The sequence below is a fragment of the Saccopteryx bilineata genome, chromosome 3, assembly GCF_036850765.1.
Source record: "Saccopteryx bilineata isolate mSacBil1 chromosome 3, mSacBil1_pri_phased_curated, whole genome shotgun sequence".
In the NCBI taxonomy this organism is placed as follows: domain Eukaryota; kingdom Metazoa; phylum Chordata; class Mammalia; order Chiroptera; family Emballonuridae; genus Saccopteryx; species Saccopteryx bilineata.
In genome coordinates this window covers 1,528,287-1,594,212 of record NC_089492.1, presented here as the reverse complement: position 1 = coordinate 1,594,212, position 65,926 = coordinate 1,528,287, and the positions used below count along the sequence as shown (strand labels likewise).

The window sequence follows — 65,926 nt, the reverse complement described above, 5'->3', positions numbered from 1 at the left end:
CCGAGAGGAAGCTCGTTTTTAGGGTGTTGTCCTGTCCATGCATAAACGGGCCCGGGTCGGGAGGAGCCGGCTGGTCGTCCATGTTCCCCCACCCCGCGGCCTGGGCCCCTCCCTCGGGTGCAGGCAGCGCGCCCCAGGGCTCACGTAGTTGCTGCACGAGTAGTAATACACCATCCTGGAGATGATGTTGTCCACCCAGGGCAGGATCCGCTCCCGGGCGTGCATGGCCATCTGCCCGTAGCACAGCAGGGAGGTGCTGCTCAGCCACTTCCAGTGGAGGTTGGGGCCCAGCTGCTGCAGACGGGCGGTGGGGGCGGGGCCTGTGGGGACTGCCGGACTCTGGGAAAGTGCGGCCCTGTTCGCCAGCCCGGGACTGTGGTCCACGGCCCAGTGCCAGCCTGCTAGCTGGACACTGCTTTTCCAGGCCGGGCCCCCCTCTGAGTGTCTCTGTAGTTCACCTGCTCTGCCCAGCGTGGTGCTTGGGACGGGGGCCGGCTAGCAAAACGGAGCCACTCAACACATCCCCCGGGGTGGGTGCACAGGTAGGCAAACGGGACCCAGGCCACCCGCACAGCTCAAGGTGAGGGCAAGCCCCCTGCCCGGTCATCAGCCCCACAGGAGGTGCTGGCCCCCACATGTGTGGCCCTGGGGACGAGGCTCCGGTCTGCACGGCCACGGCAGGAACAGAAGGTGTAAACCCCATCGTCCAGCCCCTCGGGGAGGTGGGCCAGCAAGGGTTAGCCCCTTGTTTCCAGTGAGCCCACAGCCTCGGAGCAGGCAGGTGACATTCTGCAGGCTACTGGCCCCTCCTGTCCCCACTCACCTCTTCTTCCTGGCTGGCTGGGGGCACGTAGGAGGACCTCAGGAACCTGGTGCGGCCCAGGTGCTCCAGCGTGGCCCACACCACCTCCATGTGCGAGGAGGCCGTGATGCCAGTGGCCAGTGCAATGCCCTGCGGGCCAGAGGACCCCGTGAGCCTGTCCGGAACCCCATGTGGCCTGCTCTCTCCTGCCCACCCCTCCTGAGGGCCCTGCAAAGACAGGCAGGACCCTTCCCCTGTCCTGAAGAGAATGCGCCCCCCCGGGGGGGCTGCCAAGACAGGATGGAGCTGAGACGGCACAGGCAGGTCCCTCGGTCACTGCAGGTCAGCTCCTGCACCTGCGGACCCACGCTGATGGACGAAGTGCGGGGGTGCTCAAGAGACCGCAGAGTCAGGATGGGAGGGGTGGGGGGCCACTGGGGGAGAGGCAGGGGTCCCCTGCTCCCTGAGGGTTGTATGACCACAGGGGCTGGGGGCCCAGGCGGCCAACCCACCGCCCGCTGGCTGGAGGTCCGGTGGGACAGCTCGAGGAGGTCGGCCATGTGCTTCTTCACCAGGTCCTCGCTGGCGGCCTCTCGCAGCATCAGCCCGTAGACGCGGAAGAGGCAGGTCTGGAGGGGGTGGAGCAGCTGTCGGCCGGCAGGGCGCTGGAAGGGGTTAGGGTCACCCCAGGCCCACTGTCTGAGGCTGAGACCTGTGGTGGATGCCGTAGCCCCAACCCACCCTGTGCGACTTCCATGCTGGTCCTGGGGCTCCAAGCTTTGTGGCTCTGGCAAGGTGGTGCCCAGACCTAAAGTCTAGGGCCTCAGTCCTCCCCTGAATTACCAACCCCCAAGGCTGATCCCCACCTTGCTCCTGTGGCCCCTCGGCACACCCCGAATGCTGCCTGCAGCCTGGCCTGCGTGGAGCCCTCTGGCCACAGCAGACATCCCGCCCTCCCCCGGCAGGCCCCCAGAACGGAGCCACACGTCACATGGGTATAGGAGGCCAATTCAGAATCTTCTGGAATTCTCCTTTATTTCCTCTTCATGAAAAATGTGTGGCTTCTAACTGAGCAACACAATAGAGCACATTCCTCGAACTGTGTTGCTGACGTCACCATCTCATGGGTCTCCCGTGCGAGAGGGTGAAGGCCAGGGTCCAGGCATTGCTGTCCTGGCCACTGCTCATTGGCACATCCCTGGGGCCCAGCACAGGGCCTGGCCGGCTGGTGGCCAGTGCACAGGACACCTGTGCTGAGGGAGTGCACAGCGGAACCGGTGCCCCCAAGGCCCCCATTGCCACTGGGCCTGGCCCCCGATGGGCTCTGAGTGTCCTCAGAGGAGGGACAGGGCCTGAGCGGTTACAGCCTCCCCAGACTCTCCAGCCGCACCACCTGGGGCACCCGACAGCCCCGCCCAGTACTGACCTTCTCCAAAGGCTGCTGGAGGTGCAGGTTGAGGGTCCTCAGGAGCTCCTGCATGCTGCCATCCGACGCCTTATCCTTCCTGATGCACTGCGGGCAGACAGAGCACAGTGCGCAAGCCCATGCGCTCCACAAGGCTGGCGGGTCAGCGCCCGAGTCCACAGGACAGACATGGCCCTGCACGGCTCACTCCAGGTGTGATTCTGGCCACACACTCCTCTGCTTGACCCTGGGGCAGCCCCTACCTGTAGGACAGAGGCTGAACCCCTTAACCTAGCTGGTGAACCTGTGACATGTAGCCCCGCTGGAATCTTCTGAGAACATTCCCACCTTTCTGTGCTGCTGTCTCATTGGCCTCAGGGCCTTTGCACAGGCTGTCCCCACCAGCTGGAGAGCTCTCCCTCCTCATGCCGGGGTCAACTGTGGCCCAGTTTCCCAGGCCCCCAAGTTCAACTGTGCATGTGCTTAGAGCCTGTCTTCCTCTGTAAGCACACAGGCTCTGCTGTGATTTCTCCCCCTGGGTCCTGACCCCCAGAGACTCGGAAGCAGGGATGTGGAGTAGAGGCACCAGGAGAGCCTCTGCCTCACCCTTCACACTAGACAGAGGCAGGAACAATATGCAGGGCCTCAGGGAGGAGCTGGGCTGGGTCCCCATGCTGAGCAATCACAAGAAGCCCCTCACACTTGGTGCTTCCCAGGGCACAGCGGTCGGCCAGCACCCCTAGGTCTTCTGGAGCCCCCAAGTCCTCAGGGGTCAGAGCAGGGTGTGTCTGGCTTCATGCGACACCCAGGCCCATGTCTCGTGATGGGCACAGACGGCGGTTTCTTAGCACCAGATGGTGCAGCCACCAGCCCTTCCACATGCCGGAAGACCAGGGTCCTCAGTGACTGCAGAGGCTGCTGGGAGCCCCCGGCGAGCCTGTCCTCATGGGCACGATGTCCCCCAGTGTCCCACCTGGTTCTGCTCCTGGATGCATTGGCGGACAGCCTCCAACAGCACTCTCTTCTCCAGAAGTGGCATGGCCCTGATTCTGGCAACAAGCATTTTCTCCCAGGGTGGGCTGTCACTCAGGGCCTCACCCGTGGCTGCCCTGCTTGGGCTGTCTGCAGGGCAGAGAAGCAGTGAGGCAAAGTGGGCCCCCTGCAGCCTGTGCTGAGTGCACCGAGGAGAAGCCCCAGACCTCCCAGCTCCTGGTCAGGCAGGGCCCCTAATTCACACTGGCCCAAACTGCTTTCTTCACAAAGCACTGACGGGGAAAGTGGAGGGAAACAACCAGGAAATTCTGCAGACGCAAGGGGCAGGTGCCTTGCTGGACGCTGGACACAGTCCAGAGGCGTGGGGACGAGCCAGAGCAGTGTCCCGGGACAGCATTCAGAACCCAGCCAGGGGAAAGCAAGAGCTGCCAAAGGAATTGCTATCAATCGGGACAAGAAAAATCGACCTGGGTCCCTACCCCACTTCTTGCACCAAAATAAATAACAGGTGGTGATGATGTTTGAATTTGCAAAGTACTGTACAACTGTAAGCCCACCTGGCCGACTGTGGGTTTTATACCTGTATACCCGGTAGGGAAGGGCTTTGTGAAGACGGCTCAAAGATTAACACCAAAAGAAGACACTTTGGGGGTTAGCGACATGGACCTGGAGCACAGAACCAAGCCGGGAGCTTTATGATAACGGCGAGTATGGGTTTCCAAACTGTCTAACACTTTTAGGAAAACAGCCAATGCTCCTTTGATGGGGGAAGGGGGAGAGGGAGGGGGGACGATCTGTCTCCAGGGCGGGCCCCACCTCTGCCTTTAAACAGGTTGCCATCCCTCCCTGTCCAGCCCATAGCCTCGGGCAGTGTGTGTCTTAAAGAGGAGCCTGCCCAGCCTGGCCTGTGGTGGCTCAGTGGATGGAAAATAGACCTGGGACGCTGAGGTCGCTGGTTCGAAACCCCGGGCCTGCCCGGTCACAGCACATACGACAAGCAAGCAGTGAACAACTAAAGTGAAACAGCTATGAGGTGATGCTTCTCCTCCCCCAGCCCTCCTGTCTCTGTAAGATCAATGCATAGAATCTTTAAAAACAAATATTTTTTAAAGAGGAGTTTGCCCTTTACGTCCCACTGTGTCCCACACCTGAGCCATGGACCTGTTCGTCCCCAGGTGGGGCCATCCGTCCATCCCTTCACCCGCTCACTCACTGAGAGTCCACAGAGAGCCTGCTGTGTGCCGGGCACTGGAACCACAAAGAACACAATGCCTGTGTGGTTAACACCCTCGAGGGTGATCTGTGCCCCAGAGCGGGATCAGCAATGGGTGATGGAAGTGGTGCACCTGGGCAGTGGGGGACCCCGAGATCATGGGTACAGGGACAGCTGTGACTGCCATCGTGCTGGAAGTGGGGTGTGGAACAGCGAGGCCTCTGCAGCCCACCTCACCTGCCGTGTCGGGGTGTCAGGCTGCAGGGCCTGCGCGCTCTCTCTCTCTCTCTCTCTCACTGAAGCCCCCCCCCAGGAGCTCTGTCTGCCCACTTGCCTGCACAGTGGCAGGGGAGACCCCAGAGGGGAGGGTGTGAACGACAGCCCCAGGGGAGACCCCGGAGGGGAGGGTGTGAACGACAGCCCCAGGGGAGACCCCAGAGGGGAGGCTGTGAATGACAACCCGCTGCCAGGCAGACCTACGGCCTGTCTCCCGAACACCCGCCCACACCACACACGGTAGCAGACACTTGAAACTGTGGGGAAACCAAGGCCCAGAGGAGAGACCTTCTCAGCACCGGGGACCAGGGCCGTGACCAGGACAGCTCAGTGGGCTACGAGGAGGCCCTGCCGGCCCCACTCACCAATGTCCAGCTCCTCCTCCTCCACTTCCTCCACTTCCTCCTCCTCCTCCTCCTCCTCCTTCTCCTCTACCTCCTCCACCTCCTCCTCTCCAGTAGGGATGGTGGAAGCCATCGCTGGCTGCAGCTACCATGGAGGTCAGTACCTCCTGGGAGGGACCCAGGACAGCGTTACTCACATTGCTCAAGCACGGGCCGGACCACACCATGCCCCCTCCTCTGTCTGCTGCCCCAGACCTCACCAGGCCCCACGGTCAGGCACACAGCTCCGAGGGCTTTCGGTGGGACCTAGGGAAGGAGGCAGGAGGGTTGGAGGAGGCTCCTAACTTGAGTTGGCATTCAAGGCCCTCCCAGGTGCTATCCTTCTTCCAAATGCCGTTGTCACCCATTCTAAGTCTGAGGTGGGGCCAGGCTGTTAGCAGTGACAGTGGGAACAAGCCTGAGTGGCTTCCTGGAAGAGGTGAGGCAATAACCCCAGGGAATCGAAAGTCAGAGAAGGGGACAGAGAACCCCAGGAAGTGACATTAGGGTGGCCCAAGGTAACCACACCCCATGGAAGACACTCTGGCCGGAGAAGGCAAAGGTCAGCTAGGGTAGTAGAGACCATGGGCTCCGCTCCCCACCACATGCTGTCCCCAACATGCTCAGTCCCTCCACCTGCTGTGTCCTTCCTCACCTGCCACCTCCACCAAGTGAGTCACCCGCCCCCCGGGCCCAGCTCCAAGGACCCGGCGGCCTCTCCCACGGCTGCCCCCCACCCCCCACGCTTGAGACGCTGCACTGTTGCCTGGGGCATCCCTTCCCCACTGCCCTTCACACCCCTGCACCCTCACCGTCCCTTCCTGGGGCTCCCTTTACAGCCCAGGGTCAGGGGGCATCTGTTCCCTGGGCGGTCAGCTCCAGCAGGGAAGAGGGTCCCCTAAAGATGAGGTTGGGCACCCGGAGAACAACTCAGAGATGCCCTAAGTCAACTCCGAAGGGAGCCCGGGATGCTCAGAGAAGTCCCACACAAAGCGCGTTACTCACGTCAAGGTCATTGAAAAGGTTACAAAGACAACAGTCCCCAAGAGGGGGACACTCGGCTCAGACCCCCAGGAGTGCACACTGGGTGACCAGCAACCCCACTTCCGGAAATTTAATCTACAGGAAAAAAATGAGAAAAGCATAAAAAAAAATTCACAAGGCTTCCTCCTGACTTCAAAATAGCCACATATGTTCAAAATTAGAGGGAGAGTCCGTTTTCTGAAGTCTATTTAATGATGTGGAAATTGCTTGAGATCCTGCTGGGAAGGAAAGTCATGGCGTGATTCTAATTTAAAATTAAGACAGATTTTTTTTTCCCTGTACCCTTTTCAAAAATGTCTAACTTGTCTGCAAGGAGCATGGATTGCCCTTATCAGGGGAAAAAAAGGGTGGAGGGGGAGAGCCCTTATTTTTAAAGCAAAGAGGTAAGGCTTTAATAAGAAAAGGACAAGTAAGTCAGCAAGCTCTACTTTCAGGCCCTGGGCGGGGGGAGCTGGCCTGAGGGGCAGAGGGCCTGGTGGCCTGCGGAGGGGCCCTGAGGAGTGAGGAGGAGGCAGGGGTCAGGCCTCAGGGCCTGGAAAGAGGGGCTCTGGCCAGGTCGGGAGGGGCTCAAGTTGGGGGAGGTTGTGGACGCCAAACCCTCTGGCGTCTGAGGTCATGGAGGGAGTGCTGGCCCCAAGGTCACTCGGAGACTCTGCGGGTGGTTGTGGGGTCTCACTGGACACAGGGCAGCAAAGAGTGGACTGTCTGAGCCCCGCTGACGAGCAGTCACAGACGCAGGGGACTTGGAGGGCGTGGCTGAGTTAGTTCCTCGGGCGGAGGGTCAAGCCAGGCTCAGCTGACCCCGGACAGCCCAGCTCCCCGCCAGCTCCCGGGTGCCGAGTTTTTCAGTGTGGTATGGAGGCCCCGTGGGCTTTAGGCAGACCAGAGAAGGCCACGGTCAAAGTCTCCAGTGCCCGCTGGGAGGGCCCTGGGGGGCGGGGTGGGGGGGTGTTCCTGAGTGCAGCCCTCAGTCCGGGAGGAGCAGCAGGCAGTGTGTGGGAGGTGACCCACAGTGCTGGGAGCCTGGGGCCGGCTCCCCAGGGTTGGGGTGCTCAGCTGCCAGCCGGTGGGGGGGGATACCTCCTGAGAGACTCCTCTTCAAGTGAGTCCTGTTCCCAGCGCTCCCTGGGAACTTGGCTCCTGAGAAAGCGAGTCCAAACCCCTGCTGTTGCCTGGCTGGCCCTGTCCCCAACAGTCACCCGGCCTCAGAGTTCCATGCACCAGCCCACAGCTGGCAGTTGAGGGAACTCCCAGGCGCATGACCATCAGTCTGGTTCTCTGAGGACCAGAAGGATCGTAGCCTGGACGCTGCAGGAAAGCCCAGTGCCGCTTGCCACCTGCTCCCTGACCAGACACGTCCCCAGACAGGGTGCCACCGTGGCTGCCGCAGCGCCCCGAAAGCAGGTCTTGCTGCCCCCCAGAAGGCTCCCAGCCAGGCCTCAGCTTAGGGACTGCTCTCCCAACGCGCTCCTGACCACCACCAGGGAGACCTTCAGGGGCACGTGTCCCCAGCTCCACCACTGGGGTGTGGTTTGCCTGAGTTTATTCTGTGGGTTCGGCCTCTCTGGGACATTCCCGAACCACAGTTCCTCGTGGCCCTGACTCCCAGGTGCCTGGCGCTCAGCTCCCGCTACTGAGGCCGCGCCCCCTAGACCCCGAGAACAGGAAAGGGTGCAGAGGCCAGGGGGCCGCAGCTCCCCTGAGGACAAGGGCATTTTCAGTAGAACTCGACCTTCAAAAGTTACAACTGACCAGAGGGCAGCTGGGGGTGTGGCCAAGACAGCGGCTGCCTTCCCCTCCCCCTGGAGGGACGTCTCTGGTGACGGTGCCCTCCCTGGTGGGCAGGTCTGAAAACTTAGCAGTAAACCCAACACCCAACGGGGAGCTCTGTGCGAGGAAGGTGCTGGACGTGGGACCTTGGATGACCCCTCCGTCGGGTTTATGACCCACCATCTTCCCAGAGCAAGCTGGGAGTTGCTCCCCTCAGGAGTCTGCCCAGCCTTCGTTTTTAAAACATCTTCCCCCTGCCAGCAGCCACCTGGGCAATTGGGAGAGGCCCCCTAAGAGGGTCACGGGCTCCTGTCATCTGGATGAACCCCTGAGGCCCAGTAGGTCTTGAACCTTGAGGCTGAGAAGATCTCAGATTTGCAGAGTGCTTAGATGAGAAGTCCCTTTGCCCTGTGGACACGGGCTGGACTCGGGCGAGGCCCCGGCCCAGTGCTGGGGCTCGGGGTTGAGAGGCGGAGGGCGAGGACAGAATGGAGAAGAATGTGAATGGACCTCAGGGCCACCCCAGACTCAGCAAGGGGACGGGTGAGGGATTTGGTCCCCAAAGAACCTGGGGTGACGCCCACGAAAAGGTCCTTTGCCGGTTTCTCCCACAAGTGGTCCATGCTGAGCCCCGGAGAGGTGTAGCAGGGCTCTGAAGAATGGGGGGCCACAGCCTGAGGCCGTGGTCAGTGGCCAGCGTCCAGGCCACCAGAAACCCGGGGGCAGAAAGCAGCCCCAGGATGAGGGGCTCCCGCTTCGGATCTGTGGGGGCTCTCCATCCTCACCCGGGGGTGTTTGTGGGGGCTCTCCATCCTCACCCGGGGGTGTTTGTGGGGGCTCTCCATCCTCACCCGGGGGTGTTTGTGGGGGCTCTCCATCCTCACCCGGGGGTGTTTGTGGGGGCTCTCCATCCTCACCCGGGGGTGTTTGTGGGGGCTCTCCATCCTCACCCGGGGGTGTTTGTGGGGGCTCTCCATCCTCACCCGGGGGTGTTTGTGGGGGCTCTCCATCCTCACCCGGGGGTGTTTGTGGGGGCTCTCCATCCTCACCCGGGGGTGTTTGTGGGGGCTCTCCATCCTCACCCGGGGGTGTTTGTGGGGGCTCTCCATCCTCACCCGGGGGTGTTTGTGGGGGCTCTCCATCCTCACCCGGGGGTGTTTGTGGGGGCTCTCCATCCTCACCCGGGGGTGTTTGTGGGGGCTCTCCATCCTCACCCGGGGGTATCTGTGGGGACAGTGGGTCACTGCGGGGTTCGTGGGGACAGATGACACTGATGCAGCCTGGCCCAGGCCCTGGGGTGCTGGCGAGGCACAAGGGGCTCTCCCAGTCCCCACAAACCCCTTGGGCTTGACAGCAAGACCTTTGCTACTGAAAGACAGACTTGGGGGACTAGCTGAAGACCCCCAATACCTCCCCGGGGCCTGGCAGACAGCACCCAACAACAGAAATAGAATTAATGTATCTTAAATTTTCTAGTGGCCACAATAAAAAATAGACAGAGATGAAATGAATTTTAATAACCTATTTTATTTTACTGAATATATCCACAGTATTACTCAGGGAAGAGAGTGTCCCAGCCTCCAGGCGGGGGGATCTGCATGGTCCCCGGTCAGGTGTGCCGAGCTGGGGAAGGAAGCGGGTCTCAGGGCGCTGGACGGACGGAGGCGCGGCCCTGCCCTGTCTGGGGGGCCCTGCCCTGTCTGGGGGCCCTGCCCCAGGAGACTGGCCTGGTGGAACCCAAGACTCTGTTGTAGACGAGCCTCTTCTCCTCTTTGGCTCTTGGAGCCCCCAGCCCCGCCGGCCTGCATCCTGGCTGGGCTGGGAGGTGCGGGGAGGCGGGAACAGGAATGTGGCAGCTTCAGCCCGCCCAGCCTTCCCCGGGCTCCCCGCCCACCCACACAGCTCACTGGGGCTCCAGGCACGGAGCTCCCAGGTGGGCAGCAGGCCAGCAGGCAGGCGGGCACAGAGCCCGGGGCTGCCACCACCGCGAGCTACTGTGCCCCCTCCACCACGGGAGCCTCTCACCTGGCCCCCACCCCCTGGTCTGGAGGTGATGTGACAAGGGTCCAGGGGCTGCCTGGACCTCCGCTGCAGAGTCAGGGAGACCAGGGGCACCAGGGGGCCGGCAAGGGCTCACCCCTAGGGGCTGTGCGCAGAGACCGGCCGGGACCCGTGCCCGCTGGGGAGACTGAGGCCCAGCAGGGCGCAGCGAGCTCCTGCAGCTGCCCGAGGGAGAAGAGGTGCCCAGCTGCCCAGAGGTCAACGGGAGGTGAAAGGGGAAGGACAGCGGCCAGGTCAGTGGAGACAGGGCCTTGCTGGACAGCAATGACCAGGCTGATGCCAACGGGGGCCAGGGTGGTGACAGCCCATGAAGAGAGAGGAGAGGAGGTGGCAGTGACTAGGGTCTGCCCCTGGTAGGGATCCTGGAATGTGCTTTCTAAAAAAGCCTCCCTAGCCTGGCCTGTGGTGGCGCAGTGGATAAAAGCGTCGACCTGGAAATGCTGAGGTCGCCGGTTCGAAACCTTGGGCTTGCCTGGTCAAGGCACATATGGGAGTTGATGCTTCCAGCTCCTCCCCCCCTTCTCTCTCTCTGTCTCTCCCTCTCCTCTCTAAAATGAATACATTTTAAAAATAAATAAATAAAATAAAATAAAAAATAAAAATAAAAAAGCCTTCCTCACTGGACCTTTTGGATCCAGTCATGAAACCCCGGGGTTCCCGCCCGCCCTGCCACATACACATACACACACATGCACACACACGCACACACACACACACACACACGCATGTCCCAAAACACAGACTCACAGACATAGATGCCCCTGAAACCTGCCCATCAGGGATGCTGTGGGGACTTCCTGGTTTCCATAGCAACACCCGGATGGGGGGAGTGAAAATACAAGGAGGCACCAGAGAACGACAACCTCAGGAAGCATCGGGCGATCGGAGCAGAGCTGTGACGCGGGCACTGTGTCCAGGCTCACTTATTCGCTAAGTAAGGCTCACCTGGATGAGAGCGACCATCATGGGGGAAGCCGGGGGGGGGGCTTCCTGGAGGAGGCAGCCCATGAACTGCTTGCAGACAATGGGAGAGGTTGGCCAGGGTGAGGTGTGACCAAGCAAAGCCCCTTGCTGGGTAAGTGTCTGGGAGCCCCTTGTGTGGGACCCGGGGGGCGGGGCAGACAGAGGGCGCGGGAGGCGGCTTGGGAGCGGGGGCACCAGACAACCTCACGAGGCGGATCTGAGGAGAGGTCCTGTGGTCTGGGGGCCCGAGAGTAGAGTCCCGGGCAGGTCCTCGCCCCTGATCCTCAGGCACACCGCCCGCCCACTCCTGGCTGGGAAGCCTCGTTCTGTTTCCCTCCTGCAGATGCCTGCTCCGCCCAGCAGAGGACAGGCTGAGAAGCCCAGCCTGCACTGCGGGCACCCACGCCCCATCTGTCCCTGACGGGGAAGCCCGCGTGGCCGTGGGCTCCCTGCACGTGCTGAAGTCAGTCTCCTCACAGTGTCCACAGGGGGCTCCTCCTCCCTCGCCCGGGACAGGGCTCCAGGAGACAGAGGGCCTGAGTGGACCACAGCTCCCGCTTCCTCCAGGGACCAGGGGAAAGCAGAGCTTCTGCTCCCAAGGCCAAGTCTGAGTGCTCCCTGATGAGAGCTCATTGTGCGGCTGGTTCCTGTGCCCCCCCTCCAGCCAGGCTCCGTTTCAGGGGCTGGGAGGGCATTGGGGGGCCCAGCCTGGAGCCCCCAGCCACCCTCCCGTGCCCAGGCCCCTCTGGCTGGGAGGTGTCAGAACTTCCTGGCTTTTATTAAGTGGACAGACAAAGCCCGTCTGGGATGTGAGCAGAGGAGGTTCTGTGGGGTCCCCCTGATCCCTACTTCTCCTGAGTGTAGAGAGACAGACTGACATTTTTTTTTAGCAGAACCAAGCACCAGGACAAAACAGAGACAAGATAATTACGGGGATAACACAGGCTAAAAATAGCCTTCTTCACACTCAGACTCCTGGCACAGAAGACGCCAGACAAGCCAGCGGCAGGAGCAGGGAACCCAGGGCCTCCAGGGACGGGGGCCTCCAGCACCCCGAAGGAATAGGGGCGCGGGGCTGGCAGGGGAGTCTCTGTCCTCAGGGAGCAGGGACGGGGGCCTCCAGCACCCCGAAGGAATAGGGGCGCGGGGCTGGCAGGGGAGTGAGTCTCTGTCCTCAGGGAGCAGGGACGGAGACCTCCAGCACCCCAAAGGAATAGGGGCGCGGGGCTGGCAGGGGAGTCTCTGTTCTCAGGGAGCAGGGACGGGGGCCTCCAGCACCCCGAAGGAATAGGGGCGCGGGGCTGGCAGGAGAGTCTCTGTCCTCAGGGAGCAGGGACGGGGGCCTCCAGCACCCCAAAGGAATAGGGGCGCGGGGCTGGCAGGGGAGTGAGTCTCTGTCCTCAGGGAGCAGGGACGGAGACCTCCAGCACCCCGAAGGAATAGGGGCGCGGGGCTGGCAGGGGAGTCTCTGTCCTCAGGGAGCAGGGACGGGGGCCTCCAGCACCCCGAAGGAATAGGGGTGCGGGGCTGGCAGGGGAGTCTCTGTCCTCAGGGAGCAGGGACGGGGGCCTCCAGCACCCCGAAGGAATAGGGGTGCAGGGCTGGCAGGGGAGTCTCTGTCCTCAGGGAGCAGGGACGGAGGCCTCCAGCACCCCGAAGGAATAGGGGTGCGGGGCTGGCAGGGGAGTCTCTGTCCTCAGGGAGCAGGGACGGGGGCCTCCAGCACCCCGAAGGAATAGGGGCGCGGGGCTGGCAGGGGAGTCTCTGTCCTCAGGGAGTACCAGGCCGGTGCCAGGACGGGGAGGGGCGGCGAGGGTCCCCAGAGGTGACGCTAAGGGTGGTGTGCAGGGAGATGTCCGAGGAGGGGACGACAGGAGCAGGGCTTTGTGGGATGACGAGGAGTTGGGCAGAGAGCAGTGGTTCCCTCTGAGAGAGGTGGCGATGGGAGAAGCACCATGCGCAGCGTCATGACCCCCAGAGGCAGACAAGGGTGACGTCAGAGAGGGCCCCAGAGGCCCCTGCTCGGATCGCTTGCCGGAGCCGATTGGTTACCCTTGGGGTGAGGAGTCCACTCCCTCCCTCTTCAGGTAGCCGCTGTCTTTGGGGGACAGCCTCTAACTCAGCAAGGCTTGCCTCCTGTGGGCGCCCTGATTGTGAGCATAGCGTGCTCTGTATGGGGCTGTGACTCAGGGACAGGACAGTGGCTGGACCTGACCCTGCCCTTTCCAGCTGGGCCCCTCCAAGCCTCTGCATCACCTCCTCTCCCACCCTGTCACAGTCCAGCTTGGGGCCCAGCCATGGACATGGGGTGGGGCTCTGGGAGGGACATGTGACAGGCCCTGGCCCTTTCTGGGGCTGTGCTTAGAGGTCAGGTCTGGGGCTCCAGCAAAGAGGGCAGGTCAGAGGGCGGAGACATTCGGGAGCAGGGCCGGTGGACAGAGGTGGGTGACAGGAAACAGCTGGAGAGAGCCGGGCAGTGGAGAGGGACCCTTGGGACAGAATGGCGGAGGTTTGTTTCTGAGGGATTCCAGGACAGTGCCTGCAGGACGAGGCCGAGAGAGAAAGAGGCAGAGGTGTGGGCAGCACGGGAGGAGGGACCAAGGGGACAGGAGACCGAGGGAGTGGTGTCATCGATCCCTGCGGGGCGGGGGGGCGGCTGGGCAGGGCTCTGGAGGCTGCCTTGGAATCTGGACATCATCCAGAAGCAGGAGACACTTGGAAAGCCAGGCCCAGGAGGCGCCCGGTCAGCAACGCTTTTCTCTAAAGATCTCTTATTCCAGGAAGGGGCTCCACGAAACGAACCAGCACAGACCGAGCAGGAAGCAGCCCCGAGTGGTGGCTGAAAGGAAGGCACCGTGGTGGCTGGGGGGGCCTGGGGGGGACATCCCCTGGACCACAGGAAACAAGGATCTGAAATTCCAGGAAAAACCAAACGTGCAGAAAGGAATCTCGACCGCAGGCCTCTGCCCTGGAGGAGGCCCAGCGTGGTGGTGCCTGGACACTCGGTGTGCTGCGTGAGGCTGGGGAAAGGACACAGGCGGCACTCAGGTGGCTGCTTGTGGCAGTTACAGAAAAACAGGGAGCCCCTAGCTGGCCTGCCCTGAGGCACGGGGCTCCCCTGAGTGGGGAGGGCGGCGGGGTGGGGCGGAGTGGGGTGGGGGCAGGCCTTTCCCAGGCTCCCTCCCAGCCGGGCCGGCGGGCGGGGAAGGCAGCTCCGGGTGGGCACGTGGGCGCACAGAAGAGCAGGACCGCCAGTGGACAGGTCTCCTGAGGTGGCCGGGGCCGGGCGGGTCCCCTGGTTGTCTGGGTAAGGCTCTGTTTGGAGAGGTTAAGGTAGGGGGTGGGGAAGCTGGTTGACCAGGCAGAGCAACACCCATTCAGGGCCACAGAGGACAGGACGGTGTAGAGATGACAAGTGGGACCTGAGGGAGGGGCTGAGGAAGGGACACTTGCTGCCTGACCCCTGCCACAGGCTCAGCCTGAGCCTTCCAGACGTGAAGGAGGCCATTTGGTTCACCTGGTGACTCCCTGCTCCTCTCAGGCCTCAGTTTCCCCATGCTGCTCTGAGCCTTCCTGACAGACAGCAGGAGTGGCCGAGGGCCAGAGGACCCCTGCACCTGCGGCCCCACTTCCGGGTCCCCCAGAACCAAGGGCTGGGCCCGGACTGCCTGGCCCCCTCCTGGAGGAAGCCGGCTAATGTGTGCCACCGGCTGCCAGCAAGTAGGCCGCAAGCTGGGAGCCTGCGCGTGGGAGAGCTTCTGGGTGGTGCTGGGGGGCGGGAAGGGGGAGCCTCCTCATTTAGCCTTGTCTGGAGGCGGGGGGAGGGGGGGTGCTCCGTGGGGAGGGGCTAGGTCGGCTGTCCTGAGCCACCCTTGGACTCCTGCCCAGGGCCAACCCTTTCCCCTTTGTCCTTCGTTGATTTCCACTAAGCGCCCTCGCCGCCCCCCCCACTCCCTTACCCCCAGTGCTCCGCAGAGGGGGGGGGAGGAGGAGAGACAGGCACACAGACACAGAAAGACAGACAGACACACAGACAGGCACAGAGAGAACAGAGACTCTGGGCTCTGCCCTCTGGTCTCCTCCTTGAGACACCAAGACTCAGGGCTCATCTCCGAGACAGCCCCTGATGGTCACAGAGCAGGCTCCCCGTCCTCGCCCTCAGTCACAGGCTGGTAGGAAAGGGCTCCCACCTCCGGCTTTGATGCAGGGGGGCGCTCTTCTCCGAGGACATCCCTGCCCCCCCCCCCGGGGCAGCCCCGTGGGGTGCCAGCCTCCTGTTCCTTCCATTTCCTCTCCCCTTTCCTGTCAGCACTGTCACCACTTAAAGGAGAAGATTAAGGACGAGGTAGTGCTTTCACCACGGACAGAGGGTGACGACACTTCCTGGTGGCAGGTGGTTCTCCAGCTCTGGTTCATTTCCTGCCTCCCAGGTGGCCTGCTCTCTGTGTCCCAGCCGGCCCCTTCCGCCAGCCCTGTGCCAAGGCTCTCCACAGCAGCCCCACCCAAGTTGGGCTGCCCCCCCACAGCCACCCTCACGGTCCTCCCTCCCCACCTGGCCCGGTGCCCCACCAAGCAGAGCAGCAGCACCTTCCCAGGGCCAGTGAAACAGGTAGAGTAAAATGTTTACAAAAACTGCTGCATCCAGTCGGGCCCTGCCGGAACTGTGGCTGTTAGCAGTAGGTAGCTTATAAAACAACAGTCCGGGATCGAAGCAACCTGACTCCTTTTAAGTGTGCCTTTCAAATCTAAAGCTAAACCACACATCACAGAGAAAAACCCAACACCGCCTGACCTGTGGTGGCGCAGTGAATAAAGCGTCAACCTGGAAATGCTGAGGTCGCCGGTTCGAAACCCTGGGCTTGCCTGGTCAAGGCACATATGGGAGTTGATGCTTCCAGTTCCTCCCCCCTTCTCTCTCTCTGTCTCTCCTCTCTCTGTCTCTCTCTCCTCTCTAAAAATGAATAAATAAATAATAATAATAAATTAATAATAATAAATAAATTTTTTAAAAAAGAAAGAAAAACCCAACACCTGGCTGGACAAGTCCCTTCCTGTATCCCATAATAAGTGCCGCACAATCCCAGAGTACTTTGCTTTGCTGATGTACATATACCCAGACATCAGTGTTCGTATACCAGACGAACACTGGTATTCCAAAAAGGAGAAGCTTGTTAACCTACTTCCTGACTGGTTAACCCCAGCAACTTCTATGTTCTCAAGCCACAAAAAAAACCCTAGCCCCACATTTTCAGTGCTCAGAAGCTGGAGCCCTCTCAGCGTTCTTGCCCTCCACTGAGCCTCGATAAATCTGCCTTTGCTTTGTGGCCTGATCTGTGGTGGCGCAGTGGATAAAGCATCGACCTGGAAATGCTGAGGTTGCCGGTTTGAAACCCTGGGCTTGCCTGGTCAAGGCACATATGGGAGTTGATGCTTCCTGCTCCTCCCCCCTTCTCTCTCTCTCTCTCTCTCTTCTTTCTAAAATGAATAAAAAAAAAAAAAAAAAAATCTGCCTTTGCTTTTCTCAGTGTCCCTGCTCTGAATTCTTCCATATCAGGAGCCAAGGACCCAGACTCATCAGTAACAGCAGGACCTGAACTGGGTGGGTGACCGTGACCATGACGGCTGTGACGGTACCCGGCTAGGGTATTACTGTCCCTGGTCATTCTGTCAAACCCTAATCTAGGTGTCACCAAGGTCTTGTGCAGGTGTGATCTGTGCTCATAACCAGTTGACCTGAGTAGGGGCGGTCACTGAGATGGTCTGGGTGGGCCTGGCTCAACCAGTAAGAAGACTTGACGAGCGGAGCTAAGACATCACCTGGAAGAAGAGGGTCCCACCAGCCCTATGGACTTTGGAGTGGACTAATCAGTCCATGATTGAGTGAGTCAACTCCTTGTAACAAACTCTCGCTATCTGTCTCCCACTGGTCCTGCTTCCCATTAACCACTGGCTAGAATGCATTCCCTTCCAGCTAGGCTACCTCTCCCTCCCCCTTGGGGGCCTGGGGTGCCCCTCAGAGACCGGGGGTGGCCAACCACCCACAGGACATCAGATGGCCCTCCTTCGGAGTTTGTGAGTCCATGCATGAACTGTGTTAGTGATGGTTCCCCCATTTTGCAGATGAGTAAACTGAGGCTTAGAGGGACCAAGTTCGTGATCCTGCAGCCAGGACTCACCAGCATCCATTCCCAGGAAGCAACCTGTCTGCCCAGGTCCCCAGGGCCCCAGGGCCCCGAGAAGTCCGCTGGGCCTGCAGGCTTCTGGGTGGACTGGGCCCTGGTCGTGTAAGGATTCCCAGGACACCCCCTGGGAATGTCCTGGGAAGGGGGCAGGCAAGGGGGCGGGTGACAGGCTTAGCCACCTCTCAGCCCCCTCACCAGCTGCCTGCCTCAGGATGCGGCTGCAGGGGGCTAGCTTCCATACGGGGAGCGCCCAAGGACCTTCTAACCTGAGGCTCCACGGCCCTGACCAGCGGCCCTGGAGGGCAGTGGGCTCTGGTCCCCGGAGCTTCCAGAGACCCCTCCACCTGCACTGAGGGCTCGTGGCCCTGAGCTGCCTCCCTCTACAGCCCCATCCCAGCACCCAAGTGAGCAGAGAAACAGCAGCACACGTGCTTCTAAGTTTCAATGTTTTATTAACAAAATCTTATAAAAAAAAAAGTCTGTCTTCAGGGAAGGTGGTGGAAGGGCTGCCCACAGCCTGGCCTGACACTCAAGGCTTGGTCCATGGGGGCAGGAGACCCAGGCCCTCCCACAGCCTGTGAGTATGGGTTATGGCTCATGTGCAAAAATAGAATTGGAGAGGGGGCCGGCCGGGGCACCAGCTGGAGCGGGGCTGGCAGAGTCACCTGGAAACGCTGGTTCCTGAACCCAGGAAACCCCAGTGGATAGGCAGAGAGGGGAGCCCCCAAACAAGACCTGCTCTGCAGACACCAGTGCTGGGCCAGCACCAGAGCGTTGGTGTCGGGGAGGCGGGGGTCCAGGCCTGGACACCAAGAGGGCCTGGCAGAGAGCCAGCTCGAGCCCCAGGAGAAAGGCTTTGGGCTGTCCTGGGGCTGGTCCTGGGGCCCCTGGGCAGGGCCCGGGATTGCAGCCTCAGCCCAGGGCTCGCAGAGAGCTCTGGCAGGAGAGGACGGCCACACAGTGGGCGGGGCTCCTAGGCGGGGGCGGGAGAGGGCCCGGCTCCAGCCACTGCGGGCCAGGGGGCTGGCAGACTGGCGGTCAGCGGGGCGGGCATACTGGCAGTCCCTGGCCTTCACGCTGGCCCGTCTTCAGCACCAGCTCTTCGCTGGGTCTCCTCCCTGCAGCCCCCTCTCTCGCCGGCCTCAGTCTCCCCTGTGCTTGTGGGAGGAGAGGGGAGCAGGCACAGCAGCAAGGGCTTCAGGGGGGGGGGAGCTTGAGACCTGGAAGAAAGGAAGACGACGGTCAGGGGCTGGGCGGGTGGCTGGGGTATCCACCGGAAAGACATCACAGGGCTGCTCTCTGGGGACCAAAACCCCAAGGATCTTGGGGGGCTGCCTCCCTGCTTGCCCAGAGGACTAGGGGAGGGACTCATCCGCCCCCGGGGAGGACAGTGGAGGGTCAGGCGAGAGGGTTGAGTCTCCATTACCTGTCGTCACTCTCCTGGCTCCGTGGATGCTGACTGCTGCCTCAGCCGGTTTGAGGACTCGGGCCCCCTGGGACCCCCCGCCTGCCGGGGGTGAGTCACCTAGCCGGGCAGGAGCGCCCCCAGGCTGCCGTGAATCACGGACGCTGCTGGTGGGGAGAAGTGACGGTCCTCGTGAGAGCTAGCTCAGCATGCGCCCCCAGCCCTGCCTCCCACCCAGCCCCCTCTCCCTGACCCCGGGGCCTCTCCACCACGCCGCCCCCACCCCAGCCCCACAGCTAACTTTCTGGGGTGCCTCTGAGTCTCTCTGCGTGGGCTGGCCTGGAACAGGGACTTGGCCCTGGGCCCTCCCCGCTCTACGGCGACCCCTGGTGGTCGTGTCCTGACGCAAGGGCTCACCTGAGGGGCCAGGAGAGGGAACTCCAGGTCTGCTGCTGCTGCGGAGGCCGCGTCCCAGCTTCAGGGGTCCTCTAGGACCGGGAGCCGCGCTGTCCGGGGCTGGCCGGCTGTCCGAGGCTGGCCGGCTGTCCGGGGCTGGCCGGCTGTCCGAGGCTGGCCGGCTGTCCTGGCTGCCCAGCACAGCCACTGCCAGGAGAGGGCTGTGGCCCGGAAGCTGAGGTCCCCGTGGCCCAGGTTGTGTCTCCAGCTTCTGTTCTGGGGTGTCCCCCTGAGCTTGGTGCCCGCTGGCCTGGGCATCTGGACACTTGGTTTCTGAGTGCCCCGAAGGCCCAGGCATGGAGCAGGATGAGGAAGCTGGGGCTCCTGTCACGGCCTGAGTGAGTGAGTGAGTGTGTGTGGTGGGGGGAGAATTGGTAGCCCAGGCAGCCCAGGGCCCCAGAAGACAGACGGAGGGAGGCTGATAGGGCAGGACCCCGAAGGGAAGAGGGGCCCCTTTGCTGTCTGGGGGACAATGTCCATAACTGGATGGTGTGTGTCTGTGCACATCAGGCTAGGAAGCTACGGGGGTTTCCACCGGGATGAGGACGAGGGCTCTTCCCTGAGAGGGTCAGCCCAGCTCAAAAGTCAGTCCACCTCGAAAGTCCTGGTTGGCAAAGGCCACGTGGGGCCTGGCAGGCAGGCTGGGGCCCGGGATGCCCTCTACTCAGGCTGGGTCCGGTCGCTGGCCACAGACTCGTTGGTGAGGGCCGGCGTGAGGGCCTCCGTCTCGGCCTCGTCCTCGGCCTCGGCCGGGAGGTGGGGGCCGGCCGGCTCGGTGACCTGCTCCAGGCCGTCCTGCACCTGCATGCCCCTCTGGATGAGCTGCTCCAGGGTCTTGGGCAGCGGGTGACGCAGGAAGCGCTTGAACTTGGGCTGCAGGGTGCCCACCACGTACTGGATGATCTCCTCCTCCTCGGCGTCCACGTAGAGCGTCTGGTACAGGTCCCGCTTGCGCCAGAGGAACTGGTCCAGCGGCTCGCCCTGCTTCTGCGGCAGGTCCAGCTCGCGCTGCAGGGCCTCGCGGGACAAGGTGCCCTCGCTGTACTGCAGGAACTCCTTCTTGAACTCCACCCAGTTCTTCACCGAGCCCTGCTTGAACTCCCACCACTTCTTGGCCGGCCCGTTCATGTGGTTCTGGATCTGGGACAGCCAGTACTCCTCGGTGCCGCCCACCTGTCGCAAGTACTCCTCCAGGTGGCTGAGGAACTCATGCGGGTCCTCAAAGATCTGAGTGTCCACACCGGGGTTCGGCTGCCCGTCCTCCCCCGGCCCCCAGGGTGGGTACTCCTGGGCGTCCTCCAGCTCCTGCCCCGGTAGCTCCCCGGCAGCCGGGGGTGGGGGGATGGCGTAGGGGCTGACTGTGTAGTCGTAGCCATCGGCCTCCTGATAGCAGCTCTCGGGACCCCCGACTCCCACGGAGACGGTGTGGCGGGCTGACTCACTGCCCACCGGGTACTTGCCACCCATGGACTCGAGCCGATCCGCCCACCTCTCCAGCCGGTAGAAGACCTCCCGCCACACGTGCATCTCGCGCTTGACCCAGCGCTCCAGGTTGGCGATGGTCTCCTGGCAGCGGCACAAACAGGCCTTGATGGACTTCTTCCAGCGCTGGGAGTCGCTGGTGGGCACATAGCCGTCCAGGTTGCTCTCCAGCTTGCCCACCGACCTGTGCAGCCCCTTCAGCTCGCGCTCCACCTGCTTGGACACCTCGGTCAGCAGGTGCCGGTGGGTCCTCCGCACGTGCTCCAGCATCTCGGCGCGGCACTTACCGATCTGCAGGATCACGTTGGGCTTGGCGACCGGCCCGCCTCGCGGCCCAGGATAGGCGTGGAGGCCGCCGCCGGTTCTCTGGTCCAGCTCCATTTGCGCGCAGGTGGTCGCGGGGCTCGGACTGGAGGGACGAAGAGGGCTGCAAAGTCCTCCTGGTGCCGGCAGGTCTGCGGGGCCCGGCGGTGCGGTGATGCGGGCGCGCCGGTGGCGATGGGTCCGGCGGAGCGGCGGAAACTCGGTCCCACTGGGTCCGGTGCGGCGGCAGCAGCTCAGGGAGGCGGTGCGGGAGCAGCTACGCCAAGCTCTGCAACCAGCCGCCGCGGCGCCGGCTCTTTATGCTGCCAGCGCGCCCGTGGGCGGCCCCCTCGCCAGCCCCCGGCTCTCATTGGCCCGCGCGCCCACTCGCGCTCGGCGCAGAGGGAGGACCCACCCCCTGCACACACGGCTGGCCTCGGGTGACTAATCCGCTGGCTCCACCACCCCCTCCCCGGGCTCATTCAGCCCGCAACACCCGAGGGGATATTCTGAAGACCAACAAGCACCCTCTCCGCCCGTGCTGGGCGGAAGGTGCAGGGGTGTCCCTGGAGAGGCTGGGCTGATTGCGAGGCTGCCCCCACCCGAGGGTAAGGAGGAGGCCCCTCCCCCAGGGTATCTGGGTGGGCTTCCTCTGCCCATCTCTCTCTCCTTACTGGGAGGTGGAAGGCGGGGAGGCGCTGTGCTGGTGCTGGATTCTGCTCTCCTGGGTCCTCATGAGCCCCATCCTGACCCAGACGGGGCCCTTGCCCAGTTCAGCCGCAGATGTTCAGCCACAGATGACCCTGACAAGCACCCGGATGTTCAGACCCTTTCCCCTGAGCTGAAGGTTTCAAGGAGCCTTCAGGTGCACGCAGGTCAGACACACACACACACTCCCAAGTGTCAGGGGTGAGTTCCAGATGTGGCTTGGAGCGTCCGCCCAACCCTGCCCTGGGCTGGTCTTCCTGCGCTGTGTGTGAGGAACATGTACCCAGGCCATGGTTCTGCCTGGCCTCAGGCATTGGTGTGATGTGTGTGACGACCTGTTCAATGGCTGGACAGGACTGCCCAGTGCTCCACTCCCAGGGCTCTGGTGAGGCCCAAGACTTCTCCATTTAGTGCCCCCGGGGAAATCTGGAAGCTTCTTCCTGGGGTGGAGGTAGGGAGGACATGGAGGAGTCCTGCAGCCTACTGTAGCCCTAAGCCGCCTACTGTGTCCCTGAACCCCCCAGGCCACAAGGGGAAGCTGGTCAGAAGCTCCAAGACTTCCACGAGGTTAGTAGAGGGAGAAAGGAGGGGGAGGGAGGAAGGAAGAGGGCGGGAGGAGGGAGGGAGGAGGGTGCAGGCAGCCCTCCACAGGCAGCAGCAGCAGAGAAGAGAAAGCACCATATAAGGAATGGGGCTCCGGAAGCTGAGACTCCCCTCCGCCTCCCAGGCAGTAGTGGCAAGGGGAAGGACGTCCTTTGTCCTTCGGTTATCCCAAGGGATCGGGTCCCAGGCCTGCTGATTACCTGGGCACAGGTAGCACACAGCACAGCCCACAGCCAGAGGCGCATGGGCACAACCACTGCCAGTCAGGAGACCTCAGCCCCCACTGCCCACTCCCCTCTGCCTGTGTCACAAACACGCACACTGCACACTCATCCCCTAGTCATACCTCCCCCTCCCCACAGACATGCACCCCCCACGCATCCCCCCACGTGCACACTCACCCCTGCGTGCACACTCACCCCCTGGTGCACACTCAGCTCACTCGAGGGCACACAGCTCAGATGCCCACACTCTGGAATCCCCACTCCCCCCACCAGGCCCCTTCCCCCCTGGCTCTCCTCCCACCCAGAGCCAATCTGAGCTTCCTCCCCTGCTGTGGACGGGAAAGTCTTTCTGGCAAAAAAAACCTCTCCAAAAATCGCTCTCCTGGCATTTCTAATTAAAGGCGAGTGGGTGGGCAGAGGAGGGAGGGGGGACAGGCAGAGAGGGTTCCAGCACAGGAATATCCCGGTGCTGCCCAGCCCAGGCATTCCCGGAGCTGGAGGCCTGTGTGAGATGTCTGTGGGGACAGAGTGACCAGGGGGCCAGTGCAGCTGGCCTCCCCGGAGTCCGCGTGGGGCGGAGAGCCTGTGTCCACGTCTGAGGTGAGCGCGCCGTCTATGTCTGAGGGCCTTTGTCAGGGAAGGCGCTCCCTGAGCTGGTGGGGCAGGAACCACGCTCACCTGCACGTGTGCACACCCACATGCGTGTGCACACCCACATGCGTGTGCAGTGGAAGGGCCAGAGCCAGCACCTGAGTGACCAGGAGCTGCCCGCCCCTCCATCCACCCAGTTTACTGAGGATGGCACTCAGACCCGGGTCCCCTGACCAGCTGGGTAGCCTGGGCCAGGCATGGCTTCGTGGTCCTTGGGCCCACGGTGGTCTCCACCCTCTCCCCCACCCCACCCGAGGCAGCAGCAGTCTGGCAGGGCTGCCTGGAGTGGCAGGGAGAGCCCAGCCAGGTCCTAGAGGGCCAGGGAGGGATTGACCAGGCCTGGAAAAGCTGGGGGGGGGGGTGGACCAGAGGAGCTGGGGGAGGGGGGAGCAAAGGCAGGAGATTGGAAGGTGGGGATAATGTGACACCTTTGTGGGGGAGCTGGGCCAGAGAGGGGGGATCTCAAGGTTGGGTTGGGTTTGACCCAGACCCTTGGCGACCCCCAGGGCCAGTCCAGCCCGAGTCCAGGGGAGGGAGGCTGCTGGGGCCGAGCCAGACAGGCCTTGCACAGAGGCGGTGCTCACGGAGCCCGCAGTGACAGGTGACCCGCAGTGACAGGCGACAGGCTGCAGCTCTGCCTGCTCTGGGAACACGTAATCGCTGCCCAATTATCTCCCCAGAAGCCCTCAGCAAACCCCCGCACTGGCGCCTGGGGCACCATTCTTCCACCTCTGGGAAAGAGGCCAGCTGCTCCCCTGCCTGGACTGGGGTCTCCTCCGGCTCCGCCCCTCCGTGCCCACTCTCAGCCTCGCCCAGAGCAGGGTGTGGCCGGTGGGGGAGGGGCAGCAGAGGGGCAGCTGGACTGGGCAGGAGGAGGCAGGCCTGGGGACTCCACACCCCCGGGCCCCCCGCTGCAGAGGAGGGAGGCCAGGCCAGGGCGACCACAGGGAGGGGTCGGCCCAACAGACCCAGCCCCTCTTGGGTTCTGACTTTCTGCCCCTGGTGCTAAGATGCTTATCTCAAGATGGCCTCAGGGAGCCCCACTGCTCTCCCGCCTCCCCCTGCTCTGTCCGCTTCCCAAGTTCCGGGGGTTTGCTCGGCTCCCTCCTGGCTGGGTTCAGCGTCAGCAGTTAGTACCTGGGTGTGAGCACCAGCTCTTTCAGGGGCAGGATCGCAGGCCACCTCCCACGCACGTGTGCACACATACATACATGCACACACGTGTGTGCGTGCACTTGAATGTGCACATTCATGCATACACATGCTTCAGCTGAGGGCAGCAGCTGCTCCACGGCCCTGTCCCTGTGGCGGAGAAGCCAGGGCAGTTGGGGTAGGGGAGTCTGCCTCTTACTCTCACCTGCCCCTTCCTGCCCGGCCGTGGCCTGTGGGCTAGGTGCCCACCCTCCACAGGAACACTGCTCAGCTTGCCACCCTGTGGGGCCATTCCAGGTCACATGGCCTCATTCCGTTGCCACCACACCTGAAGTAGCTGGGAGAGGGACCAGGCCAGGTCTGTGACCGCCCACAGGGAGCCCACCGCAGGCCAGCGCCTGGACCAGCACTTCCTGGCGGACAGCCTCCCTCCATCCAGGCCCAGGGGCCCCTGAGCTGCAGGACCTGGGACGTTGGCCTCCTGCTCCCAGAGGGGGGCTCCCTGCACCAGGCTGATCCTCCCCCCCCCGAGGCCACTGCAGGGCAGGTCGACCAGTGGGCTCACCGCTGAGTGGCTGGAGCCAGGAGTAGGCCTGGCACAGAGCTGGTCTTCAGTGGGTCAGGGAACAGATGCAGGACCCGGCCGGCCCTTCTCCATCGTTATTTGTTGGGAGATGTTGGGCTCACCTGAGCCTCAACTCTCCACCTGTGCAATGGGGTAACAGTGCCCGGCTGGTGACCCTGAAGCTGAGGGCCACTCTCTTGCCCCATGCAGTCCTGGCCCCAGCCTCCTGTCACAGAGTCACTTCTGGGAGGACTGGGGAGGGGGGTATGGCAGAGACCCCCAACTATGGCTCTCCTGATGCTCCCTTGCTCTGTCTGCCTCTTCTGCCTCAGGAGGCAGCTCTGGGGCCGGGACATCTGCCCAGGTGGCTGCACAGGCCCCGGGGACGTGGGTGAGCAGCTGGCAGATGGACCTGCAGTCTGAGCCCGGGCAGCTGGGAGGACACCTGGCCCTCCCACTGGCTCTGCCCAGCCACCATCCCTCCCCTGAGAGTACCGCAAAGGGGCGCGGGCAGCTCAGAGCTGAGACTTGGGGGGTGGCGGTGAAGACCAAGGAGGAAGGAAGGATTGAGGTGGAGACAGTGGAGGGTTCAGAGGACAAAGGCCAGGAAAGGGAGAGAGGGTGCACTGCCAGCTGCCCTGTCACCTCTCAAGATGTGCTCACCCCATTTTCACAGAGGTTCTGAGAGGTGAGGGGACCTTCCCCAGGCCACGGAGCGGGCAGCCATCAGGGCCTCTGGGCCACAGCTGACTGGTGTGTGCTCTGCAGCAGAGCAGCCTGGGCAGAGAACCCCCAGGAGCCAGGGCGGGGTGGGGCAGGGTGGGGCGGGGCAGGGGTCCAGGAGCCAGGGTGGGGCGGGGCAGGGCGGGGCAGGGCAGAGAACCCCCAGGAGCCAGGGCAGGGCAGGGCGGGGCAGGGCAGAGAACCCCCAGGAGCCAGGGCAGGGCAGGGCGGGGCAGGGCAGAGAACCCCCAGGAGCCAGGGCAGGACAGGGCAGGGCAGGGCGGGGCAGGGGGTCCAGGAGACCCAATAGTACAGGGCACTCAGAACAGCAGGTGACAAGGACAGGGGGCTGGGCCCTGGCCCGCAGGCCCAGGGGAGGCATCACGGAGCCGGGAACATTGTCTTCCCGAGCCCCCTCCCTGCTTCCTCTTCTCCGGTTGGCAGGGGATGTGTGCCACGTCCTGTCTCCGGAACAGGCAGCCTGTTCGTCTGGGCCCGGCACACCAGAGCCTCCTCCCCCTGCCTCCTTCCTGCCTCGGCGCCTTCCACTCCAGTTCCAAGGACAGTTTTGTATTTTTCCGACAATCCTGGCACGGTGGCGACCGAGCCAGCTGCTCCTCATCCCCTGGTGCAGGCATCCCCCAAGACCAGGCAGCCGAGTCTCGGAGCCGAAGGCCCGAGCCGGAGAGAGCCCGTCCTCAAAGGACCCCTCACCACACCGCCAGGTGTCATGGAAGAGGAAACTGAGGCCTGGACCGGGCCGGGGGCTTGCCCAAGCCCGGCCGCAGGGAAGCCAGAGCCAGGGCAGGAGGGTGAGAGGCCTGCTGGCTCCGGGCGACCTCGCCCCTTCCCAGCCTCAGTTTCCTCACAAGGAAAGTGCGTACAACCATCTCTGCCCTGCTCAACCGTGAGGTGAGTCAGTCATTCGATCAACAAACAGTTCCGGAGCCCGACGTGGCAGGCGCTGAGCAAGGTGGGGCTCAGGGTGATGATCCTGCGTGGGCCCCAGAGGACGCCGGGCTGCTGCAGGTCCAGCCACTGCTCGGGGCCTCAGGCTCTTCCAGGCACTGCCTGCAGCTCCCGGGGTCAGGCCGGTCCCCTCTGACCCAAGTCCAAGCCGGGACATGGGGAGAAGGGAAACTGCAGCATTGTGGTGGGAATGACACTCCGGTGCGGGGGCTGGGGACACGAGACAGGCTGGTGCTGAGGGCAGCTCCACAGAGCGTCTGGGTCTAAATGTGCCCTCAGCTCTGCAGGGGCCTCTGGCCAGGTCTGAGTGTCCACAGAGCACTGGACAGGAGTCAGGCACTTGCCTTCATTTCTACTTCTCGAGGTGCTGTGTTACCTTCTGCAAAGCACATAACTCCTCTGGCCGTCATTGTCCACAAGCAAGGGGCCGACTGACGAAATGGTGGCTGAGGTCCCTCTCTGCTCAGGTGTCTAGGAGCCCAGTGGCAGCAGCGTGTGGTGAAGAGGAGTGGACTGCATCTGTGACCACACCATTGCCTCCACTGGAAATGCCCTGTCCACCCCATCACTCACCACCCCGTGTTCAACAGAAAACGACCTAAGCATGAAACCTGAGCACGGGTTTATGTGTTTTCCAATCTGATGTCATGTCACCACCTCCAGGAAGGCTTCCCAGCCTCCCAATGCAGTGTTAACAGTCTTCTGGGAGCCTTGTCCTCCCTTTTACGTGCCTCCCTCCTGTGTGCACCAGTTTATGAGTGTGTGGGTACATGTGTGCATGTGTGCACATTGTGAGTGTGCAAGGTTCCTTCCTGAACTTCTGTCCAGCCACGGTGTGCGGGCCCTTGCTCTGGGCACGCTAAGTAGATAAGACCTACCTGGGTCCTGCCCCGGGGAGACTCCTTTCGGTCAGAAATGCCACAACACCCTGACCCCCCCCCCAGTGTGCTGGCACCCGCAGCCCGGGGGCCCTGATGGCAGAGACAGCTGGAGGGTGAGCTGGGTGCAGGGGTGCCGGCAGGGGAGGGGGGAGGGGACAGCTGGGTTCTACCTGTCCCTGGGGCAGAGCCTGGAGAGGAGGGTCACTGGGAAGGGGTCCTCAGGCCCTCCTCACAGCGGCCGGGAAGCTGGCCCCTGGAGGGACGACAGCAGGTGCCAGCAGATGGGAGCCCTGCAGGCCAGGGTCCCAGCTGGAGAGTCGGAGGCTGCAGGTGAGAGACAGCCCGTCTGAGCGCTGTTCAGGGTTCAGGGATAAGGAGGAGCCAGGTCTTGGCCGCTCAGAGGCCCTGGCAGTCAGGTGTGGGAGGAAGCAAGGTCTCCCCAGGAGGGCTGGGAGCCCCCCATGGGAGGGTTGGCATCTCTGCTGCCCCTCCTGTCTGCCTCACTGGGCTTCAGCCGGGCGATGTACTCTGCCCCCCCACCTCCCTGGTCTCCCAGGGACCCCAGGCCATGCTGCCAGATCCCCAGGTGTGGCGCCCCCTCGGCCAGGGTGGGGGTTCGCTGCCGGTAGCCCTGGCCAGCCTCCAGGGGAACTGGGGAACTAGGACTCCGCGCCAAGGAGGAGTGAGGGGGTGGCGTCGGCGCTCCCTGCTGTTCCTGCACCTCCGGCGATCTCTCCCAGCTCAGCCCCAGCAGCTTCCGGAGCCATAAATGGAGAGAGACTGAGAATAGCTCGGAGTGACGCGCTGGAGCTCCCCCCACGTAGGCAAGCTCTGCACCCGCCCCGGAGGCCCGCCCAGAGGGGCCCCTGCCCGGCAGCCCAACCACCGGAAACGGCAGGGCTGCGGCCAGCCTGGCCAGAGGCCCAGGACAGCCCACCGCCCCTGCGGCTGGCCTGCTGTGCAACCTTGGCCATCCTCCCTGCCCTCCACACTGGGCCCAGAGGGTCTGCTGTGCTGGCTGGGAACAGTCCCCCGAGAGCTGCGCAGCCCTACCCAGCGGCCCCCTGGCCGCCCCCAAGCCCCCAGGGCTGAGGGCGCCTGGGCACAATGCAGTACCAACAACATAGGGACAGTCATTGCTTACCCAGCGACTGTGGTGCGCCAGGAGCTGGCATAGCCTCTGCCATCGACTGGACCTGTCTGCGAGGGAGCAGAGCCCCGGGGCTGCTGGGGGCACTGTCTGCGAGGGAGCAGAGCCCCGGGGCTGCTGGGGGCACTGTCTGCGAGGGAGCAGAGCCCCGGGGCTGCTGGGGGCACTGTCTGCGAGGGAGCAGAGCCCCGGGGCTGCTGGGGGCACTGTCTGCGAGGGAGCCCCGGGGCTGCTGGGGGCACTGTCTGCGAGGGAGCAGAGCCCCGGGGCTGCTGGGGGCACTGTCTGCGAGGGAGCCCCGGGGCTGCTGGGGGCACTGTCTGCGAGGGAGCCCCGGGGCTGCTGGGGGCACTGTCTGCGAGGGAGCAGAGCCCCGGGGCTGCTGGGGGCACTGTCTGAGAGGGAGCAGAGCCCCGGGGCTGCTGGGGGCACTGTCTGCGAGGGAGCAGAGCCCCGGGGCTGCTGGGGGCACTGTCTGCGAGGGAGCCCCGGGGCTGCTGGGGGCACTGTCTGCGAGGGAGCAGAGCCCCGGGGCTGCTGGGGGCACTGTCTGAGAGGGAGCAGAGCCCCGGGGCTGCTGGGGGCACTGTCTGCGAGGGAGCAGAGCCCCGGGGCTGCTGGGGGCATGCTGAGAGGGGCACGAGGCCGGAGCAGTGATGCCACAGGGCTGCCCGCCCCCCATTTCCCAAACCTCCTGGACAGGAGCCCTGGTGGCCTTCACATCCTGCTTCCTGTGCGTCCTGGAGGGAGGGGGCGGAGGCACTGGGGTCCAGGGAGGCAGGAACCAGACCCCCCCTTCCACTGGGGGGTGCTCCCCACCCTCTGCCCCAAGAGTGTCCCCCTCACCCAGCTCAGAATCCAAAGGCTATACCCAGGGCCTCATGTGTGCCGCACAGTGGGACTTCGGTGTCTTGGCGCCCTCGGACCTGAGATGCCACATGAGAGGGTCTCGGCAGGGCCGGGGGGTCCCGGGAGCCTCAGGGAGGAGGCCAGACTCCCCAAGACACTGATTGTGTAGCCCGGAAGAGTCCCCACGCCTGAGGCAGAGAGACCTGGACCTGCTTTGGTAGCTGGGCAGACAAGGGGACCTCTGTCCCTGGACGCTGTCCTCCTGACGAGGGCATCCCCCTCCCTTCCCAGCCCGCCCAGGCCACCAGTGGGAGCCCACTGAGGCCAGAGACGGATGGCTGAGGTGGTCCCTGGGCCCGGCAGACGCCGTATTATTCTAAATACGACAACAGGATCCTGGTGCCTCCGCTGGCGAGCTGAATATGAGCCAGGGGGTACAGGAGGCAGAGCCTGGACAGGGCTCCATGCAGCTCCCGTCGGGACGAGGAGCGGAGGGTCCCAACCCTTCACATCCCAGCAGGAGGCGCAGAATGAGAGCTGCTGCCCACGGTTCAGGCTCTGACCTGGAATCCAAGTGTCCCGTTCGTAATCCTGATCACAACCCCTTCCCTTAACCCCATGGCCCCAGTCACCACCTCTATAACCACCATCACCCCTGTCACCACCTCTATAACCACCATCACCCCTGTCACCACCTCTATAACCACCATCACCCCTGTCACCACCATCACCCCTGTCACCACCTCTATAACCACCATCACCCCTGTCACCACCGCCACCCTCACAATCCCCCCCCCTCGTCCCAGCAGCTCTGGCACTGTAACAAACCACGGGGCTCAGGGCTGACCCGACAGATGTTTGTTTCTCTCGGTCCTGGAGGCTGCAGTCCAAGGTCAGGGTGCTGCTGGTGAGCCCCCGTGCCGGTTCAGACCACAGGCTGTTCGCTGGGTCCTCACATGGAAGAAGGGGGAGGTCTTTTCTAAAGGGCACTGATGCCATTCATGAGGGCCCCACCCTCGTGACCTTATCACCCTAAAGTCCTCATCCATCACGTCAGGGGTTAGGATTTCAACATAGGAACTTGAGGAGGGATACAAACGCTCAGACCACAACAAAACCCATCTCCAACAGCTCTACTGTCCTCTCCACTGGGCCCCGCGTCACAGCCATGACCTCCTCCACCACCACCCATCCCTTCTGCCCACCACCACCTCCACTGCCCAGGAGACAGCACCGCTGTCATTGTCTGCTACCGTCCCCACTCCCACCCCCACTGTCACCGTGGCCTCCCCTTCGGTGTCACCGACACCACCGTTGCCACCCCCGGGGGTTCCCAGCACCAGCTGCCATCATCTCTGTTGCCCACATGACCACCTGACCAGCCTGCTGTCCAGCTGGCAGTGCCCTTTGCAGATGGAGAGCGAGGCTCTATGGGAGGCAGACCGGGGTTCACAGCCCGTCCTGGGGTCACTGTGACTGCGGCACGATTTGGAAGCCGCCTCCTAACCAGCGGACAGGAGTCAGGGGTCCCACCCCACACCTGCGTTTCCCGCGAGATGCCGCACCAGCCACCTGGCCCTCCGGTGGCAGTGTCTCCCCAGGGGGTCCTGTCCCCTCACTCAGCCCCATGGACAGGCGCTGAGGATAGTGTGATTCCTGAGGTGACAGGCTGCCTCGTCCCCTGTCCTCGGGTCTCTAGAAGATTCCACCTCATTGGATCCATCAGACGCCACGGGCAGCCGGGGGCAGCTGCCAGACCCCAGGGCTGGGTGTGGGGGGCACCTTGTCACCTGGTAGCAGCCTGGCTTCCAGCCGAGACATTTTGGTCACTAAAACGTTTCTCTTCCTGTGAGAACCAGGGCGGAGGGGGTCTGATAAACTCAGAGAACTTGCTGAAATACCCACTCTGTGTTCTGACATCTGCCCCTCCGTCCTCCACCCTCTCAACATGAAACCACGGGGGACAATGAGAACCCACCAGCGCGGCTGTGGAGTGGCAGCAGTGACAATGGCGCTGGCCTGAGAGGAGGTGGCGGAAGCTGAACCCACGGCCGGCGCAGGGAGGGCTCGAGAGGCGTTCGCGCTGCGGCTGCTGTGACAGCAATCACATCGGGCGTGAGCGGCGCTGGCCCTGGGCGGGGCCCCCACAGAGAGCAGCCCACGGCATGTGGCACAGGCAGGCTGGCCCTGGGCGGGGCCCCCACAGAGAGCAGCCCACGGCATGTGGCACAGGCAGGCTGGCCCTGGGCGGGGCCCCCACAGAGAGCAGCCCACGGCATGTGGCACAGGCAGGCTGGCCCTGGGCGGGGCCCCCACAGAGAGCAGCCCACGGCTTGTGGCACAGGCAGGCTGGCCCGCGGGCATGGGAGCACTTGGGGACAACTCGGGGACCCTGCGGACCACGCCTACCCCTGAGCCACCCCGTCACCTCCTGTCCACCCAGGGGGGCTCTCAGTCCCCTGAAACAGGACATCCTCCAACTCTAAGAGATATCCCCCCAGGCACCCCTGAGCACCTGTCATGCCAAAATGTTATTGTTTGTCCTTGTCTTCTCCCCAGCCTGGCTGCCCCTGAGGGCTGACCCTGGGCTGAGCTGCCCGGAGAACATGGCGGCCACCACGGTCCCCTCCAGGGTGGTGTGGGGGCGTGTGCCCCTCACCTCTGTCCAGATGTAGCAGCGGCTGCCCCACCCCCTGCAGCTGCTCTAAGTGCCTCCTGCCAGCGGCCCAGGACACCTGGCCTGAGCCCCATGTCGAGGTCACTCACACCTCCAGGCCGGGTCCACCTTCCAGGATGGTAGGGAGGTTAATGCTCATCAGGGCTAGTGGACGGTGGCCATCGGGGCTGACCCGCTCCGCCTGTGAGCTTTCCAAGGACACAGACAGAGGTTTCCTCCTAATCAGAGAATCAGGCTCTGCTGGTCTGAGGGCTGTGCACCCCCCATATACCCCCCCCACACACACACAGCAATCCCCGGGCCACCAGAGCCACGGCCCAGCGCGGAACCCTCCCCTCTCCCCCCTCCCCACACCCACTGCCGGCCTGGCCTCCCTGGCCTGCCTCCCCCAGTGCCCGGGTCCAGCTTCTTCCCTCCATCCACCTCCACCCCACCCGCCCCCTACGAGTGACAGGAGTGACAGCCACTGCACGTTACTCATTACTCCGCTCACTCACTCCCCGGCAGTCTGACTCACCTCCCAGGTATCTGCCAAGCCTCCTCTGCAACGGAAAGAGGCCTTTGTGTCTCAGAGCAAAGCACGTCAGGGACCCAGCAGCGTCTGGGAGCCCCTGACGCACCTGCCCAGCGGGAGGGACCGAGCGGCCCAGCCCAGGTGCCAGCGGGGGCGGAGGCGGGGCCCCGCCGCCAGGCTTGGGGGAGCATTTCCTGGTGGAAACTTTGAACACACACAAGTGGGGAGACAGGAGAAAGGGCTCCCCCCCCCGCTCCCGAGAGCCGTTTCCTCCTGGAGCATCTCAGCGCCGGCACACACACACATCCTTTCATCCGCAAAGACTTCTGCATCTCCGAGACAAGGCTTTGGAAAATGTAACCAAACACCCTTCTTACTCCAGCAGAATTTTCACAAAGTCTCTGATGGGACCTAAGGCCCAAGCACATTCAGTTTTCCCAAGATACTAAAAATCGTCCTTTTAGCATTTTGTTTGTTGCAAATCAAGAGTAAGCGACGCCCCACACTGCCTGGGCTGATTCCTGGCAGGCATCCCGAGGTCCCGGGGCCTTGAGGCGGGGCCACAACCCCCGGTCACACACCCGCCCCCCAAACAGCACACAGAACCCCAGCTCGGTGCTTGCCAGCGGCCTCACGTCCACAGCGCCGACTGGACTGGGAGTCGGAGAGGCTGGGCGAGGGCCCACGGGGCAGGACACAGACCTTGAACACTGAGAGGCCAGAGGGCAGCAGGCAGGTCGGAGAAGATAATTCCACAAACACTTTGAGTCTGATAAACAGAGAGGCTGTTTTATTGACCTAATTGTTTATCTGCAGTCAAGTATGTGTTATTTTTTTTAAAACTTCTGTCCTTTGAAAGAAGGGGACACAGATCTCCTTGCTGGGCCAGCACCCTGCGTGGCAAGACCCCCTGTAAGTGGGTGGGACTTTGTGGTGGTGCCGTGACCCCCACAAACAGGACAGAACGTCTGTGAGGGTGCTGTAGGGGCTCCCGGGTGAGGGAGGGGTACAAGGGTCGTCTCCTTTTTAGAAATGAGATGAGATGAGGCTGGTGCGCCGGAGGGGGTGGGCTGAGTGGCAGAAGGGGGACCCGCAGGAACGGCTCTCGGACCTGGCACGTCCCACTGCCCCGTTACAGGGGACCGGCCAGCCCCCCCCCCCCCAGTCCCAGCTCCACCCTCTAAGAAGCTGCCACCTGCCGTGACCTGGTGCCCTGCCCCCCAACCCCATTATTTCAAGTGTCCATTTAGTTAAAGAATGAGGTGCAGTGAGAGCCGGTGGCCTCATTTCGCTGCCACAAATGGCAGATTTCTGAGTGTCCTCATTAGGACAGCCAGCGATGGGTACATTCCTGAGCTGAGAGAAAGACTCACATCCTGGGCTGACTTCTGTTAAAATTTATTGTCCCATAAAACGAGGCAACTGACTTACTCAGAAGGGGAAGGTGGAGTGTACTGTGGCAGCCCACAGAGGAGCAGGGGTGGAGCTGGTGGGGCGGTGCTCAGGGTGGCCCAGGGACTCGCCACCTCCACCTGTCACAGGCTGTCACCTTCCCCCGGCCAGGTCCTCCCCGTGGACGGCTCTTGCACCTCCTCCCACCAGCCAGGCGTCTCCTTCCCATGGAGCTCGGCCAACCCGGGAGCCAGGCCCCGGGCAGCAGCCCCCCTGCCCCAAGGCTGCGTGTCTGACACCTTTGTCACCTCCAGTGCCCAGGAGCCCCGCCTTGCTCTGGGAGAAGTAGGCAGGAGGGAGAGTGCCAGCCAGTGACAGCGGTGCTGCCCCAAGGGAGGGATGTCCCGCCACAGGGCCCAGGCTGAGACCCGGAAGGGGAGAGCCACAGATGGGGGAGGGCAGGGAGGGCCTACCCCCCGGGAGGAGCCCCTGGGACAGCACCCACTGGCTGCACTCGACTCCGGGCTGAGCTATGGGCTGCACACCAGGCTGGCCCCACAGGCCCGTCTGCTGACCTCAGTCCAGGCTCACACCGCAACGCAACCCTCTGAGCTGCTGTTAGGCTGTGTGAGTGTGGGGCTGGCCCATCCTAGCGCTGATGCCCCAAAACACAGAGGGGCACCCCTCCTTGGGGTGCAGGCTGGTCCCTGCTCACAGACCAGCACAAGGTGTTGGCCCCTCCCTCCGTAGTGTCCACCTGCCACGAGGCTGGTGGGGTGGCCAGTGTGGTCCCAGCAGCTCCGGTGTCACGTCCAGTCCTGTGGGTGCACCTAAGACTGAGAAAATAGATTCTGAGGTGACAACATCCTGGCTACTTGAACCTCTCAGACACGGGACAGTAAGTGGAGCAAATCTGCTGGGAAGACGCTCAGAGGACCAGCCGTCTCCATGAACAGCCCCGGGCAGAACGGGCGGGGGCGGCTCCCCGGAGTCAGGTGCACGCTGGCAGCATGGCCCCGCTGGGCTCCTGCCCGGCCAGCACGGGCACCCCAAGAGCCCCCATCTGCCTGAGCTCCAGGGCTGAGCCCCGTGGGGAGAAGGGCGTGCTGGCCGGTGCGGCAGGAGGGAGGCACACAAGGCCGAGTCCTGCTCCCTGTATCAACCCCGCCCCCAGCGGCAGTGGCAGGGTCACGAGCCAGGGCCGGTGCTGTGGCTAGGTTCTGGAAGAAACCCCAAGAACAGACACGCCTCGGCTGGTCCGTTGACAGCGTTTATTGATCAGCCACAACACGCCAGGACAGGGACAGCTGTGAGGGCATGACAGGAGTCCACGGCCCGGGTCTAACCTGACGGGGACCACGTGCTCTGGCCAGGGGCCGCCTGCTGGCCCTCCCACAGCTCACCCAGCCCAGCCCAGCCCTGCTGGCGGGGCTCATCCGTCCTTCTGCAGGCGGCCACTGCTGATGACGAGGGCAGCCTGGCCTGACTCCACATCCCACTTCCTGTGACACCGCCAGCAGCTGCAATTCAACGGCACGGGGGCACAAGTCAGTGTGACAGCAATGACACAGAAGCACAGGGGTGCACCGGTGTTACCCAACACATGGAGGTGGTGGCAGAGGCACAGCAAGATGGGACAGCTGTGCTTCCTCCCCACTCTCCACACCTACACTCAGGGCAGGACACCGTCCCACGGCCACGGAGGGCTGTGTCAGCAGCCACGGTCACCCCGCTGATTGGAAAGCCGTGAAAACACAGGAGAGCCCGCATGCACACCAAGCACGTGAGTTCCCTCTGTTCCCACGGGAAACAAGATCTCCCGGAGGAAAAATCAGCAGACAGGACAATGGCGTGACTGTTCAGCGGCCATGACATGACTTCAAGAAGGGGACAGAATTCTAGGACACAGCAGTGAACACAGAAACGCACCGTCTCGTGTGCAGAGGGGAAGCATGGCCGCCCGGGCCTCCTGCAGCTGCAGGTCCAGCGGTCCGTGGGGCGGCTCCATCGGAGGCTGAGGGTCTTCCACGTCCCGCCTCACCCAGCCGGCCAGCCAGCTTCCACCCCAAGTCTTACGAGGGCGTGAACAGCGGAAACGTAAGTGCTACTACTGCTAGAAATCTGTGTGGTGTTTTCCTCTCTTTGTGATGTATGTGCAAACCTAAGGCTCGTTTCTGAAGGCCTGGTCGAGATTTATCCACGTAAAGGCCGTGAAGTGTGAAATTCTGGGGAGTGAGGGACAGTAGGCTGCCATCCACTGGACTCTGAGTCAAGGTGCTGGAAACAGCACCAGGCCCTGTGGTCCTCCCCCAGGCGGCAGGCAGGCTGGCCCGATGCTCCTGCTTGCTTTAGGCGAAGCAGTTCAACCACAAGCAGTCAGTGCGGGGGCCCGTGTCGTGGTCAGAACCCAAGGAGGGAGGATGCTGGAACGTGGAGCAGCTTTCAGGAAAGAGTCATGCTGCTAAGCGAGGTAACGCCTACAGGGGACACGCAAGCAGGGTGATGACAGGCTGCCCATAACACACAAGCAGGGACTTCGCTCAAGTTTATGACTTGAGGTCATAAACTGCGTTCCGGCCCTTGGTGACCTGCCCTGGGGGCCTAACACAGGCACGGCCACCACACCAGCAGACCAGCCCGAGTGGCAACAGGTACTGCCACCGGCTGGCCCAAATGGTGGCTTTTCTCCTCCAGGAAGAGACATCTCTATGCTGGGTCGGAGCAAGCCTCAGCCGGTGAACACCAGACCAGAGCTGCCCATCGGGGCCGGCTCCAGCCAGAGGGGGCTCTGGGGGGCTTTAGGTTTGGCGGGCCCCTCCAGAATAACTCCCACACTCACATAACAGGAGGTAACACAGGTTAACCGGAACGTGGGGCCCCCTGGGCGCCTCAGCACCCACGCCCCCAGGACAGCTCCCGGCAGCGGGCATCCTGCAGCCACAGGCTGGGCGCTGTCAGTCCTCACCCACCGTGGGCGGGGAGTCAGCCAAGGTGGCGCCGCCCCCCGCACGCTCCTGGGGGGCTTCGAGCTTGACCACAGCCCTGAGGGACGGCCGCCGCCCCTGCCACTGCCGCATGAACACGGAGCGCAGGGCCCGCAGCTGCCCCAGCTCCTGCGCCGTGAAGCAAGGCTGCCCCTCGGCAAAGTGGAGCACGGCGTCGAAGGCCACAGCCGCCCGCTCCCAGGCCGCCCCCTCGCTCGCTCTGGCGGCCTCGGCCCCACCATTCTTCTCGGCCTGCTCCGGGTGACCCTCGGCCAGGCACCCCGCACTGGCCTCCTGCCCCGGCCCGGCCTGCTGGGCGGCCGCGCTCCCGTGGAGCCTGCTGCTCGGGCGGGACTTGACCTCCCTCCCGACCTCCAGGACATGCGCGAAGGTCTGGTCATGGGGCCTGGCTCTGAGGGGCTCGGACTCCTCCTCGGAGGACGAGTCCTCCGCCAGTGCGGCCGCCGGCCACAGCTTCCTCCAGGCCCGGCTGAAGACAGCGCCGCGCACGGCGTTCCACGCGCAGGCCACGCTGCAGATGGCGTCGTTGACGTTGTAGCGCGGGCGGAAGCCCGGCAGCGTGCCGGGGGGGCTGATAAAATTCCTCATGAAATCCCGCCGGATGCCCTGGTCCATGGGCTGAACCAAGGGGGTGACGCTGGCGGGCAGGAAGATGGTGAAAATGTTCTCTGAGACCAGCTCGGACCCCTGCGGGTGCGCCCGGGAGCTGTCCAGCAGGAGGATGGCTTTGCTGTCTGCGGGCAGCCCCAGCGCTCGGAAGTGCTCCCTGACCGAGGGGGCAAAGATGTGATGGAACCAGTCTGAAAACACGGCCCGGTCGGCCCAGGCGCTCCCGTGGGCCCGGTAGGCCGCAGGCAAGTGCTGGATGCCTCTGGAAGCCCGGGGGCCGCTCCACTTCCCAATCACCAAGGGCTTGATCTTGTGGGAGCCTGTGGCGTTGGCACACATGAGGACGGACAGCCTGTCCCTGCTCTGTCTCCCGGAGGGCGCCGGCCCGCCCTCAGGGGTGGGGCTCGGCATGCACTGCCAGAAGAGGCCGGTCTCGTCGGCGTTGTACACCTGCTCCGGCGTCAGCCCGTGCTCCACGGTCAAGCTCTGGAAGAACCCACAGAACTGCTCGGCCGCTTGGTGGTCAGCCACCTGCTTTTCACCGGACGCGTCCAGCTTCTTAATGCCGTGTCTGGCCTTAAAACGCCACAGCCACCCGCCGGAAAACACGCAGGGCTCGGTCAGCCGCATCTGCTCGTAGAAGTCCTTGGCCTTCTCGATGAGCATGGGGCCCGAGACGGGCACGCCCTCGGCGCGCTTGCCCAGGAACCACTCGTACAGGACGCGGTCCAGGTGCTCCAGCTTGGGCGTGTGCAGCGTGCGCCGGCGCTCCAGGGCCTTGTTGGAGTCCGAGCTGGCGAAGAAGCGCAGCAGCTGGGCCTTGTGGGCCTTGATGTCGTAGAGCGTGGACATGCCCACGTTGTATTCCTGCATCAGCGCCTTCCTGCTCTCGCCCTTCTCCAGACGCACGCAGACGTCCATCTTCTCCTTCAGGGTCAGCACCACCCTCTTGCGCTTCTCCCCGGGCCCCCGCCCAGCCGCCTGCTTGGAGGCCATGGGGAGGGCGGCTGGGCGGGCGGGCGGATGGGGACACGGCCCAATGGGGACACGGCCGGCGCTGGAGGCCTTCCCACCTCCCCGCCCCCTCCCTTCCTGGTTCTGTCCCTTCTTCCCGCGGCCTGCCGACCCTCCTCCCTGCCTCCCTCTCGGTGGGGCAACCTCTGGCCTCAGCCGTCCCTCGTCACCCACTCCTGGCAACGTGGCCGGCTCCTACACCTCCCTCCAGAGTCTGACTGTCCCCTACACTTCCCCACGCTGCTGAGAGCTGTGGCCTTCTCCGCGGGACGCTGGCAGCTTCTCCCCTTGACCACAGACCAGAGCAGAGGGCCCCGGACCCGCTCCAGCTAAGCGAGGCGGCACTGTTGGAGCCAGGGTGCCTCTCTCCAGGGTCCGCAGTGCTGTGTCACACACATTGTCAGGAGCTGGAAAGCAGAGAGGAAGAGAGAACAAGGTCACAGGGCGTGGCCTGGGCTGCCCACAGGCACATCCTCATAACTGCACACGCCAGGAAGCTGCAGCTGAAACAGGTGAGGTTAGAAATGACCGACACACGAGCTGGCGGCCGACTGACCCTGTGTCTAGGACTGCCTAGCTCCGGTTTGGCCCCTGGCATACTGGACAGACATGCTGGCTCTTCCCAGCTCCTGCCAAGCGACCAGGCATGATGGTCCCTTCCAGCTGGACAAGTTCTTCCTTTCAGAACAATTTCCCAAAACCTCCTGCACCTCTCCTCGCACCACTGAGCAAACTGCAGGGCATACTGGCGACATTCTTGCTGGCCCAGGGCAGCCTGAAAATCACAGCCAGCCTCAAGACACCGACGTCCTCCAGCCTCAGGACTGGAGAGCTGCAGCCCGGAGTCAGACTGCCCCGCCGGTCTGCACAGAGCAGTCTGGCTGCTCTGACAGTCCTGTCCTCTCCCTCAAAGCCAGCTGTCCCCTCTCTTCATGACTCAGCCTTGGGCCCTTTCACTTCTCTCACCGGGAATGCGAATCAGCAGCCACAGGGACCTTACTGCCACCCATCGCCACGACCCACAGTGAAAGGCGTGCAGTCCTCACCAACACACTTCCAGCCACGGCTCCTGCCGCACCTCCTTCCAAACCCTCATTACGGCTGAGTCCTCCAACTTCGAGCAGTCAGCGAGGCCATACCACAAGTCATACGTGGAGCATAAAAACGTGGCCTTTTGAGACCACGACTCAAGAGTAATAGTTTCCTCAAAAGCGGCAAGAGCCCCAAACACAAATCCGGGCCCGTCACTAGCTAGCTCTGAGTACACCCTGGCACGCTTCTGGTCTGCAAAGTGAGGGGAGGTTGCTGGGTGTGACCTCATGACAGTGTGCTGTGCGGTCCAGTGAGGTGCAGAGGGAAGCAAAGGCCATCAGCCACTTTTAGGGAGATGTTTAATACGAAACCAGCCTTAGAAAACAGGAGAAAACGGGACCCCAGAGGAAAGGCTGGGATGACCGGAAAAGGTCTCCCCGAGGCTCAGCACCAGGAACACGCTCCTGATGGACGACGGCTCATGCTCAGCATGCAGGTGTGTGCGGGGCAACAAAGACAGCTGAAAACGTGGTGATCCGGCTCGTGAGGCAGACGCTTCCTTCCAAAGTGCATTCTGGGATTACTTCTGAAACAAATTCTTAAGCCAACAGGTACCATAACAATAGCAAGAGAAATCACGGGGTGTCCAGCCTTGCCACTGGCACCAAGGATGTGGACACAAACAGCCATAAACATATTCTCCTCTTGTGCCCAAGGAACAGACCAAAATAATAATAATAATAATAATAATAATAATAAAAAAGGCGGAGAGCAAAAGGGGACCGAGTTGGGGCAAGAGAGAGGGAACCCCTCCCTGACAGGTAGACCCCTTCCCTGTCCTCAGAAGAGAGCCTGAGGGCTTCAGGGAAGCAGCGGTAGAGTGTAGGGTTCAGGGAGCTCTCAGGGAGACATACTCAAGAAATAAGTATTCTAGAGACGGAGGAAGAGATGGAAAGGCTTGGGGGCAAGAAGGATGGATGGAGAGAAAGAGACGGGACATGGGGAGCGCATCCTGCAGGGAGGGCGCCCGGGAGCTGAGGGGAGACCGGCAGGAACACACACTGAGCCCCGTCTGGGGGGAGCGTAGGGCGAGGGAGCCCCTGGGGCAGGGAGACGCGCGGGCAACTGCAGGCTGGTTTGGAAAGCGCTTCTATTCGTGGCCCGGTTTGGGGCAAAAGTAAACCAAAAAAAAAAAAAAAAGGGAAAACAAAAAGTCTAAGTCTCAGGTGGCTCCTTCCGCGAGGAGGGAGGGTAGGTCGGTGGTTAGAGGCTTCAGCAGGTGGAGCCCCGGGGGCGGGGAGCGCCGGGAGACCGGGCGCCATGGCCAGGCTTGGAGCGAGGACCGCAGGGCAGACCCGGGGCTGGCAGCTCGGGCCTGGTCCCTGCGGGGCGCGGAGGCGCAGGGGCTCGGCCCGGAGCCGGGGGGTGCAGCCCCCGAGAGCACAGCCCGGCGGAGGGGACCCCAGAGCGCACACAGCGCGCCCGCTCGCCCCCCAGCTCCGCCCCACTCACCTGCGGGCCCCGAGCAGCCGCCACCGCCGGAAGTGCCGGCGCTCAGGTCCGCGCCCCTCCGCCCCCCCCCAAGCACTTCCGAGACGCTCTAGGCATCCCGGAGGACTCGCGTCTCGGTGGCTTCGCAGGAGGCTGTGGGGATGCTGTTGGGACAAAGCCAGGCGGCCAGGGGCGGGCCTCGATGACCTTGACCCCGCGCGTGCCCCCAGACCAGGACGGCCTTTGATGTGGAAGCTTCCGAGCCCCCTGCCCATAGCGACAACCATGCCCATGTTGTTTTCTTCCTACCCAGCCTCTTACTTAAGCTACAGCCTCATCCATACCTATTTTGATTATTTCTTTCTTTTCTTTTTCTTCTTAATTGATTTGAGAGAGAAGGAAGGGGGAGAGAGCCATCCATTCGTGGTTCCGCTTATTTATGCATTCATAATTGAATCTTGTATGGGCCCTGCAGGGAGATCGAACCCACCACCTTGGTTTATCGGTCAATGCTCCAACTAAGTTACCAGGTCAGGGCTTAATTTTGGTAATTTCTATTATGAGATGTGAGATTTGTTGGATGAGATGAACTTGAGCTGATGCTGTAATGAATTGAGACTTGGGGTGATCTTGGGATGGGTGAATATTTTGCATGTGAGACAAATGTAAATCTGAGAACCAGAGAGTGGACTGTGGTGGACTGAATAATACCCCCACCCACACCCCGGCCATCCATATCCTGATCTCCAAACATGTCTCCTCACATGGCAACCAGGACTTTGCAGATGCGATTAAGTTAAGATTCTGGAGATGGGGACAGTGTCCTAATAATCAGGGATAGCCCAAGGTCATCACAGGGTCCCTATGTTAGACATGAAATTAAGCAAGACTCCTGGAGACAAAATACCTCGGCAAGCCAACCTTAATAACTTCTGCAGAGGGGCGTGCTGCCACTATTGAAAGCCAGCCAGCAGGCGCGTGGGCAGAGGACAAGCTCTGTTTTTACCCCTAACGCAGGCCCTAGGATGCTGGGTCTTGCTCTGTTGGCTGGAGTGTTGACCATGCAATCTTTTTTTTTTTTTTTTTCATTTTTTCTGAAGCTGGAAACAGGGAGAGACAGACAGACTCCCGCATGCGCCCGACCGAGATCCACCCAGCATGCCCACCATGGGGCGACACTCTGCCCACCAGGGGGTGATGCTCTGCTCATCCTGGGCATCGCTATGCTGCGACCAGAGCCACTCTAGCGCCTGGGGCAGAGGCCACAGAGCCATCCATCCCCAGCGCCCTGGCCATCTTTGCTCCAATGGAGCTTTGGCTGTGGGAGGGGAAGAGAGAGACAGAGAGGAAGGAGAGGGGGAGGGGTGGAGAAGCAAATGGACGCTTCTCCTGTGTGCCCTGGCCGGGAATTGAACCCAGGTCCTCCGCACGCTAGGCTCTACTGCTGAGCCAAAGGGCCAGGGCATCTTATTTTTTCTTGATTGGCTAGTTTAAATGGCCGTGTCAAGGTGGAAGGGAGAAGTGTGGATATCATGAACTAGGTAAGAAGGTTGAGGAATGGTCGGATGACTGCACATAGCGGCTGGGGGACTGGTAAACAAGTTAGCTATTTGCCATTCTACTCCCCGGTTGGAAGAATCAGAATAAGGGGGTTGGGAATTAGTTGAAGAAAAGAACATGAGCTGAACATTTCCTTCACCTATAAGAGGGAGGACGGAGGGTCAGAGTCAGAGAAGGCAATGTGACCAGGAAGCCAAGGCAGATATGACAACAAACACAGGTTGCAGTGTGTGCTTTGCAGGTGGAGGAAGGGGCCACAAGCCAAAGAGTGCAGAAGCCGGAAAAGGCAGAGAACAGATTCTCTCCCGGAGCCTCCAGGAGGAACAAGCCCTAACAACACCTTGGTTTTGGCTCCATAGACTCATTTCAAACCTCAGACTTCCAGGTCTGTAAGTTAATAAATGTCTGTTGTTTTTACCCACTGAGTTCATGGGTATTGGTTACAGCAGCAACAGGGAACTAAGACAGGTGTTGTTACCTTTCTCCTCCTTCATTTCCTCCCTTGGGTCCCAGGACCCTACCACCCCACCCCCTGGTCCTCCTCCTTCACTCTCCCCTGCTGATTCTTAACTAGCCAGGTTCACTCCTTCACTCATTTCCTCTCTGTCTGCACCCACTCCCTGGGTGGTTGTCTCCATTTTCATAGCTTTATGTGCCACCAAAGGCTGACGACTCCCTAATTCACATCTCCTGCCAGGACCCCTCCCACAAACTCTGACTCCTAGGTTTTACCCACATCTCCACGTGCCCTTCCAACAAGCACCTCAAACAGCATTCCTAAACCTCTTGATCTTCCTGCCCAGCCTCACTCCATCTACACACTCCCCATCTCAGTGAGTGGCTGCTTGCCAATCACTCAGGCAAAGAAACACTCAGAGCCACCCTTGACGCTCTCTGTTCCTTACCCGCCACACCCAAGGGGCCAGGAGCTGTGCTGGGCTCTGCCCTCCACATCTGTGCGATGGCTGCTCTGTTCTCACTCCTGTCACCTCCCCAGGTCCAAGCCGCTCAGTCTTGCAGTTACTTCCTCCCTGATCTTTGCTTCTGTCCTTGAGCCCTGCACCAGCCACGACTGCTGTGTGCCAGCGCACCCCAAAACTAACACTGAGTGGCTTGGAACCGCACCGACCTGGTTGCCCGTGGTTCCACGTGGCAGGATTTGGACGGCTACACTTAGACGTGATTGGCAGAGAGGAAACTGGGACGTGTGATAGGAACTGGAACCCAAGTCCCCCCTTCAGCAGGTCTCCTGGGACAGCCTGTTGGCACCTCATGAACGTGGGATCATATGCACCGACCCCCCAGATGCATGGGGCACCCCCAGATTCCCACGCCATCCCTGTGGGACCCTCTGGCCTTGCCTCGAGGACTGAGTCCGCTCTGGCAGAGAGAGAGGGTTCAGAAAGAGCACTGGAAGGCCAGTGGCCGCCGCCACGGCCACGCAGGTTCTCATTGGATTCGGGTAGACAATAAAGGGAATGTGGAGCCAGAAAATGGTGGGCCATTCTGTTTTAAAGTCTCATAACAGCGGACGAGCAAACAGGCAGGGAAGACTGCTTCCCTCTCCTCAGGGCTCCCAAGCTCTGACCTGGCCTCCAGTTCCACAACCTGGACTTCGCTGGACACACCCTCCGAACTCACAGGCCCCCCACCAGCCTCAGCAGGGCTCCCAAGCCCCTCAGCATCCCCCCTCCACTCTACTCTCCCCAGCAAAACAGCTGGAGGAAAAGACCCTTCTCCAGCAAACAACAACCAACAATGGTGCCTCCCCACGGTGGCAGGCGATCCCCAATTTACAAGCTGCCACCCTGACAGCAATCACCAGCAGCCTTCCTCCACAGGCTACACACAGAGACGACACACACAGGCCGCCCCGATACAAGCAAGCAAACCTAGAAGACACTTGTTTACCCAACAAGCACCCACCGGTGTCCTCCGGGACTGGGCATGGTTGCCACTTGTCCGCAGCCCTTGGCCTGAAGACAGCGCTGGACCCAGCCAAGCCCCTCCCCACGATCTGGAGGCCTAGGGCGGAGGCACCTGACCAGCCAGCCCCCCAGGGGGGGGGGAGAGCGCCTCAGGGGGACAGGTTTCTTCCATGAAAGAAAGGGCTCCGGCGGAGGGAGCTTGGGAAGCCCACACTCAGCTGGCAGTTCACGTGCAGGACTGTGTGGCAGCCCCCGGAGGTCACAGGGCTCTGTTGACCAGGACCTCCTGAGGGATTGGAGGGGCTTCTCCACAGAGCCTGCCTCCCCCAGGGCCTGGGCCTGCCGCCGGCAAGCCAGCAAGAGTGGGGAGGCCAGGTTCTGTCAACTGCCCAGAGGGGTTGAGCAGGAGTGGGGGTCGGGTGGGGGGTGACGATGGAGCAGAGGGAAGGAGGGGGCACAGGCGAGTCTCAAGGAAGCCTCATCTAAATAGCATCTACGTCAGACGTGGGCGAGACCCCTTCCTCCGGCTGGGTCCCGCCAGCTCAGAACCTGTTGTCCATGAAAGAAACAACATCGAAATCTGGAGAGAATTTTTATGACTTTATCTGAGCCAAACTGATAGCAACTGCCAAAAGGCGAAAGTCTCAGTGCTTGAGAAAGTGCTCCAAACCAGCGGGTCTGCGGCTTACTTTCCACCTTAGAATCAGGTTTAGAGGGGCTGGAAGGCTGGGCTGGACGAGGATGGGCGGCTCCCAGCCCACTGGCCGGGGCAGTTCTGGGACGGGGCCTGTCCACACTGCCGTCACCTGCCTGGAGCCCAGCGGGCGGCTGCCAGGTGGGTCAGCCAGTGCCCACAAGGGGCTCGTCAGCCCCTTCTCTCTCAGGAGCATGGGCATCTCATCAGTTTTAAAGCTTGGGGGTGACCTGAGCGCTGCAGGCAGATTACAGGTGCCTGGACAGGAAGCGGTCAGAGAGGCCACCCTGGGTGCACTTAGATCGCCACCATGCCCTCTGGGGAGGGGCGTCCCAGTGAGGGGCGGGGCAGGCTCTTGGGCCCCTTCACTTGACCAGCAGCCTAGAAAGGGCCAGACAAGCTCTCGGCTCTCCTGGTGGCAGAGTATGAAGTGAGGCTCTTCCCCCACCCGTGGGAGGGCAGGCTGAGCCCTCTCCACCCCCGGGCACCGCTGCAAATCCCAGGTGACCAACATGGACTGCCAGCCCTTGAGGAAATGCACCCTCTCAGAGACCCAGTGCTGGATCAAGTGCATCCGTGAGTGGCCCTGCTGTCCCCCCAGTCCTCCCCATGACCCTGACCAGAGCTTCCTTGGGCTGGGTGTGGTCCTGCCCTGCCCTTGTGACACCCCCTTAGACTCCCTGCACCTTCCCTGCATTGGTAGGGACCCAGGCACTGGGTCTAGGACTCTGCCACTGAACGTAACTGTGCTTCCTCTGTCCACCTGTTCATCTATCCACACACAGCTTCCCATCCATTCATCCTCCCAACATCCTTCGTCTGTTCATCCATTCGTTCTTCCCTCACCCATCACTCACCCATCCATCTCTCATGGATTTTCCCATCCATCCCCCGTATATCCACCAATAATACATCCATCACCCATCCATCACTCACCATCCATCCCACTCCATCCATCACCCATCTGTCCAATCCCACATTCACTCATTCATTAAACATTTCTCGTGCCCAGCAGGTCTGGCTGCCAGGGGCATGTGGACATTGACGAAGGCGGACCTCTGCCCTCACACTGCTTATAGTCTTGAGGCTCACCCGGGTGATCTAGAGTTTTAGTTAGAGTGGGACAGCGGGGGTGGGGGGGATGGGAGCTGGGGCAAGGCCTGGTGGGTGCCCACGGTCCCTGCCCCCAGGGGCTGCTGGTTTCCTGACCATCATCAAGTGCTGTGAGGAGGCGCACAGCTACTACATGGGCAAGAGGGACACTGTGTGCTGCCCCACCGATCTGCGCAATACCTGCAGGGCTCACACACTGCCGCTGGCTGTCGTCAACCTGGCACTGCCCGATGCTGCTCCTCAGCCCGGTGCCCTGGGGCTCTCTGCTGCTCCTCAGCCCGGTGCCCTGGGGCTCTCTGCTGCTCCTCAGCCCGGTGCCCTGGGGCTCTCTGCTGCTCCTCAGCCCGGTGCCCTGGGGCTCTCTGCTGCTCCTCAGCCCGGTGCCCTGGGGCTCTCTGCTGCTCCTCAGCCCGGTGCCCTGGGGCTCTCTGCTGCTCCTCAGCCCAGTGCCCTGGGACCAGGCTGGCTGTAGGCTCCAGGAGGCTCTTCCACTGGGCACTCCTCATACACACCCAGCCCAGCTGAGGCCCCTCCTGAACCCTGACTGAGGCTGGACCTCACTCCTCTATTCTTTCCAGCCCTCCTAGGCTCCTGCCAGGACTCCTGCCCGCTCCCACAGCTTGGCAGGACAGGCTCTAGTGATGTGGATCAGCCTGCAGACGGCCTGTCCGGCCCCTGGGCCTCGGGCTGCCGCTGTTTTCACTGCCTGATAGTCTGGCCCAGCCCTTCACCCTCACTCAATCACTTTTCCCTCTAGCAGGCCATCCCTGCCTACCTGCTCCACAAGCTGAGCCAGGTCTGGCCCGTGGTATCCCCTGCACCCAGCAAGAAGCAGGCACTCAGGAGGGTACCTGCCAAGGTGCAGATGAAATGTACCAAATAGAATTGGCACCAGGGGGTGAGGGCCAATAGGAGTTGGGGCCCGAGATGGGAGGGAGCTCCCCATCACTGTGTGCAGCAACCCCAGCCCACGGTGTGCCCTTAATAAAGGCCCATTGACTTAGTTGCAGACGGCCTCGGCCCTTGCACGCACTCAGGTTGAGGGAAGGGTTGGGGTCCAGGGCTGTGTCAGGTCAATACCTGGGCCCACATCGGTGGCTGTGTCCATGCCATGTTACTTGGGTGGAACTCCAGCCTGGGCAGGAGCAAATAACTGACACCAGGAAGAGAAGACACGGCTGGAAATGGCAGGGCAGAGTGCCTGGGGACACCCAGCTCTCACTGTGTGGCCTTGAGCAAGGTGTCCAACCTCTCTGAGCCTCGGGCCCTCATCTGTGAGCGCTCTCTCCTGTGAGAATTGGCCCGGAGACTTCACGGGGTAAAGGCGTTTTGGGGTGGGAAGGACTGCTGCCCTGAGAGGGTCCTCCACGTCCCTGCCCTGCCCTCTCCCTTCAGCTTGGGGACAGACCCTCTGTTTCTTACATTTTTTATTTTGTTGGTTTTAAATGCTCCACACTCACCTTAGCAAATTCAAAGCATAGAAAAGGATCCCCAGTGATCCGCCAGCCTCCTCTGCTTGACCACAGGTCCCTCCCCCTTTCCAGGGTGTACCTCTGGGGGCCCCTCCTGGTACACCTGTGCTCCTGCAGTCTGGGGCTGGGGGTGGTTGGAACTCCAGGAGGACACGCCCCAGGTTTTCCCACTCGGGAAGCCCCGCTAAAAACATGGCCCGCCTCCCCGCCCACCCAGGGTGCCAGGGCTAAGGGAGGCCAGCTTGCGTGAGGCGGCAGCGTGAGCAGTGGGCCAGGGTGGGAGTGGTGCCCCACTTCTAGCCCAGCGTGTACTGAGTGGTCAGTGAGGCAGGAGAACTCCATGTGTGTCCTCAGGCGGAATTCTACCGTGCTCTTGGCAACAGCAGGAGGGCAGAGTTCCTCAATGCTGACAGTCCCCCCTCAGCCCCTCGCCTCCAGGGACAGCCCAGCCTACACAGCTCCTGGAGGGGGCTCTGGGCTCTCCCATGCTTGCCCAGGGCACATTCAGCACACCCACCCCGGTCCAGGGCCTGGGGCTGGGCCTTTGTTTTCTGGGAGAGCAGGCAGAACTGGGGGACCCCAGGCAGAGCTTCGGGTCCATCAGCCGGGGTCTGGCACAGGGCCTGGGGCCCAAGGCTAGATAGAGCTTGGCTCCTGGAGCTCTGATACTCCAAATCGGGGCTCCCAGGTGATGGAAATGTTTAGCTCACGTTCTTCTCTTCAACTAATTCCCAACCCCCTTCATTCGGATTCCTCCCACCTCCGAGTAGGATGGGAAATAGCTAACTTGCTTACCAGTCCCCCAGCCTCCTATGTGCAGTCATCCGACCATTCCTCAATCCCCTTACCTAGTTCATGATATCCCCATCTCTCCCTTCCACCTTGGCGCGGCCATTTAAACTAGCCAATCGAGAACAAATAAGATTGCACGGTCAACACTCCAGCCAATGGAGCAAGACCCAGCATCCTAGGGCCTGCGTTAGGGATAAACACAATCAATTCTCTGCCCGCGCCTGCTGGCTGGCTTTCAATAGCGGCAGCACGACCCTCTGCAGAAGTTACTCAAGTTGCCTTGCCCAGGTATTTTGTCTCCACGAGTCTTGCTTGGTTTCATCTCTAACACTGGTCGGAGGCATGTGCAGCCGCTCAGCCCCAGTGGGGGACGACGCAGTGGGGCTGCCCCCGGAAGCTGCTCCTTTGAGAGGGAGCAGAGAACCCTGCAACCCGAGCCCAAGCCCGGCGCGAACTGGACGGAAGCCCAGCGGTGCTGGATACTGCTAGACCGCACAGCCAGCACCCCAGGAGCTCCCGGGCCGCCCCCCCCCCCGCCCCCCTCCCGGACTCCAGTGCAGACCTGAGGCGGAGCCCTCCGCGCTCACTGGCAAACACTGGGATCTGGGAGTCCTGAGGGTCCCTGACCTCCGCTGGGCTTTCCCTCCCCAGCCTTGCAGAGAAGAGGGACAGGCGCCCGAGTATGTGCTGCAGTTCCTTGGGCTGAGTCTCAAATGCAAGACACCTTTGAATCCACTGCTGAGTCATTTACATTCACTGCCTCCCCTCCTCCACCTAAGACGTTATTTGCTCCCGTTTCTAACCGGGCAAAAGGTGGGGACTGCTTGGAAATAAGCTTGGGATGATCAGGATTTTTAGGGGTAGGGGTGGATGTGGGTGGGTAGGAGTAATGAGGTTACAGGCTGGGACTGAAAAGGTGTATTGGGGCCAGGCAGTGATACACCCTAAATCCGCCGCATACGCTTTAAGGGTGTCTCCCTGCGGAAATGGGGAGCCCCTGAACGTTCTGGAGCATAGGAGGTCGGCTTCCAGTAGAGTCTCCAACTAGCACCCTTGGGGACCGGCTGTGTCCATTTCTCTTGAAAAATCCCGCAGCCTGGCCGAATAAGGACTGGGCCCTTTGACTCTGCTGGATCAGGGGCCGAATCTCTGGGGCCAGTCCGAGTCTTCAAGGGCCAGGATAGACACCAGGGGCTTGGGCTCCATCCAGGCACAGAAGTCCCCGCCGGAGACCCCGGGCGCTCCCGCGCCTGCAACGCGGCGCGCAACCGCCAGATGCCGCTGTGGAGCCCCGCGCGCGCGTCCGGTGCCCCGCCCACCCAGGGAAAGCGACAGCGGCGCCCGCGGCGGGGCGGAACGAACCACTGAGGGCACGGGGGTGTCCGCGGCGGGAGACCGGGCTCAGGCCGCCAGCGCTAGCCTTCCCAGGCGCGTTCCTCCCTCAGCCAGCTTCGCGAGGTGGTTCGCTCCGGGCCGTGCTGCGCTCGCCGGTTCCGGGCTAGCGGGGCAGGCAGCGAGCAGTGCAAGGCGCCCCGGCCGGCCGCGGCGTCACGGGCTCCGTCCGCCGCGATGCTGGGGCTGCTCGTGCCTTTGCTGGCCTTGGCGCTCGCCTACTTCGCGCTGCTGGACGGCTGGTACCTGGTGCGCTTGCCGTGCGCGGTGCTGCGCGCGCGCCTGCTGCAGCCGCGCGTCCGCGACCTGCTGGCCGAGCAGCGCTATGCGGGCCGCGTGCTGCCCTCGGACCTGGACCTGCTGCTGCACATGAACAACGCGCGCTACCTGCGCGAGGCCGACGTGGCGCGCGCCGCGCACATGGCCCGCTGCGGCGTGCTCGAGGCGCTGCGTGCGCTCGGGGCGCGCGTCGTGCTGGCCGCCTCGTGCGCGCGCTACCGCCGCTCGCTGCACCTGCTCGAGCCCTTCGAGGTGCGCACCCGCCTGCTGGGCTGGGACGATCGCGCCTTCTACCTGGAGGCGCGCTTCATCAGCCTGCGCGACGGCTTCGTCTGCGCGCTGCTGCGCTCCCGCCAGCACGTGCTGGGCACCTCACCGGAGCGCGTCGTGCAGCACCTGTGCAAGCGCAGGGTGAGATGCACTCCCCGGGCACGACCCTGCGGGGCCCTGACGACTCCCTGCCCCTCCTTTGGTGAAGACCCACTAACCCGCCCTACCGCGTACCGTTCCTGCCCTTTCCTTTGGGCCCAGGGCTTCATTCACTGATGCTCTTCTTCCGGGTGGCGGAGAGGGAGGTCCCAGGGTCACTGAATCAACTCTTTGTAACTTGACTGTGCTGGCTCCCTTCCTGCCACTTCTTAACCGCGTTCCTCAAGGCTCTGTGCCCATTCGTCACTTTTTTCCAGAACTGGGAAGCCCAGACCAGGCCTCTCCCAGTAGACTAGGTGCAGTGCTGTGTGTCCTGGAGTGTGGACCCTTTCTGGTCCTTGCTTCTGAACATAGTGTGTGTATGTGTGTGTGTGTGGGGGGGTGTTGTCATTGAGAGGAACTTGCTGGAAGTTCTGGGTCACCATCACCTGGTTTGGCGTTGAAGGATTGAGCCCTGGAGAGCCGCAGGCCTTTCTGCTTTTTCCAGTTGGAGAAAAGAAGCAACGGCACTACCTGGGCTCAAGGCCCCTCCCCAGGGCCTGCTCCTGCCAGCACAGCACAGCTGGCTACCGCAGCATGGCAGCTGGGCCCTGGGGACAGCCTGGGTGCCGCTGCAGCAACGGTTGCCAGGGCAAACTCTGCTGCGGAGGGATTCTGACAACCTGCCCAGCCTGTTCCAGCCCCTGAGTGCCCTCTGGCAGGGTTCTCTCTCTCTCTCTCTCTCTCTCTCTCTCTCTCTCTCTCTCTGAAGAGAAGGGACACAGCCTCACCTTAATTGTGAGAGGCCAGCTTTTTCCATATCAAAGGTAGGGAACCAGGCTCAGAGAGGGATGGCTGCTGCTTGAGTCTGCACTGCAGGCCGCAGGCACAGCTCCCTGGTTTTCTGCTTCTGTTGAGCCAGGAGCACAACCAAAGGGCCTAGCTCTCCCCCCCACCCTGCCCCCATAGGGACAGAGGTGCTCTGTGTATTCCTCCATGTGTCAAGAGACCAGGAGGGGACGGCCAGTGCGATTAGTGGCTGGCCATCAAGACTGTGAGTCGATGGGCTGGGATCGGTGGCCAAAGGCAAAGGAGAGGAGTCAAGGCAGCTTTCCTGCACAGGAGGCTGCGACGGGGTCAGGCTGCAGGGTCTCTTGGGCTGATGGGTGAGGTCCACATGAGAAGTAAGAGAGCTGACAACACAGCATGTCAGGGACAGCCTGAGGACATCGAGGACACCCACCAGGGACAGGAGGGCCAAGGGGTGGCCAGGAGTTACCCGTTTTCTATCCTGAGTCCAGGGAAGTTCCAGGTGGAGTCTGGGGTTTAGTGTAGGGCAGGCCGAGTCCAGTGCCCAGGGGCCCTGCGTGTTGAAAGGCTGGTGTGGGGTGACGTGGCCTTGGGAGGACAGCTGGGCTGGGCGGAGAGTGCGCCCAAGAGCTGGACCTGGAGCAGATTCTCCCCATGGACAAGGGCAGCTCTGGGGCTCTGGCTCTGAGCACCTCTACCCCCTGAGATGGGCGGGCACTCAGCTGGGGCTCTCGCCTCATCCCTAGGAGCTCCCAAAGCCCGTCTGCAAGACCTCTGACCTCCCAGGCCTGGCCCAGTGTCACAGTTCGCCACCCTGTCACAAAACGGGTGCCCAGCGGCCAGTGGTGGGAGCACAGCGGTCAAGCCCTGAGTGGACGTAGTTAGGGCAAGCTCAGCTCCTGATGGTGCCCTTGAGAAAGGGGGACTCATGGCAACCCCCTGCCAGTGCTGCCCTGGCCCCCTGCCCTCCGTCCCCTCTCTGTCTGACTCTGATGGCCTCCGGCTCCTCTGGGTCAGCCAGCTGTCTTCAGAGGTTTTGACCTGAGTTCTAGGGACACATGGAAGGCTCAGACATGGCTCTGAGGGGACAGCTGCTGATGGAGAGTGCTGTCTCGAGAGCTAAGACAAGAGAAGTTTAAACACCGAGGGCCCAGGGTGGGGGTCAGGGGGCTACCTGGGAGGGGAGAAGGAGGACACCTGGAGCCGGGGCAGCATCAGCAGAGGCTTGGAGGTGTGCAGGCAGCAGCCTGGGTGGGCCGCCCTCCCTACACCCCTGCCCATCACCATGGGAGCCTCACCCCGCTCTCCCCTGCAGGTGGAGCCCCCTGAGCTGCCGGAAGACCTGCGGCACTGGATTGCCTACAACGAGGCCAGCAGCCAGCTGCTCCGAGCCGAGAGCGGGCTCAGCGATGTTGTCAAGGACCAGTGACCACCACTTCCTGCCCGCCAGCCTCTGCTGGGACAGCTGCCCACCCATCCCTGCTTGTCGGGGGGCAGAGAGTGCGGGATGGGCTGGCCCAGCGGGGCGCTGTTTCTAAGCTGGACCAGCCCAGTCCCCTTCACCCACTGGCCCTCCTCTCCCTCTCTGTTATTCATGCCCCTCTGTGGCCCTTCCCAACACACTGAGAGCATGGGATGGGGTGACATAGGTGCCCTGACCTCTCCGCCCTCAGGGTGGAGATGATGGATGAAGTGGGAGGTCTCAGACCCTTGGCACATGGCTGTGTGTGTGTGGGGGTGGAGCCAGGCTGCCATGGGCCCAGGTCCAGAGACTGCTGCCCTAAGGGCACCTAGAGCTTGCAGTTGTGGCTGGGTGAGGATGGCAGGGGTAAAGCCGGAGCAGTGTGGTTGGCACAGCCGGGGCCTGATTCAGGCACAGTGAGGAGCTGCCAGCATCTGGAGGTGGATCTCTGGCTGCAGGCGAGGGAGGGGCAGGCCTAGAGCAGAGCCCAACAAGTCAGCGGCCAGGCTGGCTGAGGGAGAACTGGCCACCGGGGCTCTCCCGGGGTAGGAAAAGGGACTGCAGCTGGGTTCAGATGGCATGGGGGCTCCTGTGGAGGTGGTAAGCTTCCTGTAGCTGGGGGGTGCCCTGTTTGTGACCTGCTGCTCAGGAGAGAATGGAGCGGGAGTGGGGTTCTGCCTGGGTGCCCTCTGCACCCCACCCTCACCTGTCTGCATCCCTCGGTGCCCGTGGGGGTGTGCAGTGTGACCATGGGTGGGGCCCTGCCCGCTCTGGCCCTCTCGCTGGGCTGTCCTGCTGCCATTTCTTCCCTTCTTATTTTGAGGGACTGCCTCCCTAGATTGGCCCGGACAGGAAGGTCTTCTTGGCTTTGCTCCAGTGGCCTGTCCCGGCAGCTGCTGTCACAGCTCCCTGATGGAGTCACCAGCCTGCTGGGATGCTAGCCAAAGCCACCTGATCCAGCCTAATCCCCCCGCCTGTCAGCTGGGGAAAGGGAGGCCCAGAGAGAGACAGAAACGGGCCGAGAGAGCCCCAGCTCAGGCTCTGCTGGATGGCCTCAGCTCCCTGACCAACTGGAGACGGGTCAGGACCCCGCGAGTGTGACCACCGCCACCCGTGTGTGTGTGTGTGTGTGTGTGTGTGTGTGTGTGCCCGCCTGCTTGTGCCTGTGCACTGCCCTGCTGGCACGTGGGGCGGGCCAGAGCCCAGAACCACCTCCCTGCTGCCCCACCCAGGAAGCCCCCCGCCAGCTGGAGGCGGGAACTCACCGACACCCACCCCTACCTGCCCCCAGGCTGGCTGCCTTGTAGCGCCATGGGAAAGCTGCAATGTTCCTTTATTTAAAGGAAGCCCAAGATTAAAGGGTCTTAAATGTGAGTGCGCTGGGGGAGGTCTTCATTTGGAAGCCCCGACCCCCCCCCCAGAAGCAGTGGACACTCCCTGGGACGTGCTCTGGTATGGGGGGCTGTTTGTGCTTTCTGGGGTCCAGGCCAGTCAGCAGGACTTGTCTCCATTCCACAGAACGTGGGACCAAGGAGGTGCCCCCACCCCCACCCAGGTTTCCAGTTTGTTCCCCAGGATCGAGCCCCGTGATCCCCCACAGGGGCTCAGGAGGTTGGACCCCAGGCTCCTGGTGGGAGTAAGGAGAGTCACAGAGTAGAGGGGTTGTTCTGCAGGCCCCTTGCAGAGGGCAGGGAAGTGGGACCCCCAGGACGTGAAGCAGATGAGTGAGGGGGTATGGACTGCATCCACATTCTGACCACCTGCCCAGGGCCTGGCAAGAATGGGCAGCTAGGTGTGCAGCAGGCCCTTGGCGAGGGGGGGGCTGGGGCTGGAGAGGACTTGGCCCGGCCAAAGTTGGATGGTAGCCAGTGGTTTGCAAGCAGGACATGAGCGGGAGCCTAGGCTCTCCATCTTCCTGGGCAGCCAGAGGGCAGAAGTGACCTGGCCTCCTGGGCTGGGGCAAGTTGTGAGGGACAGAGGATGGTTTGCAAGGAACAGAAGGAGGTGGTGGTTTGCAAAGGGAGAGACCGATTACATCAACGGTTGGGCCACACGTGGCAGGGAGGGTGCCCCAGGTGGGCATAGCAGCCAGGAGGGGCGCGCGGCCTTCCATGACTATGGGGGTGCGTGTTGGGCAGGTGAGCAGGAAGGAAGTCGGGAGGGTTTTGTGCTAGCCCTAGTCCAAGGTGAAGTGCAGGTCCCCTCTGTGCTGGAGCTTGGGTTTCCCTGGGCACTCAGGGAGTGGGGCCCAAGTGAGCCTTTTTGGGTGAGCCTGGAGAAGGCAGGGGATGGGCACTGGGGGGCTTTCCCACCAGCTTCCTTCACTCAGCACCCTCTACAACATGATGCAGGAGGACCGTGGGGCTGGGCCGTGGGCTGCTCCATAGAGCATCCCAGAGTTCAGGCCACTTGGCTCCAGCCTGGCCTGGTGTGTTCCCCTCTACCCAACCGCTCTGTCATTCACGGCCCTGCCCTGACACTCCCTCCTCTGAGAAGCCAGATGGGTGTGGTGCTCACCCTGCACGTGGGGTCCCATTCCCTGCCCCACCCCAGTCATCCCAGTGAAGGCCCAGAGGGCAGAGTCCTGCCTGGTCTGGGGTGTGCCAGGCCCGGTGACCATCCTCACTTCCACAGGGAGACAGTTGGGGACAGTGGTGTGGGTCGGGAGAGACAGCTGCAGATCCTGGGAGGCTGGGCAGAGCCGGGGAAGTGGGGGAGCTGGGGAAGGGGTGGAGGCCGGCGATGGTGGCACCAGAGACAGAGGTGGAGACGCCCCCCGCCCCAGTGGGCAGTCCAAACCCGGAAAGGAGACCCAGGAGGCCTGGCACAGGTGCGGTGAGCTTCTTCAAGAGTACTCGAGGCTGAGGGGGATCTAGAGGCGGAGGCTCAGGAGGGGGGCGAGGGTGAGGGCGAGGGCCAGGCTGCGGGCGCTGCCCAGGGCGGGGGCCCCGCCTGCGTTGCACAGCTCCGTGTTGCAGCACAGCACAGGCCGCGTGAGGCCGATGCCGTCCACGTCCGAGGGCACACACTTGCTGGCGCAGGACTTGGTCACCGTGGAGTGCCCCAAGAAGGGGTACACTGCGGGCACAGGGCACCAGTATCAGGTCGGCCTCCGTGCCCTGTGTGGTTCCCACTGTGGGTCACCACCCCGTCTCAGTCCCCCTGTGACCCAGCTCCCCTCTCCTTCCACCAACACCAGCTGAGCGCCTACCATGTGCCAGGCACACGTGGCTACCAGCACAGGGAGTTCCTCACTGGAGGGGGTGGAAGGGCATGCTGACCGCTGGTGATGGCCGGAGGCAGCCCTGCCCACCCAGCACCCACTGACCTGCCTCCAGTGAGTAGAGTGTAGTCTTGCACATGGTTTCATTGGCATTGCAGGTGGCAATGGTGACACAGCTGGACACCCCTGTGGGCTCCTGACAGGCGTAGCATTGCAGGGCCACCGCTGTGTGGGAAATGGCAAGGAGGGGGTCAGACAGGCCCTGGCCCTCCCAAGCTCTCTGTCCCGGAGGCCCAGGGTCGAGGGAGACAATGCCAGCCAGGGCTCAGCTGCCCACCAGTCAACACTGGAAGTCCCAAGTCAGAGTGTGCCCCCAGGGGACATGGACTCCCAAGGTGGAGACAGCAGGTTTGGAAGTGTTGGGGGAGCACTTGTGTCTGCGGGGCAGGGTGGGCTGGCAAGGAGCCAGGGGGACCAGGCCGGTCAGGGCGCACAGCGGCGGGCGGGGTCCAGCTGCTCCTCATCTGTGCCACGGTGCCCCACCCCCCACGCCACACAGGAGCCCAGGGGGCCCTTTGGGCTCCAGCCTGCCCAAGCAGCTCTCGCACAGTGAGACCACAGGCTTCTCCACTCCCAGTGGGTGTCTCCCTGTCTCTCACACTAACCTCAGTTTCCCTCTCTGGGAAATGGGCAGAACCATCTCAATCGGGCTGGGATTCAGCTCCTTCTGTGACTGGCTGTAGGGTCCCCAAGGGGCTGGATGTCCCCCAGATGTTTCCTCAGACCCTCACCCCCTTCCATATGCCTGCATTTGCGTCCCTCTGTCCACCCCTGCCGCCTCCAGTCCACCGCACCGCCCTGGCCTGCCCAAGCTCCCTCTGAGACGTGCCCTGCACCGTAGCCCCAACTGCGGACCTGAAAGCCCTTCCCAGGGACCCCCAGTGAAGGGCGTTTCCCCAGCTGGCACCAAGGCCTTTGCTGGTGACCCAGCCCACCCAGCCAGTGCCAGCCCTGAGGGGCAGCGCCCTCATGACATGCACCTCCTCATGCTCATGCCCCTCCATGCTGCCCAGCCCCTCTTCCTCTCTTCCCTTTCAGCAGGGAGACCACCAGCACCTCCGCAGCCTCCCTGCTTCCTCCCTGTCCACCCAGCTGTCCCCCTCCCGCCAGCCCTTGCCGCCCACCGAGCTCACTGCAGGAAGCCAGCATCAGCAGGAGCAGCACCAGCTGTGTCCCCCGCATGGTCCAGTCCCCACACCGCCGCTCCGTGCTCGTCCTGCCTGGCCGGGAGAGTGGACAGACACCCAGCACAGCTACCAGACCCGTCAGCCCAGCAGATTAGTGCTCTCTGGTTTCCCGTGGGTGGCACAGGTGTGGAGAGCTGCCCCCACCCCTGCTGGGCCCCTCCCACCTCCACCTGGACGTCCCATTCCACTGTGGGGCCTTCTCCGCCCCCTTCCTCGTTCCTCCACCTCCCCACCCCTCCTGACCACCCCCCTGAGCTTTGGGGCATCCTCATTCCCTCAGGAACTTCCCCTGGAGCCCTTCACCTCCTCCCTCCTTCCACCACCTGGACATGAGCCTGTGCCTGGAACCCCCCACCACCCCTGCCTTGGCTCCTGGGAGAGAGTGGCAGGGGCTGGGGGCTCTCCTGTCTCCATCAGGTCCCCTCCTGCCTTGTGTCCCTACCTCTGCCTCCAGGACAGATTCTTGGTTTAGTGGCCCTAGGTCCAAGTTCCCCCTGGGGGTCTGGGTCCCCCCTCCCAGCTCCTTTGAGGTGGTCACAGGGGTTGGGGGACGGTCTGCTGCCTGGACAACCAGCCACAGAGTGCTCAGAGGTTTCAGGAGACAAAGGAAAAGTGCTCAGTCAACAGAAAGGTCCCACATGGAGGGTGGGGATGGGGAGAGGCCAGGGTTACCTTGGGGACGCTAATCCCAGTGTCGGCCTTGATCTCCCTTGGGGCTGCCTCTCAGGCCGGGCTTACCTGGCCCCACTGCAGGTCAGGAAACTGATGGGAAGGCCTCCGGCCAAGGCTCCGGTAGGAGAGGGTGAGTTTGAGTCTGATGATTCGAGTGTGGCCCCAGCTTCCCCACCTCATGCGTGCATGTCCCCCTCCACTGCCCAGGGTGCCTGCACCTCAGCCTCCCAGGGTGTGCCTGCCTGTGACCCTGCCACCACCCCTCCCCTGGAACTCCACAGATGCCAGAGCAAACCCTGGGGCCTCTTACTGGGCGGTGCCCGGGCTCGCTCGGGACTGCGACTGTGCTGCACCCCTCCTGACCCCAGAGCTGCCCCACTCAGAGCTGTGCTCCAGGTCCTGCTGAGCCCAGAGCTGCTCCACTCAGAGCTGTGCTCCAGGTCCTGCTGACCCCAGAGCTGCTCCACTCAGAGCTGTGCTCCAGGTCCTGCTGAGCCCAGAGCTGCACCACTCCTGCTGAGCCCAGAGCTGCTCCACTCAGAGCTGTGCTCCAGGTCCTGCTGACCCCAGAGCTGCTCCACTCCTGCTGAGCCCAGAGCTGCTCCACTCCTGCTGACCCCAGAGCTGCTCCACTCAGAGCTGTGCTCCAGGTCCTGCTGACCCCAGAGCTGCTCCACTCAGAGCTGTGCTCCAGGTCCTGCTGAGCCCAGAGCTGCTCCACTCCTGCTGACCCCAGAGCTGCTCCACTCAGAGCTGTGCTCCAGGTCCTGCTGACCCCAGAGTGCTCCACTCAGAGCTGCTCCACTCCTGCTGACCCCAGAGCTGCTCCACTCAGAGCTGTGCTCCAGGTCCTGCTGACCCCACAGCTGCTCCACTCAGAGCTGTGCTCCAGGTCCTGCTGACCCCAGAGCTGCTCCACTCAGAGCTGCTCCACTCCTGCTGACCCCAGAGCTGCTCCACTCAGAGCTGTGCTCCAGGTCCTGCTGACCCCAGAGCTGCTCCACTCAGAGCTGTGCTCCAGGTCCTGCTGAGCCCAGAGCTGCTCCACTCCTGCTGACCCCAGAGCTGCTCCACTCAGAGCTGTGCTCCAGGTCCTGCTGAGCCCGGAGCTGCTCCACTCCTGCTGACCCCAGAGCTGCTCCACTCAGAGCTGTGCTCCAGGTCCTGCTGACCCCAGAGCTGCTCCACTCAGAGCTGTGCTCCAGGTCCTGCTGAGCCCAGAGCTGCTCCACTCCTGCTGACCCCAGAGCTGCTCCACTCAGAGCTGTGCTCCAGGTCCTGCTGACCCCAGAGTGCTCCACTCAGAGCTGCTCCACTCCTGCTGACCCCAGAGCTGCTCCACTCAGAGCTGTGCTCCAGGTCCTGCTGACCCCAGAGCTGCTCCACTCAGAGCTGTGCTCCAGGTCCTGCTGACCCCAGAGTGCTCCACTCAGAGCTGCTCCACTCCTGCTGACCCCAGAGCTGCTCCACTCAGAGCTGTGCTCCAGGTCCTGCTGACCCCAAAGCTGCTCCACTCAGAGCTGTGCTCCAGGTCCTGCTGACCCCAGAGCTGCTCCACTCAGAGCTGCTCCACTCCTGCTGACCCCAGAGCTGCTCCACTCAGAGCTGTGCTCCAGGTCCTGCTGACCCCAGAGCTGCTCCTCTCAGAGCTGTGCTCCAGGTCCTGCTGACCCCAGAGCTGCTCCACTCAGAGCTGTGCTCCAGGTCCTGCTGACCCCAGAGCTGCTCCACTCAGAGCTGCTCCACTCCTGCTGACCCCAGAGCTGCTCCACTCAGAGCTGTGCTCCAGGTCCTGCTGACTCCAGAGTGCTCCACTCAGAGCTGCTCCACTCCTGCTGACCCCAGAGCTGCTCCACTCAGAGCTGTGCTCCAGGTCCTGCTGACCCCAGAGCTGCTCCACTCAGAGCTGTGCTCCAGGTCCTGCTGAGCCCGGAGCTGCTCCACTCCTGCTGACCCCAGAGCTGCTCCACTCAGAGCTGTGCTCCAGGTCCTGCTGACCCCAGAGCTGCTCCACTCAGAGCTGTGCTCCAGGTCCTGCTGACCCCAGAGCTGCTCCACTCAGAGCTGTGCTCCAGGTCCTGCTGACCCCAGAGTGCTCCACTCAGAGCTGCTCCACTCCTGCTGACCCCAGAGCTGCTCCACTCAGAGCTGTGCTCCAGGTCCTGCTGACCCCAGAGCTGCTCCACTCAGAGCTGTGCACCAGGTCCTGCTGACCCCAGAGTGCTCCACTCAGAGCTGCACCACTCCTGCTGACCCCAGAGCTGCTCCACTCAGAGCTGTGCTCCAGGTCCTGCTGAGCCCAGAGCTGCTCCACTCAGAGCTGTGCTCCAGGTCCTGCTGACCCCAGAGCTGCTCCACTCAGAGCTGCTCCACTCCTGCTGACCCCAGAGCTGCTCCACTCAGAGCTGTGCTCCAGGTCCTGCTGACCCCAGAGCTGCTCCTCTCAGAGCTGTGCTCCAGGTCCTGCTGACCCCAGAGCTGCTCCACTCAGAGCTGTGCTCCAGGTCCTGCAGACCCCAGAGCTGCTCCACTCAGAGCTGTGCTCCAGGTCCTGCTGACCCCAGAGCTGCTCCACTCAGAGCTGTGCTCCAGGTCCTGCTGACCCCAGAGCTGCTCCACTCAGAGCTGTGCTCCAGGTCCTGCTGAGCCCAGAGCTGCTCCACTCCTGCTGAGCCCAGAGCTGCTCCACTCAGAGCTGTGCTCCAGGTCCTGCTGACCCCAGAGCTGCTCCACTCCTGCTGAGCCCAGAGCTGCTCCACTCCTGCTGACCCCAGAGCTGCTCCACTCAGAGCTGTGCTCCAGGTCCTGCTGACCCCAGAGCTGCTCCACTCAGAGCTGTGCTCCAGGTCCTGCTGAGCCCAGAGCTGCTCCACTCCTGCTGACCCCAGAGCTGCTCCACTCAGAGCTGTGCTCCAGGTCCTGCTGACCCCAGAGTGCTCCACTCAGAGCTGCTCCACTCCTGCTGACCCCAGAGCTGCTCCACTCAGAGCTGTGCTCCAGGTCCTGCTGACCCCAAAGCTGCTCCACTCAGAGCTGTGCTCCAGGTCCTGCTGACCCCAGAGCTGCTCCACTCAGAGCTGCTCCACTCCTGCTGACCCCAGAGCTGCTCCACTCAGAGCTGTGCTCCAGGTCCTGCTGACCCCAGAGCTGCTCCACTCAGAGCTGTGCTCCAGGTCCTGCTGAGCCCAGAGCTGCTCCACTCCTGCTGACCCCAGAGCTGCTCCACTCAGAGCTGTGCTCCAGGTCCTGCTGAGCCCGGAGCTGCTCCACTCCTGCTGACCCCAGAGCTGCTCCACTCAGAGCTGTGCTCCAGGTCCTGCTGACCCCAGAGCTGCTCCACTCAGAGCTGTGCTCCAGGTCCTGCTGAGCCCAGAGCTGCTCCACTCCTGCTGACCCCAGAGCTGCTCCACTCAGAGCTGTGCTCCAGGTCCTGCTGACCCCAGAGTGCTCCACTCAGAGCTGCTCCACTCCTGCTGACCCCAGAGCTGCTCCACTCAGAGCTGTGCTCCAGGTCCTGCTGACCCCAGAGCTGCTCCACTCAGAGCTGTGCTCCAGGTCCTGCTGACCCCAGAGTGCTCCACTCAGAGCTGCTCCACTCCTGCTGACCCCAGAGCTGCTCCACTCAGAGCTGTGCTCCAGGTCCTGCTGACCCCAAAGCTGCTCCACTCAGAGCTGTGCTCCAGGTCCTGCTGACCCCAGAGCTGCTCCACTCAGAGCTGCTCCACTCCTGCTGACCCCAGAGCTGCTCCACTCAGAGCTGTGCTCCAGGTCCTGCTGACCCCAGAGCTGCTCCTCTCAGAGCTGTGCTCCAGGTCCTGCTGAGCCCAGAGCTGCTCCACTCCTGCTGACCCCAGAGCTGCTCCACTCAGAGCTGTGCTCCAGGTCCTGCTGACCCCAGAGTGCTCCACTCAGAGCTGCTCCACTCCTGCTGACCCCAGAGCTGCTCCACTCAGAGCTGTGCTCCAGGTCCTGCTGACCCCAAAGCTGCTCCACTCAGAGCTGTGCTCCAGGTCCTGCTGACCCCAGAGCTGCTCCACTCAGAGCTGCTCCACTCCTGCTGACCCCAGAGCTGCTCCACTCAGAGCTGTGCTCCAGGTCCTGCTGACCCCAGAGCTGCTCCACTCAGAGCTGTGCTCCAGGTCCTGCTGAGCCCAGAGCTGCTCCACTCCTGCTGACCCCAGAGCTGCTCCACTCAGAGCTGTGCTCCAGGTCCTGCTGAGCCCGGAGCTGCTCCACTCCTGCTGACCCCAGAGCTGCTCCACTCAGAGCTGTGCTCCAGGTCCTGCTGACCCCAGAGCTGCTCCACTCAGAGCTGTGCTCCAGGTCCTGCTGACCCCAGAGCTGCTCCACTCAGAGCTGTGCTCCAGGTCCTGCTGACCCCAGAGTGCTCCACTCAGAGCTGCTCCACTCCTGCTGACCCCAGAGCTGCTCCACTCAGAGCTGTGCTCCAGGTCCTGCTGACCCCAAAGCTGCTCCACTCAGAGCTGTGCTCCAGGTCCTGCTGACCCCAGAGCTGCTCCACTCAGAGCTGCTCCACTCCTGCTGACCCCAGAGCTGCTCCACTCAGAGCTGTGCTCCAGGTCCTGCTGACCCCAAAGCTGCTCCACTCAGAGCTGTGCTCCAGGTCCTGCTGACCCCAGAGTGCTCCACTCAGAGCTGCTCCACTCCTGCTGACCCCAGAGCTGCTCCACTCAGAGCTGTGCTCCAGGTCCTGCTGACCCCAGAGCTGCTCCTCTCAGAGCTGTGCTCCAGGTCCTGCTGACCCCAGAGCTGCTCCACTCAGAGCTGCTCCACTCCTGCTGACCCCAGAGCTGCTCCACTCAGAGCTGTGCGCCAGGTCCTGCTGACCCCAGAGTGCTCCACTCAGAGCTGCTCCACTCCTGCTGACCCCAGAGCTGCTCCACTCAGAGCTGTGCTCCAGGTCCTGCTGACCCCAGAGCTGCTCCACTCAGAGCTGTGCTCCAGGTCCTGCTGAGCCCGGAGCTGCTCCACTCCTGCTGACCCCAGAGCTGCTCCACTCAGAGCTGTGCTCCAGGTCCTGCTGACCCCAGAGCTGCTCCACTCAGAGCTGTGCTCCAGGTCCTGCTGACCCCAGAGCTGCTCCACTCCTGCTGACCCCAGAGCTGCTCCACTCAGAGCTGTGCTCCAGGTCCTGCTGACCCCAGAGCTGCTCCACTCAGAGCTGTGCTCCAGGTCCTGCTGACCCCAGAGCTGCTCCTCTCAGAGCTGTGCTCCAGGTCCTGCTGACCCCAGAGCTGCTCCACTCAGAGCTGCTCCACTCCTGCTGACCCCAGAGCTGCTCCACTCAGAGCTGTGCTCCAGGTCCTGCTGACCCCAGAGTGCTCCACTCAGAGCTGCTCCACTCCTGCTGACCCCAGAGCTGCTCCACTCAGAGCTGTGCTCCAGGTCCTGCTGACCCCAGAGCTGCTCCACTCAGAGCTGTGCTCCAGGTCCTGCTGAGCCCGGAGCTGCTCCACTCCTGCTGACCCCAGAGCTGCTCCACTCAGAGCTGTGCTCCAGGTCCTGCTGACCCCAGAGCTGCTCCACTCAGAGCTGTGCTCCAGGTCCTGCTGACCCCAGAGCTGCTCCACTCCTGCTGACCCCAGAGCTGCTCCACTCAGAGCTGTGCTCCAGGTCCTGCTGACCCCAGAGCTGCTCCACTCAGAGCTGTGCTCCAGGTCCTGCTGACCCCAGAGTGCTCCACTCAGAGCTGCTCCACTCCTGCTGACCCCAGAGCTGCTCCACTCAGAGCTGTGCTCCAGGTCCTGCTGACCCCAGAGCTGCTCCTCTCAGAGCTGTGCTCCAGGTCCTGCTGAGCCCAGAGCTGCTCCACTCCTGCTGACCCCAGAGCTGCTCCACTCAGAGCTGTGCTCCAGGTCCTGCTGACCCCAGAGTGCTCCACTCAGAGCTGCTCCACTCCTGCTGACCCCAGAGCTGCTCCACTCAGAGCTGTGCTCCAGGTCCTGCTGACCCCAAAGCTGCTCCACTCAGAGCTGTGCTCCAGGTCCTGCTGACCCCAGAGCTGCTCCACTCAGAGCTGCTCCACTCCTGCTGACCCCAGAGCTGCTCCACTCAGAGCTGTGCTCCAGGTCCTGCTGACCCCAGAGCTGCTCCACTCAGAGCTGTGCTCCAGGTCCTGCTGAGCCCAGAGCTGCTCCACTCCTGCTGACCCCAGAGCTGCTCCACTCAGAGCTGTGCTCCAGGTCCTGCTGAGCCCGGAGCTGCTCCACTCCTGCTGACCCCAGAGCTGCTCCACTCAGAGCTGTGCTCCAGGTCCTGCTGACCCCAGAGCTGCTCCACTCAGAGCTGTGCTCCAGGTCCTGCTGAGCCCAGAGCTGCTCCACTCCTGCTGACCCCAGAGCTGCTCCACTCAGAGCTGTGCTCCAGGTCCTGCTGACCCCAGAGTGCTCCACTCAGAGCTGCTCCACTCCTGCTGACCCCAGAGCTGCCCCACTCAGAGCTGTGCTCCAGGTCCTGCTGAGCCCAGAGCTGCTCCACTCAGAGCTGTGCTCCAGGTCCTGCTGACCCCAGAGTGCTCCACTCAGAGCTGCTCCACTCCTGCTGACCCCAGAGCTGCTCCACTCAGAGCTGTGCTCCAGGTCCTGCTGACCCCAAAGCTGCTCCACTCAGAGCTGTGCTCCAGGTCCTGCTGACCCCAGAGCTGCTCCACTCAGAGCTGCTCCACTCCTGCTGACCCCAGAGCTGCTCCACTCAGAGCTGTGCTCCAGGTCCTGCTGACCCCAAAGCTGCTCCACTCAGAGCTGTGCTCCAGGTCCTGCTGACCCCAGAGTGCTCCACTCAGAGCTGCTCCACTCCTGCTGACCCCAGAGCTGCTCCACTCAGAGCTGTGCTCCAGGTCCTGCTGACCCCAGAGCTGCTCCTCTCAGAGCTGTGCTCCAGGTCCTGCTGACCCCAGAGCTGCTCCACTCAGAGCTGTGCTCCAGGTCCTGCTGACCCCAGAGCTGCTCCTCTCAGAGCTGCTCCACTCCTGCTGACCCCAGAGCTGCTCCACTCAGAGCTGTGCTCCAGGTCCTGCTGACCCCAGAGTGCTCCACTCAGAGCTGCTCCACACCTGCTGACCCCAGAGCTGCTCCACTCAGAGCTGTGCTCCAGGTCCTGCTGACCCCAGAGCTGCTCCACTCAGAGCTGTGCTCCAGGTCCTGCTGAGCCCGGAGCTGCTCCACTCCTGCTGACCCCAGAGCTGCTCCACTCCTGCTGACCCCAGAGCTGCTCCACTCAGAGCTGTGCTCCAGGTCCTGCTGACCCCAGAGCTGCTCCACTCCTGCTGACCCCAGAGCTGCTCCACTCAGAGCTGCGCGCCAGGTCCTGCTGACCCCAGAGCTGCTCCACTCAGAGCTGTGCTCCAGGTCCTGCTGACCCCAGAGTGCTCCACTCAGAGCTGCTCCACTCCTGCTGACCCCAGAGCTGCTCCACTCAGAGCTGTGCTCCAGGTCCTGCTGACCCCAGAGCTGCTCCACTCAGAGCTGTGCTCCAGGTCCTGCTGACCCCAGAGTGCTCCACTCAGAGCTGCTCCACTCCTGCTGACCCCAGAGCTGCTCCACTCAGAGCTGTGCTCCAGGTCCTGCTGACCCCAGAGCTGCTCCACTCAGAGCTGTGCTCCAGGTCCTGCTGAGCCCAGAGCTGCTCCACTCAGAGCTGCTCCACTCCTGCTGACCCCAGAGCTGCTCCACTCAGAGCTGTGCTCCAGGTCCTGCTGACCCCAGAGCTGCTCCTCTCAGAGCTGTGCTCCAGGTCCTGCTGACCCCAGAGCTGCTCCACTCAGAGCTGTGCTCCAGGTCCTGCTGACCCCAGAGCTGCTCCACTCAGAGCTGTGCTCCAGGTCCTGCTGACCCCAGAGCTGCTCCACTCAGAGCTGCTCCACTCCTGCTGACCCCAGAGCTGCTCCACTCAGAGCTGTGCTCCAGGT

The 65,926-nt window shown here is 62.7% G+C and overlaps 5 protein-coding genes and 1 long non-coding RNA gene across 13 annotated transcripts; 2 read left to right on the top strand and 4 right to left on the bottom strand.

The window, feature by feature from the left end:
• Window positions 1-17,609: 17,609 nt before the first annotated feature.
• Window positions 17,610-24,722, bottom strand: ARC (activity regulated cytoskeleton associated protein). Of its 3 annotated transcripts, none has more exons than XM_066265557.1 (6): window positions 24,642-24,722; window positions 24,062-24,226; window positions 21,413-21,541; window positions 18,915-21,027; window positions 18,519-18,664; window positions 17,610-18,312 (listed from the first exon to the last, which is right to left on the bottom strand). In XM_066265557.1, exons 3-4 carry the CDS (start codon window positions 21,481-21,483, stop codon window positions 19,614-19,616), a joined length of 1,485 nt encoding a protein of 494 aa, XP_066121654.1. In that variant the 5' UTR covers window positions 21,484-21,541; window positions 24,062-24,226; window positions 24,642-24,722; the 3' UTR covers window positions 17,610-18,312; window positions 18,519-18,664; window positions 18,915-19,613. The 3 variants fall into 3 exon arrangements, with proteins under 3 accessions (XP_066121654.1, XP_066121655.1, XP_066121656.1); XM_066265558.1 differs by having other exon boundaries at window positions 24,062-24,413; window positions 24,642-24,702; XM_066265559.1 differs by lacking the exons at window positions 24,062-24,226; window positions 24,642-24,722 and having other exon boundaries at window positions 18,519-18,661; window positions 21,413-21,659.
• Window positions 24,723-25,743: 1,021 nt separating this feature from the next.
• Window positions 25,744-28,429, top strand: LOC136329432 (uncharacterized). Its single transcript, XR_010730187.1, has 3 exons — window positions 25,744-26,276; window positions 26,801-27,544; window positions 27,955-28,429. It is a non-coding gene; the product is annotated as an uncharacterized lncRNA (long non-coding RNA).
• A 381-nt stretch (window positions 28,430-28,810) lies between these two features.
• LOC136328445 (uncharacterized) lies at window positions 28,811-33,027 on the bottom strand. Of its 3 annotated transcripts, none has more exons than XM_066264608.1 (3): window positions 32,408-33,027; window positions 31,192-32,108; window positions 28,811-31,059 (listed from the first exon to the last, which is right to left on the bottom strand). In XM_066264608.1, exon 3 carries the CDS (start codon window positions 30,210-30,212, stop codon window positions 29,244-29,246), a length of 969 nt encoding a protein of 322 aa, XP_066120705.1. In that variant the 5' UTR covers window positions 30,213-31,059; window positions 31,192-32,108; window positions 32,408-33,027; the 3' UTR covers window positions 28,811-29,243. The 3 variants fall into 3 exon arrangements, with proteins under 3 accessions (XP_066120705.1, XP_066120706.1, XP_066120704.1); XM_066264609.1 differs by lacking the exon at window positions 32,408-33,027 and having other exon boundaries at window positions 28,811-29,104; window positions 29,211-31,059; window positions 31,192-32,161; XM_066264607.1 differs by lacking the exon at window positions 32,408-33,027 and having other exon boundaries at window positions 31,192-32,161.
• A 2,026-nt stretch (window positions 33,028-35,053) lies between these two features.
• Window positions 35,054-41,020, bottom strand: JRK (Jrk helix-turn-helix protein). 3 transcript variants are annotated; one of them, XR_010730186.1, is made up of 3 exons: window positions 40,969-41,020; window positions 35,726-38,831; window positions 35,054-35,316 (listed from the first exon to the last, which is right to left on the bottom strand). XR_010730186.1 is itself a non-coding variant. In XM_066265550.1 (2 exons), the coding sequence occupies exon 2, from the start codon at window positions 38,404-38,406 to the stop codon at window positions 36,751-36,753; it is 1,656 nt and encodes a 551-aa protein (XP_066121647.1). In that variant the 5' UTR covers window positions 38,407-38,831; window positions 40,969-41,020; the 3' UTR covers window positions 35,054-36,750. The 3 variants fall into 3 exon arrangements, 2 of the variants coding, with proteins under 2 accessions (XP_066121647.1, XP_066121648.1); XM_066265550.1 differs by having other exon boundaries at window positions 35,054-38,831; XM_066265551.1 differs by lacking the exon at window positions 40,969-41,020 and adding an exon at window positions 39,471-40,962 and having other exon boundaries at window positions 35,054-38,831.
• Window positions 41,021-49,417: 8,397 nt separating this feature from the next.
• Window positions 49,418-55,134, top strand: THEM6 (thioesterase superfamily member 6). Its single transcript, XM_066265547.1, has 2 exons — window positions 49,418-50,588; window positions 52,711-55,134. The coding sequence occupies exons 1-2, from the start codon at window positions 50,076-50,078 to the stop codon at window positions 52,822-52,824; spliced, it is 627 nt and encodes a 208-aa protein (XP_066121644.1). The 5' UTR covers window positions 49,418-50,075; the 3' UTR covers window positions 52,825-55,134.
• Window positions 55,135-55,683: 549 nt separating this feature from the next.
• Window positions 55,684-57,441, bottom strand: LOC136329427 (ly6/PLAUR domain-containing protein 2-like). 2 transcript variants are annotated; one of them, XM_066265549.1, is made up of 3 exons: window positions 57,274-57,441; window positions 56,186-56,305; window positions 55,684-55,935 (listed from the first exon to the last, which is right to left on the bottom strand). In XM_066265549.1, exons 1-3 carry the CDS (start codon window positions 57,320-57,322, stop codon window positions 55,730-55,732), a joined length of 375 nt encoding a protein of 124 aa, XP_066121646.1. In that variant the 5' UTR covers window positions 57,323-57,441; the 3' UTR covers window positions 55,684-55,729. The 2 variants fall into 2 exon arrangements, with proteins under 2 accessions (XP_066121646.1, XP_066121645.1); XM_066265548.1 differs by having other exon boundaries at window positions 57,265-57,436.
• Window positions 57,442-65,926: the final 8,485 nt, after the last annotated feature.

Bases quoted from the DNA above. Each gene is read 5' to 3' on its own strand.
- JRK (XM_066265550.1), bottom strand. From the start codon at position 38,406: ATGGCCTCCAAGCAGGCGGCTGGGCGGGGGCCCGGGGAGAAGCGCAAG.
- LOC136329427 (XM_066265548.1), bottom strand. From the start codon at position 57,322: ATGCGGGGGACACAGCTGGTGCTGCTCCTGCTGATGCTGGCTTCCTGC. The intron at 56,306-57,264 runs GTGGGCGGCAAG...TTTCCCACACAG, and splicing joins GGCTTCCTGCAGTGAGCTCG to CGGTGGCCCTGCAATGCTAC. The intron at 55,936-56,185 runs GTCAGTGGGTGC...CTGTGCCCGCAG, and splicing joins ACTCTACTCACTGGAGGCAG to TGTACCCCTTCTTGGGGCAC.
- LOC136328445 (XM_066264608.1), bottom strand. From the start codon at position 30,212: ATGGCATCAGTGCCCTTTAGAAAAGACCTCCCCCTTCTTCCATGTGAG.
- ARC (XM_066265557.1), bottom strand. From the start codon at position 21,483: ATGGGGCTCATGAGGACCCAGGAGAGCAGAATCCAGCACCAGCACAGC. The intron at 21,028-21,412 runs GTAAGGAGAGAG...GGCTGGTTGCAG, and splicing joins TCCCCGCCTTCCACCTCCCA to AGCTTGGCGTAGCTGCTCCC.
- THEM6 (XM_066265547.1), top strand. From the start codon at position 50,076: ATGCTGGGGCTGCTCGTGCCTTTGCTGGCCTTGGCGCTCGCCTACTTC. The intron at 50,589-52,710 runs GTGAGATGCACT...TCTCCCCTGCAG, and splicing joins AGCACCTGTGCAAGCGCAGG to GTGGAGCCCCCTGAGCTGCC.